This window comes from Peromyscus maniculatus, chromosome 5 (genome assembly GCF_049852395.1).
Source record: "Peromyscus maniculatus bairdii isolate BWxNUB_F1_BW_parent chromosome 5, HU_Pman_BW_mat_3.1, whole genome shotgun sequence".
NCBI lineage: Eukaryota > Metazoa > Chordata > Mammalia > Rodentia > Cricetidae > Peromyscus > Peromyscus maniculatus.
In genome coordinates this window covers 129774833-129843402 of record NC_134856.1, presented here as the reverse complement: position 1 = coordinate 129843402, position 68570 = coordinate 129774833, and the positions used below count along the sequence as shown (strand labels likewise).

General features: G+C 42.3%; 1 protein-coding gene across 5 annotated transcripts; it reads left to right on the top strand.

Moving 5' to 3' along the window:
• Positions 1-31010: 31010 nt before the first annotated feature.
• Positions 31011-57366, top strand: Znf169 (zinc finger protein 169). 5 transcript variants are annotated; one of them, XM_006992296.4, is made up of 5 exons: positions 31011-31248; positions 34881-34967; positions 43339-43465; positions 43916-44011; positions 52229-57366. In XM_006992296.4, the coding sequence occupies exons 2-5, from the start codon at positions 34935-34937 to the stop codon at positions 54187-54189; spliced, it is 2217 nt and encodes a 738-aa protein (XP_006992358.1). In that variant the 5' UTR covers positions 31011-31248; positions 34881-34934; the 3' UTR covers positions 54190-57366. The 5 variants fall into 5 exon arrangements, with proteins under 5 accessions (XP_006992358.1, XP_015841391.1, XP_076429386.1 ...); XM_015985905.3 differs by having other exon boundaries at positions 52226-57366; XM_076573271.1 differs by having other exon boundaries at positions 31011-31262; positions 52226-57366.
• The last annotated feature ends 11204 nt before the right edge of the window (positions 57367-68570 follow it).

The window sequence follows — 68570 nt, the reverse complement described above, 5'->3', positions numbered from 1 at the left end:
AGAACTAATGTAAACTCTTTTCAAAAGTATATGAAGAGGAGAAAAGGCATTCTTCCAAACTCATTCTCCAGGGCCAGAATTACCAATATAGTAAAACTATACAGAGACACACAATGATCAGTGTGCTTATAAACATGGGTGCAGAACTCAATAAAACTAGAAAACCAAATTCAAAAGCACATTAAAATAGTTTTCCACCATGATCAAGTTGAATTCATTCCAGGGTTTCAAAGATGGTTTAACATAATGCAAATCAATAAGTATGACATAGCACATTAATGAAAGACAACCATATTATTTGATACATGTAGAAATGGCATTATACAGTCATTTAAATCCAGAATGAATTAATTTAGGAATATAACTATAGTGTCAAATACAACAAGCTTATAGCTAATGCACCAAATGGGACAAGCTGCTAGTTTTCTCTTTCAAGATCAAGAACAGGACAAGAGTCCGTTTTTACCATCTTTATTGAAAATGCTGTACATCTAGCCAGAACAATAAAGCAAGAGAAAGAAATGGAAGACATCTGTGCTGGGATGTCTTTCTGTATGTATGTTGTAAATGTGTTGCTCTGATTGATTGATAAATAAAACTGCCTGCCGGTAGCCAGGCAGGAAGTATAGTATAGGTGGGATAAGCAGAGAGGAGGATTCTGGGAAGTGGAAGGCAGAGTCAGGAAATGCTGCCAGCCACCGCCACCATGAGAAGTAAGATGTAAAGTACTGGTAAGCCACAAGCCACGTGGCAATTTATAGATTAATAGAAATGGGTTAATTTAAGATATAAGAACTAGATAGCAGGAAGCCTGCCACGGCCATACAGTTTATAAGTCATATAAGTCTCTGTGTGTTTACTCAAGTCCAAGCAGCTGTGGGACCAGCAGGTGAGAGATTTGTCCTGACTGTGGGCCAGGACACAGGAAAAACTCCAGCTACACATCTGAACTGAAAAGGAGGAAGTAAAATTTTTACTATTGGAAGCTGAGGTGGATGTTATAGATAGAAACTCCCAAAGATTCTGTTAAAGAGTAAAAAATCAATGTAGAAAAATTGATAGCATTGCTATATGCTAATAGTGAATTACCTGATAAAGAAAAGCTGTCTTATTTGTAACACAAAAATAACTAGAAATAAATTTAATTGAAGCATGGACACTTTATAGTAAACATTTTTGATGATAAAAACACACAAGTAGTCTGTTTTACTTTCCTACTGCTGTAACAAAGCACCACAACCAAGCAAGGCAACTTATAGAAGAAAGGGTGAGTCTATGGTCATCATGGGGGTGAGCATGGGAGCAGGCAGTATTGGTGCTGGTATAGTATCTGAGAGCTAACATCTTGAGACAACAACCAAGAGACAGAGTTAACTGGGAATGGCATGAGTTTTTGAAACCTCAAAGCCATTCCCAGTGACATACCTCTTCCAAAAAGATCACACCTTCTAAGCCTTCCTGTCTTAGTCAGTGTTCTCTATTGCTGTGAAGAGACACAATGACCACAGCAACTTTTTTTAAAATTTATTTTTATTTGTGTGTATTGGTGTTTTGCTTGCATGTACATCTGTGTGAGGGTGTTGGGTTCCCTGGAACTTGAGTTGTGAGCCATCATGTGTGTGCTGGGAATTGACCTCAGAACCTCTGGAAGAGCAGTCAGTGCTCTTAACCACGGAGTCATCTCTCCAGCTCCCCCATAGCAACTCTTATAAAAGAAAGCATTAAATTGGGACTGGCTTACAGTTTCAGAGGTTTAGTCCATTATCATCATGGTGGCATTCAGGCAGACATGGTATTGGAGAAGCTGAGAGTTCTACATCCTGATTCACAAACAGCAGGAAGGAGAGAAACACACTGTGCCTGACTTGAGCATTTGAAACCCCATAGCCTACCCCCAATGACAGGCTTCCCCTAGCAAGGCCTCGCATAACCCAAGGCCACACCTCCTAATCTCTGTCAAGTAGTGCCACTCCCTAATGACCAAGCATTCAAATATATGAGCCTATTGTGGACATTTCTATTCAGATCACCACACTTCCCAAACAGTTCCATCAACTGGTGACCAAGCATTTAAACATATGAGCTTATGGGGGAGGGTATTCTCATTCAAACTACCATGTAGTCATTCCACATTCATGGACTGGGAGAATTAAAAATGTTCCTAATATTTAGTTCACTCTCCATCTGAATATCAGTGGCATTCTTCACAAATTAGACAGTCACTGTAAGTGAATGAGATCTCAGTGTTTGACATGAATTGTAATTACAATCTTTTTTTTTTTCCTTTTAGGCAGAGTCTCTCTGTCTCCCTGGCTGTCCTGGAACTCACTATGTAGACCAGACTGGCTTCAAACTCACAGAGATGTGCCTGCCTCTGCCTCTGCCTCGGTCTCTGCCTACAGAGTGCTGGGATTATAGGAGGGTGCCACTATACCCAGCCTCTGTAATTGCCATCTTAGCAACAATGAGTTTTATTGCCCACAAACTTGGAATTACTTCATTTATTTATATATTTTATGTTTCATCTGTGTTTTGTAGTTTTCAATATACAAGCCTCAGATTTGTTAAATTTATTCTTGTCCTATCTATTTTGAGCCCTGTGTAAACAAAATTCTTTTTCAAAATTAGTAGGACACAGTTGATCGTGTATTTTTGTCATCTTGCTAATCTCATTGATTAGTTCTGGTAATACTTGGGGGAAATTCTTAAGATTTATTGTATCATATAGAATCATATCATCTGTGTATAAAGATAGTTTTTCCTTTCTGTTTCTAACTTTGTGTGTGTGTGTGTGTGTGTGTGTGTGTGTGTGTGTGTGTGTGTGTGTGTAGTATTTTTTTTTTTATTTCTGTAACACAGGGTCTCACTATATATGTCACCAGACCAGGTTAGTTTTAAATTTAAAATTCTTCTACCTCAGCCTCCCAAGTACTGGGATCATAGATATATACCATCACATCTGGCCTACTTTCCAATCTTTGTGCCTGTAAATTCTTCCTCCTGTTGGTCCTCTTCCTTTTTCTTCTCCTCCTCCCCTCATCTTCTGTCTCAACCTTCTTTTTGTTTTTGAAACAAAGTCTAGCTATATAGCCTATGTTGACCTTGAATAAACTTAATTCTTTTGCCTCTGCCTCTGGAGTGCTGGGGGACAGGCATGAATCTTTCTTTTCTCTTTAGTCCCTGTGGAGGAGATCCCTACCATAGAGTTATCCCCTAGATCTCTTGATTTAAAAAGTTGTCTTGTTTGGCAGGTTCAGTCAAGTATTATGATATGAAGTCAAGGGGATTATGAGTTCAAGGCCAGCCTGGACTACATAGTGAGATCCTGTCAAATAAACAGACACCATCACCACCACCATAAAAACAAAAAGCCTCATTGCATTGGCTAGAACTTATAGCATAATGTATAAGGGGGGAGATTAGAACATGATATTGTAGGTTATCTAGGTTTTGTTTTGTTGTTAAGGTAGGAAAGACATTTCTGATGACTTTCTCCTTTCTCAGCAAAAAATTCTTTAATGCTTTTTGAGTGCCGTCCCCAGCTCTCTCTGAGCTCTGCCAGGCTTATTGCCCTATCAACTTTCCATCAAACTTCTCTTGCTAAGGTGAGTAAGATTGGGCTTGCCTCGCTGTACCCCAGTTGTCCTAAGCTATGATATAGTTGATATAGCTCTGGGGGAAGTGTTGGGAAAATGATGCAGGAAGTAAGTCTGCCTTCTACCAGAAATGCTTCAACTTCTTTACCTGCAAAACAATAAAATATCCTGCCTTGCTTGCCTCACATTTCTTTGGAGATTCTTCTGGAATAATGCATGCAAAGATTGTTCTATAAAACATATTTTGGCATGCCATTGATAGTGACAAAATTCTGTTTGTTTCCCAGTTCAATATCCAAGGAACCCAGCTAGTTTCTCTTTTGTTACTTCTACTTTATGATTTCGGCCCGTGTTTTCTCACCCAGGGCTGCATCCTTTCACTGAGCACTCTCGTCACTTCTCCTATCCCTATCACAAATAGTCAATGGGGTTTTTACTCCAGTTCTCTCAGTATGTGATGTTGGAGAAAATCATCTCATCCCTTAGTTTCTTGTGACTGTATGGTGGTGTTATGAGAATTAAATTGTGTGTGAGTGTGTGTGTGTGTGTGTGTGTGTGTGTATGTGTGTGTATGTGTGTGTGTTTGTGTGTGTATGTGTGTGTGTGTATGTGTGTGTATGTGTGTGTGTTTGTGTGTGTATGTGTGTGTGTGTGTGTGTGTGTGTGTGTGTGTGTGTGATGTGACTGGCATGCTAGAACTGACTCAAGCAAGTGTAGAATCCACATTTCTGATGCCAAAGTTATTGTTTAGAGTTACTGAATTCTATGACCTCTAAGAGCTTTCCTGGGCTCTGCCTGACCTTAAGTACATAGTCTAAAACACTGCTTTTAAACTCCTTGCCCCAAACCCTCTCCCTTTCCCTAATCCTTTGTTTGCTCCTTAATCCTAAGGACTCTCTACTACTCCAGATTAACTCCTCGCATTCAAGGTTCCCGAAGTCGTTGACAAAACTTATTTGACGTTCCTTACTGCTATGGTCAGCCTATGTATGCCTCAGCTATGTCTGGAATGATGAGAAAAATGGGCTTATGTAAAAGCGGAAAAGGCTTTTGATAGGTTTTGTAGGAGGGTATTTCTGGGGAGAAATAATGGGAAGGAACTCAGTACATGGGAGGGAAGCACAGATGGAGTGAATGGGAAGCAGTGAGTGGTCCTGGTTGACTGTTGGGTACATGAAAGGTGGGAGTTGAAGATGGAGCCGGGAATATCTTCTCCAGATGAGCTTAAATGATCTTGAGTACATGTCTACGATATTGAATGCTCAGTCTTGGGTAGTGATATGGTTTGAATAGAAACATTCCTTAAGGGCTCATGTATTGTACTCATGGTTCATGGCCGATGGTGCTGTCTTGGGAAGTTGTGAAAACTTTCAGAGGTAGTGCTTAGCTGTTGGAAGTGGGTCCCTGGGATGTGTCTTTGCAGTCTCTTGCCTTAGCTAGCTAGCTCCTTTCAGTCTCTTCCTTCCCACTTACTGTAAGATGCATAGCCTCTGTCATATGCTCTTGTTATCAAAATGTCCTGACTCCTAACGGACCCACAATCAGCATCTCAGACTGTGAGCCCAAATACCTTTATTTCTTGTGTCGCATATGCCAGTGACTTTTATCCCAGTAACTGAAAAGTTCAACCCAGAGCCTCTCAGCATTCCTATTCCTTGTCACCCCGGCCCCACTTCCCATCAGGGGCAGCCTGCAGCATCAGATGACAGAGAGGCTTGTGAAAGACATGTATGGGAAGCCTGGCATACAGCCACACAGCACAGATAGCTGAGAAACAGCTTTGACTGTCCAAATGGAAGTACCTTTATGCTTCGTTTTCTCTCAGTTATCACACTAGAGTGACAGCAGCTATTTCAAAGAAATGGTGTGCAGAATGAAGAAAATAATGAACAACCCACAACATAGGATCTGGCACGAAAGAAGTTTCCAGCAAATCCTCAGCCGTGGCCTTCCTTACACACTCATTCCATTACATGACTCATTCCATACACACACTGTGATCCGAGGATATGAAACAACTTGCCCACTGAGAGGCCTGGGAAGCAGCTGCTAAGCTTGTGTCTTTAGGACAGCGCAGATACACTGCTCATGTTATGAGGTCTCCAATTGCTTCTGCTCTCACTCCCAGCAGCAATCTTCATTCTGGCATTTCCGAAAGTGAATTCAGACAGGACACGATGTAGTTCAAGCAGTCAGGAGTTTAACTAGCTCCAGCAAAGGAGTAGGAATACACTCTTTAGAAAAAGGGTGGGTTCAGCAGAGCAAGCACAGACTCAACCCTGGCAGCCATGGGGCTTTGGACCGCTCCCTGTCTGTTGTCCTGGCCTCTGTGTTTCCCATAGAGCAGGCACTTCTAGGAAGGGGTGTGCTTTTTTCAGAAGCCCATTTTGCTCAGAATTCAGTTGAAGTAGAAGTATGAGATACAAGAATATATACAACACATATACACGTATATGCATATGTGTGTATGTGGGGGGTGTTAAGTACCCCTAAAGTTTTAAAGCTTGCCAGGTAAAAGGGCATCAACACCCAGCACACACTCTCCTGGAGAGGAAGTCTTGAACTGCTTAATCTGACTGAGCTATCACCAGACACCATAGCCTATTATCTCTTATACCTGTTTTTGGGACCTGGAGATGGCCCATCTGGAATAGACCATGGCTGCTATCTTTATAGCCTGATTCAGGGCCTTGAACTAGCTCACCCATTGTTCTTTATGTCTTATCCCTGGGGACACTAACTGCCTAAAAGTCATAGAGCAGATGACCACTGGCTCAAATTTCCCATGGCATTGGAGGCATAATGGAAGACATGTTCCTTTTACTCCTATAAGGCTTCAATGTGGAGGGCAGTGGGACAGAGTAAGAAACAGGAGGTACAGTTGGTCACATGACTTCTAGTTATAGCCCACACTTTGTCCATGGGTGGTTCCTTCTCTTCTCTATTTCTGTTTTATCATCATCATCATCATCATCATCATCATCATCATCATCATCATTTTTGAGACAGGGTCTCACTGTGTAGCCCTGGCTGTCCTTGATCTCACTCTGTAGACCAGGCAGTTCCCAAACTCCCAGAGATCCGCCTGGCTCTGCCTCCCAAGTGCTGGGATTAGAGGCGTGCGCCACTTCACCCGGCTCTATTTCATCATTGTAATTGCATTGATTGAAGGGCCAGGGATAGAGCCAGGTGAAGCCCTGCATAGTGGCTGGCACTGTTAGCTCCTGAGGGAAGTGACCTTGTGCATCCAGCAGAAAGAAGGACCATCCAGCATGGCCAGAGACGTCCTGGTGGCTTTCAGGGCCTTGGTGTAACTTATTCCTTTAGACTGGCTCTGCTGCAGTGGTGAAGTAGTTCCATGATATCCACAAACCTGTCATTTTGGACAGGGACAGGAATATTGGTGTTTGGCTCCATGTTGATACTGCTGTGAGGGTTTACAGAGGGTCTGGTGAAACACTGTCCACTAGAAATATAATAATGCGAGCCACATGTGTACATTTAAATTTTCTGGTAATTGCATTGTATTTTTGTAAAAAGTACGACAATAGCAGGTGGAAATAATTTTAACTGTATATATACAACATTAATTTCCACATATAATCAATACTAAGCATTAATTAGATGTATTAAGCTTCTTTTTCATTCTCAGTTTTCAAAAATCTATGTGTGTTTTATGTGGAAAACAACCTTAATTAGAAGTAGACCCATTTCAAGTGCTCAATGGCCCTTTATGTGGCTAATGGCTTCCTTATTGGATAGATGTAGTCTTGGATTTGACTTTCTACAAACAGAACCATGCTGCCATCTGGTGGTAATTTAGTCAGATAGCACCCAGGCACCACCGTGGGCCTGGTTTTTGGCCTGCCAAGAAATTTCCTGTGCTTGCGTACTTTCAACCTAGACTTGAGATGAAAGGTGCGCATTCTTAGAAGCAAGACTGTCTGCAGGGCCCCGAGACTTGAAAATGAGAAGGCTGTAGGAATGAGGACATGCGAGATAAGAGGACAAAAGATCGGCTTGGAGCCATCCCCTCAGGGAGCCCTTTCTCCGGGGAGGCCACAGACAGCTCTCATCTAGACCATGGCCATCATCTAAACTATTTTTTCTTCTTATTGATGAATACCTTTGTGTGATGAGTCTCTCTCCCAGCCCCAGCCCCTAACTGCTCCGCTTCCTGTAAGTGAGGAATCTAAAGCTGAGCTGTGATAAGCCAGTGAGCGTTGTCATTACTCGTTATGCGTGGAAGTCTATTTGCAGAATAGTGGTGTGTGTGTGTGTGTGTGTGTGTGTGTGTGTGTGTGTGTGTGTGTGTGTCCCCGTGTCCACATGTGCCGATGTGCCTGTGCGTCCACTCATTGAGGCCACAGAATTCCTGTGTCCTGCTCTATCACTGTCTGTCTTATTTCTTTGATATAGGGCTTCTCAGTGAAACTGAACTAAGCTGGCAGCCAGCCCACCCTCTGGGCTATAAGCAAGTGTAACCAGATTTCACATGGATGCCATGGGTCTGAAATCAGGTCCTCATGTTTGCGCAGCAAGCGCTCTTATGCACTATCTATCTCTCCAGCCCATAGGACAGTTTCATGAATGGATTTGTTGGGCCCAAGGGTATGTGCATCTATAAATTTTTAAATTAAAAACCAGCTTTATTTAGATATAATCTGCATATAACACACTTGCTATTTTAAGTGTACAGGGTGATGAGTTTTGGCAAATGTATGCAGCTCTATGGCCACCACAGCAATCACCCGTTCCCACCCAGAGTTCCCCTGTGACCTCAGCAGTTCACTTCCTTCCGCCCTCTCCTACTCGGACAAATACTAATTAATGGTCTGCATTTCCATTGTGGCCCCTTCAGATTCCCATACAAGCGCAGCAGAGAATGTAATGAATTCTTTCATGCCTGGATCATGCCATTCATCCATGTTGCTATATGCATAACATGTCACAGTGATTTCCTCTTTATTATTAGGTAGTATTCTCTCTAGAGCTACTCCACATGTGATGGTTACTTGATTGTTTCTAGTTTGGGTGCTATTAACAATAATGCTGCTATGAATCCTCAAGTCTTCAGTCTTTACATTTTAATTTTCCCTAAGTGTATACCTAGGAGTGGAATGTCTAGATCACATGCTAAGTGGATACTTAAATTTATAAGGAACTGCCATACCGTCTTCTAAAGTAATATTTTCATCTTGCATTACAACTAACAACCAGCATCCCATTTCTTCTGCATCCTTGCCAACTCTTTGTACAAATGGGCCTTTAAATTACAGTTGTTGGGGGGGGTCTGTAAAGGGTTTTCTTGGGGCTTAAATGTACACTTCATTGATGACTGCTAATACTATAGCTCATTTATGTGTTTGCTGGCTATTTGTATACATTCACTGGTTAGATGCCTGTTTAAATCTTTTGTCTTTTTGAATTTATGTGTATGTGTGGTGCTGGACATTGAACCTATGTTAGCTATGAACTCATCGCTACGCTCTACCTACAGCCAATATTCATTTCCTCCCTCCCTGACTCCCTCCCATCCTTTTCTGAGACAGGGTCTCATTATTTATCCCTGGCATGTAGCCCAGGCTGGCCTCACTGAGATCCGCCTGCCTCTGCCTTCAGAGCGCTGAGATTAAAGGTGTGCTCCACCACTATTAACCTCAATATTGATTTCTTTAGTTAGATCGCTTGTCTTAGTATTGAATTAAAAGAGATTTTGTATGCCCTACATGCAAGTCTTTTGTCCAAGCATGTATGTGTCTCACAGTATTCTCTGTGTCTTTCCTATTTATCATCAGTGACTTTTTTTTTTGTTTTATTTTTTAAGACAGTTTCCCTTTGGTACCTTAGGCTGGTCTCCAACTTGGGACCTTTCTAACCAACCTGTGACCTTTCTGCCCAACTGTTGTGGAGTATTCCTTTACACTGTGTAAAGATGTGTCACTGTGACTGGTTTAATAAAAAGTTAAATGGCCAATAGCCAGGCAGGAGGTATAGGTAGGACTTCTAGACAGAGGGCATTCTGGGAAGAGGAAAGACAGAGTCACCAGCCAGATGTGGAGTAACCAGGATGGACACAGTGGAGATGAGGTAAGGAGTGCGTGGAAGAACATAGATTAAAAACTACGGGTTAATCTAAGTTATAAGAGCTAGTCAGAAAAAAGCCTAAGCTAAGGCTGAGCTTTCATAATTAATAAGAAGTCTCTGTCATTATTGGGGAGCTGACGGTCCTGACAGAAAGTCCAACTACACCCAACTTGTGACCTTCCTATTCCTGCCTTCCAAGTCCTGGGGTCACAGACTTACGCCATTATGCATGACTTTGTCAGTACCTTTTGGTGGACAAATCTTTCTGCTTTTGAGGGAATGCTCCCCCAATTTCCCTCTGTTGCCAGGGCTGCTCCTATTCTTAGCTCTACCAGCAAAAGCAAGAAAATCTTGTTTCATAGTTTGTTAGGGCAGTCCCACACTGGTTCCAGGCTGTTGCCTGAGGTTGTATCTTTCATTAGCTCTTTCTTTCTTTTTTTATTTTTATTTTTCAAGACAGGGTTTCTCTGTGTAACAGTCATAGCTGTCCTGGAACTTGCTCTGTAGACCAGGCTGGCCTCGAATTCAAAGATCTGCCTGCCTCTGTCTCCCAAGAGCTGGAATTAAAGGCGTGCACCCCTACTGCCCAGCCTTCATTGGCTATTTCAAATAATGTTCCATTTATTTCTTTTACTGAGGTAGTATTGTTTTTTTTTTGTTTTCATCTATAAATCTATAACTTAGAAACTGATAAGGTTGGGGCCAGTGAAGCGGCTCATTAGGTGAAGGCATTGCTGAATTAGATTCGTGGGACTCACTTAGTAATGGAAAGAGAGAAATAATTCCTGCAAGTTGTCCTCTGACTGCAAGCAAGCATGTACACACACACACACACACACACACACACACACACACACACACACACACAAAACATAAATGAAATGTAATAAAAATAAAACAAAACTGATAAAGCCATTTTACAGAGATATCATCAATACTCCTACAGTCAAAGACAGACTTGTTTATTCCTTGTTACAGTACAGGAGTATACACACAATAAACCGTGCAGGCATCTGTGATGGTTAGCATTCATTGCCAGCTTGACAGGAAAAGGGCCTCTAGGGAGGCTTGTGGGAAATTCAATTTTTTTCTCTTTCTCTCCCTCCCTCCCTCTCCTCTTCCCTCCCTTTCTTCCTTGCTTTTTCGTTTTTTGAGATAGGTTCTCATGTTGTATCTCTGGCTGGCATGGTACTCACTTGGTGTACCAGGCTGGCCTCAAACTCCCAGAGATTTTCTGCCTCTGCCTCCTGAGTGCCGGGTTAAAAGCATGTGCCACTGTGCTTGGCTTTGTGAGGGATTAATTGTCTTCATTTTGTTCACGTATCTCCTGGACAGGGCGTAGTAAATGGAGGAATGGAGTTAGCCCTAGTTTTGTGTCCATCTTTCTCCAGTTCTAATTGTATGTGACTAGTACTTGAAGCTCTTGTCCTCTGGCCTCCTACCATGATAGTCATACCTTGAACTGTGAGCCGAGAGAACCCTTCCCCTTTAAGTCACTTTGGTTAGAGTAGTTTATCACAGGAGGAAGAAAGAAATGAAGGCAGAGTCTCAGGACAGCAGAGGCTAGCGTAGCTCTGGAGGCAGAGCAGGTTGGAGGATGGATTTGGGATGGATTGCAGAATTTATGAACTGTGGAGATGTGGTAGTTTGAGTGTAATTGGCCCCTATAATCTCACAGGGAGTGGCACTATTAGGAGGTGTGGCTTTGTTGGAGTGGGTGTGGCCTTGTTGGAGGAAGTGTGTCACTGTGGGGGCAGGCTTTGGGGTTTTCCATGCTCAGGATACCACCTAGTGTTTCAGTCGACTTCCTGCTGCCTTCTGATCAAGATGTAGCCAGCACCACGTCTGCCTGCATGCTGCCATGCTCCCCATCATGATGATAATGGACTGAACCTCTGAAACTACAAGCAAGCCACCCCTTTAAATATAAATATTTTCTTTATGAGTTGCCATGGTCAAGGTGTCTCTTCATAGCAATAGAAACCCTAAGACAGGATGTAATAAATTGTGACCTTATCTTTAGGACATATGAGTTTTTGTGACATATTGCTCTGTTTGTGGTCTTAGAACTATTAAGTAAAACATTAGCTATTTGATTGGACTGCGTGCCTGCATTCAGCTTCAATAGACCAAACCAAAATGTACCCACTCATGCCAAAGTTCCAGTTCACCAGTCCAAAACCAAGTTGTTTACTTGACCTTTTGAGAAACCAGGAGAGACTTCATTGTGTGAATCTTTCTGGAATAAGCATTTCAACACCAATGAATGGAAGAGAGGGGATGTCAATGTGGAAGGAAGTCAGGATGCTCTTGAAAGGCTTCAGTCCTGGGTCCAGTTTGCATTTTCATTTTATACTCCAAATCCACAAGGTGGAGGCGATCAAGCAGCTGTGATTTTACAGACGCTACCTAGCAGTCAGCTTTTTGTTTTTGAAGCCATATGTTATAGTTGACAGGAGTAAGCATCCGTGGTGAATTGTGTTTTACCTATTTCTCTGTGTTGCTCTGTTCCAGGTAGCAAAGTGAAGTCATGTTTGGAAACAAGCAGGACAAGCAGTGCTCTAGTAAATCTAATAATTGGTCTTTTCTACCTTATTCTGCTTTCACGTGGTGGCGGCTCTCCGTCAGGCTGGCTTTATCAGCTGCTCTAAGTCTCAGAAGGAAAGTTACTGATATCAATCAACCACTTACTGTGTCACGCTGTTTCCTTGTTAAAGCTGCCTTAAAAACAACCGACAGTTCTGTTATGCCCGGCTTACCATGTCTCTATTTTTAGAAGAAATGCTACCAGATTCATGAATTGCAAATAAAGGCAAATTAGATTATTGGACTGCACCTATTTTGAAAATTTGTCTTTTGAAAGAATATATGGTCTAGCTAAGCAAATTTGTGTTTTTTGTTGCTGTTGGTTTTGTTTTTGTACTAAGAGGCTATGATGCAAGGTTTTAGTTTGATGCAGGTTGTTTGTCTTATAAATCAGGTTATATTTTACAAATGATGGTCTCCTTCTCCTTTTACCTTTTATCTTTTATGCCACTCTTGCGAATTTGGTACAGAAAATGCCGTTTATTGTGATAAATTAATATATCACAGCCGCAGTCCTAAAAGGCTGAGGCAGGAAGATCACAAATTCAAGTCCAGTCTGTGCTACACACCAGAAACCTGCCTCAAAAACCAAATGAGCAGTAACAAATGAGGCAGTGTGATAAATAAAAGGAAGGTATAAAGGCTAAAACAGGGGCTGGGGCTGTGTTTGCTACAGTGCTGACTTTTCACAGGGCTCAAGGGACAACTAAATGCAGGATGAAAGAGTGGCGTCTCTGCCTTATTTTTCCATCTCTCTCTTTTGTCATAAACTTTGGGTCAGATTCCTGCTCAACTGTGCATGTGGACATGCTAATTAAAGAACATTCAACTAAAGCTGAGTGCCCTCCTCCTTCAAGAAATCTTCAAGGGTTAGGATGCCAAGGCCTTTGCATATGGCTCTTCAGTTTCCCTAGCAGCGTTTGGTGAAATTTCCCCATTGAATGGTCTTTGTATCCTTGATGAAAATCAGGTCTCTCTCTCTCTCTCTCTCTCTCTCTCTCTCTCTCTCTCTCTCTCTCTCTCTCTCTCTGTGTGTGTGTGTGTGTATTGGGGGGCAGGTAATTCTGGGATTGTTATGTTCTAATAATCTATATAACTGTTCCTATGCCAGTATCATAATTTAATTACTATAGTTTATAACAAACTTCAAAGTCATGAAGTTCTCTCTAACTTTATTCTTTCTCAAGATATTTTGGTATTTCAGAGCCCCTTGTAATTCCTTAGGAATTTGAAGATAAGTATTTCTATTTCAACAAAAAGCGAATTTGGAATTTTGATGAGGATTTTATTATCTATGGTTTACTTTGGGTACTCGACTTTTTTGTGTGTGGTGATTTGGGGTTCAAACGCAGGATTGTGTGCATGCCAGCCAAGTGCTATTCCCACCATTGTGTATGATGTCTGTCGGCCACAAGTGGAACCTTTCAACATGAAGTTTCCTTCTATTCCCAGTTTGTTGTCTTCAGCTCTTATCATGAAGGGTGTTGGGTTTTGCCAAATATTTTTTCTCATGTTAACTGAAATGATCTTCTTTGTTCTTCATTCTATTAATGGGACCCGTTACTCTGGCTGATTCTCTCTCTCTCTCTCTCATTTTTGTTTTGAGACCGGGTTTCTCTATGTAGCCCTGGCTGTTGTGGAACTCACTCTGTAGACCAGGCTGGCAGGAATCTGCCTGCCTCTACCTCCTGAGTGCTGGGACTAAAGGCCTGTGCCACCACCACACAGCTTTTGGCTGACTTTTTTACGTGAAAGGCCTTTGCATTCTTAATGATAAATCTCAATTATCAGGAATGATCATCTGAATATGTCGGTAAGTTCAGTTTCCAACTGTGTTGTTGAGGATCTTTGCATCAATATTCATAAGAAAACTCACTGGAATTTATTTCTTCTGATGAATTTTTCTGGCTTTGCAGTCAGGGTGATGTGATGAGCATCCTCCGAGTGAAGGGAACCTCCAGAAGACTGTCTTTAGATCTCATTTGCTCCACAGCTGACTTGGCCTCTGTTTGCTGACCTTCACATCAGAATTCCAGGACGACGCCATTCTCCCTGCTTGGTCTCAAACCTGCCAGCATTGCTGTAGGTTTCAGACTTCACAGCCTCTGTACTGTGACAGGCAGTTCCTTATAGTGTCTATTGGCTTTGTTTCTCTGGGGAACTCTGACTAACACAATATGGCACATGAACTTTAGCTCTATAATATTATTAATATTGTTACTAGATAACTAGTAGAACCAAGAAATAGACTGATCCACAATTATAGATAGATGCTTCAACACCCATTTCTCAATTTATAGAAAATTAGCCAAAAATATAATTGTATAACAGCATTAACCAACAACATCAAATAATCATTTATAGAGCATTCTACCCAAGAACAGCATAGCATATACTCTTTAGAATTTTATTTATTTTATTTTATGTATATAATTGTTTTGCCTGTATGTATATATGAGTACCAACCACACTCATCCTGATGTTCACAGAGGTCAGAAGAGTGGTTGGATCCTCTGAAACTAAAATCATGGGTGGTTGTGAGCTGTCATTTGGGTGCCAGGACTCAGACTCAGGTCTTCTGCAAGATCAGCAAATTATCTGAACTTCTGAGTCATCTATCTAGGCCCTAAAAATTTTAAATTTTTTAAAATTTATTTTGTGAGTAGGTACATGCATGTGGCAGTCAGAGGACACTTTTCAGGATTCCATTCTCTCCTTCCACCATGTGGATCCTGGGGATTGAATTCAGGCTTGGCAGAAGTGCTTTTACTATTGAGCCATCTTGTTGGCCCATATTAAAAATGTTAATATTGGCAGGCCACATTTTAGGACATAGTTTGTCCTAAGTCTTACCACAGCTTCAGCCATTCGAATGGAAATAGGGAGTATGTTCACACATTGTTGGATCACAGCGACAGAGCGTGGGCATCATGGGCAGACAATACAGCAGCCTAGATGGAAAGCCCAGTGAAGGATCTGAGCATCACGAGAGGGGCATTTCAGGTTGGAGAGGATGGTGCAGGAAATAGGCATTGGTTAAAAACAAAAGGATTAATATCAAGGCTAATTTGGGAGCCTGGTTTCTCAATGTTCAGGAGAAAGTTACAGCTAAAGAGTAGGAAAATTATAAGGTAGACATAGAAACCATATATATGTGTGCATGCATAGATCTACACATACCTATCCTCTGGCTCCACTCTCTATCATCTGAGGGCAGCAAAATTTTGATAGAAATGAGCACATCTGGCACTCAGATCTTTACTTCTGGGTATCATTCTTTACTAAAGAGAACTAGGGCTTTTTAACTGTATAAAAATAAATTCAAAATTGCCAAAAGGCAAAGGATGCTCCAAAGATGATGGAAGTATGTCAAGAGAACACAGAAACCAGCTTGAAGATGGTACCTCTGGCCAAACCCAGGATAATTTGAGTTTCAAATAGATAATAATAGGCGAGATAGCTTATACCTGTAATCCTAGCACTTGGGAGATGGAGGCAGGAGGATTACCATGGGTTCAAAGCCAGTCTGAGTTATATAGGCTTCAGGCTGGCCTGAGCTAGAGAATGCAACCCTATCTCAAAAATAAAACAAGTTTGGGCTGCTTCTGCACAATGGTAGGTAGAGAGTTCTCTGAGGCATTTGCTGCCAGAACTAGCTGGTAAGGCTATATGCTGAAGACACCAAATGCTGAGGTCACAGGACATGGAGAAATCAGGCAGGAGCTGGGATGGAAGCTTGCTCTCTGCTGGCTTGCTCACAATGTGCCAGAGGGTGCTGTGCAGGCTGCTGGGGTAGAATTGTCATCCAAACTCTTGCTCAGATGTGGGCCCTGCATGATACATCACTGATCAGCCAGGTAATAGTGGCAAGTCAGTAATGGGGGAACTAAATGTCTTCTGATAGAATTTGAGGCTCTCTCCACACGAGGAAGTTGAAATCTAGTACTGAGCATCTGGTTAAAAACCCATGTCTAGGGCTGGAGAGATGGCTCAGCCGTTAAAGGCTAGGCTCACAACCAAAAAACCCATGTCTAGAGAGGTCATAGGCCCTTGTGGGGACGCTACTGCTAAATAGCATGTGCCCATAAATATCTAAATAATTAGTTTATACTTGTAGATTAGTGCTATCATCAGCTTTGATCGGAGAGGCTCCTTTTTGCTGTGGCCCACAGTAACTGAAGAGAATAAGGGACTGTTGAATTTTCATCTATAAATAGGACTCCTGTATCACACTGTCTATGCCCCAGAGAACACTGTAGAAGACAGGGCAGAAAGGATTTAAGAGCTGGAGGAAACACCACAGTGAGGCGGACATTGCTATTACTCTCTTGATCTCATATAGCAATTGTGATGACTGATCTAAGGCCTGTGTAAGATTGGGCCTATCAATATATTTTCATGATGGTGTTCTGATGTGGACATAGAGGCAGATTGGAGGGGGGCGACTCAAAAGGCCTTACCCTTTCCTGTGGATATATAGGCAGTTAATAGTTGCTGGAGGAGAAAGAGGCATTTTCTTCAGTGCTCTGCCACTGGCAAGCCATGCTCTTGCAAATAATCCCTTGGGACCCTGTAAGCAACCATGATGAAACTCACCAGATCATTATCATCAGAATGAATAAATTAAAGACACAAAAGTAGAAGTGGGAATAGGTATGAAGAGGAAGGAGATTATCAGGAGTAGAGAGGGATCAGGAGAAGGTAATGGGGGTGAAAATGGTAAAAATATATTATATGTGCATAAAATGTCATAAACTCATTGATATGTATAGTTAACATATGCAAATAAAATTTTAAAATAAAAAAATGTAATGGGTAATTAAATTACAAATAGGCAAACATGACTGTCTTAGTTAGGGTTTCTATTGTTGTGAAGAGACACCATGACCATGGCAACTCTTACAAAGAAAACATTTCATTGGGGTGGCTCACTTACTGTTCAGAGGTTCAGTCCATTATCATCATGGTGGAACATGGCAGCACGTAGGCAGACATGGTGCTAGAGAAGTAGTTGAGAATCCTACATCTTTTAGGAAGTAGTCTGTGACATTGGGTGGTATCTTGAGCATAGGAAACCTCAAAGCCTGCCCCCCACAGTGACACACTTCCTCCAACAAGGCCACACCTTCTCCAACAAAGCCACACCTCCTAATAGTGCCACTCCCTATGAGCTTATGGGGCCAATTCCATTCACACTACCACAATGACTTCAGATAATCAATAGTAAATGAATCAAAAGTTAACGGGGAATGAAGTATATACCTACTTCCAAAGCACTTCCTCATAAAATACTCTAAGGTTCATAGAGTAACCTCACAGTAAGGAGGTCTGTCAGATACTATCCCATGTAGCAATCAGCATGAATATCACCAATTATAGAATAAATCAAAGTGAAGCACAAAATAACAAGCATAATGAAGACAGAGATTCCCTTTATATTTAAAGATGTCTAACTTGGAGGCATTCACTGGGAGTTCACCAGCTGAGCAGAACAGGAAACAGGGAAGCTAACTGAAGACTCTCAGCACTTTCTGCTCTCCTCCAGATCCAATCTCCCAGCCTTGCCCTAGCACTGCAGCAGAACATCAGATGCAGTCTTCCTTCTGCTGTCCACATCTCCTGTCAATCCCACACATCATCCCTCCTAACTTCCTCCTCCCACTCAGTCACTGTATCCCAGCACCCAGCTCCAGCTGGCAACCCCTGCTAAACCACAGGCCACATCTGCTAGAAAACCAGGTAGGCTGCCCACAGATCTCCTCTTTTTCTGTTCCCCCAAATCCAATCCCCCAGTCTCATCCCTGCTCTGTAGCAGGAATCCTGCTGTGGTCTCTCTTTCCTCCCTGACGCCATCACCAAGGGACCATAATGACCCTCTCCTCCAACCTTCCTTCCCTCAACTCATCTCAGTATCTCAGCCTCCAACATCAGCAGGCATTCCCTGTGAACACACATCTGAGCAGGCCAGGAAAACACGCAACACACAGCTATCACACACTCTGAAAATCCAAAGAAGCAGAAACCAAGTAACAAAACATCCATCCAACAAAGACAAGTCCGGAAAACAGCACCTAGATTTATAATCATCCCAAACTCAGATGCCTATATGCCAGCATAAAATCAGGAGCATCTAGGGCAATGTTTCCACTAGAGCCCAGCTATCCTACCACAACAGGCCATGAATATTCAAACATAGGTGAAGCATAAGAAAAAGACCTTAAAACCAACTATGTGAAGATGATAGAGGTCCTCAAAGAGGAAATGAATAAATCCCTAAACAAAAAATTGGAGGAAATGAATAAATCCCTTAAAGAAATCCAAGAAAGCACAAACAATTAAAGGAAGTGAATAAAACTGTTCAAGTCCTAAAGATGGAAGTAGAATCAAATAAAGAAAACACAGACAGAGAATTCTGGAAATGAAAAATTTGGGAATTTGAACAGGAACTACAGAGGCAAGCTTCACCAGCAGAATGCAAGAGATGGGAGAGAGAAACTCAGGCATTGAAGATACAATAGAAGAAATGGATACATTGGTCAAAGAAAATATTAAATATAGAAAACTTACACAAAACATCCAGGAAATCTGGGACACTATGAAAAGACTAAGCCTAAGAATAATAGAAATATCGGAAGGAGAAGAATCTCAGTGCAAAGGCCTAGAAAATATTTTCAACAAAATCATAGGAGAAAAATTTCCTAACCTAAAGAAGGAGATGCCTATCAAGGTACAAGAAGCATACAGAACACCAAATAGACTCGAGAAGAGGGTCCCATTGTCACATAATAATCAAAACATTAAACTTACTGAACAAAGAAAGAATATTAGCTGCAAGGGAAAAAGACCAAGTAACATATAAAGGCAGACCTGACTTTTCAGCGGAGACTCTAAAAGCCAGAAGGGCCTGGACAGATGTGCTACAGACGCTAAGAGACCACAGATGCCAACCCAAACTACCATACCATGCAAAAACTGTTACTCACCGTAGATGGAGAAAACAAGATATTCCATGATGACGTCAAATTTAAACAATATCTTTCTACAAAGCCAGCCCTACAGAAGGTGCCAGAAGGAAAACTCCAGCCTTAGAAGGTTAGCTACACTCATGACAACACAGGAAATAAACAATCTCACACCAGCAAAATCAAAAGAAAGGAAACACACACACACACACCAGTAGCAGCAGCAACACCACCACTACCACCAAAATAACAGGAATCAACACTCATTGGTCATTGATATCTCTCAATATCAATGATCCCAATCTCCCAATAAAAAGACACAGAATAACAGAATGGATATGAAAACAGGATCCATCCTTCTGCAGCATCTAAGAAATACACCTCAACATCAAGGATAGACATTATCTAAGGGTAAAGCATTGGAAAAAGATATTCCAAGCAAATGGATCTAAGAAGCAAGTTGGTGTAGCTACTTTCATATCTAACAAAATAGACTTCAAACCCAAACTAATCAAAAAAGACAGGGAAGGACACTACATACTCAAAGGAAAAATCCACCAAGATGCCATTTCAGTTCTTAACACCTATGCCCCAAACACAAGGGCACCCGAGTTTGTAAAAGAAACAATATTACATCTTAAATAACATATAGACCCTCACATTCTGATAGTAGGAGACTTCAATAACCCACTCTCACCAATGGACAGGTCATCCAGATGAAAACTAAACAGAGAAATACTGTAGTTAACTGACATTATAAACCAATGGACCTAATAGACAGTTACAGAACATTTAACCCCCAAACAAAAGAATATACCTTCTTTTCTGCACCTCATGGAACTTTCTTCAAAATTGACCACATACTTGGACACAAAGTAAGTCTCAACAGACACAAGAAATTTGGAATAACACCCTACATCCTAGCAGACCACTATAAATTAAAGCTAGGTATCATCAACAACAGAAAAATAGAAAGCTTACAAACTCATGAAAACTGAACAACCCTTTACTGAATGAAAATGGGTCAAGACAGAAATAAAGAAAGAAACTAAAGACTTTCTAGAATTCAATGGAAATGAATGCACAACATACCCAAATGTATGGGACACAATAAAAGTGGTACTAAGAGGAAAGTTCATAGCACTAAGTGCCTACATAAAAAATTTGGAGAAATCTCAAACTAGCAACTTTCCCCCGCCCCCAAGACAAGGTTTCTCTATGTAGCCCTGACTGTCCTGGAACTCGCTCTGTAAACCAGGCTGGCCTGAAGCTCACAGAGATCCCTGTTGAGATTAAAGGTATGCACCATCATCATTTGGCTTCATACTAGCAATTTAACAGCATACCTGAAAGCTCTAAAACAAAAAGAAGTAATCACACCCAAGAGGAGTAGCCAGCAAGAAATATTCAAACTCAGGGCTGAAATCAATAAAATAGAAAAATAAAAAAAAAGAGAGAGAGGACAATACAAAGAATCAATGAAACACAGAGTTGGTCCTTTGAGAAAACCAACGAGATAGAAAAACCCTTATCCAAACTAACTAAAAGGTAAGAGAATATGAACAAAAATCAGAAATGAAAAGGAGGATATAACAACAGAGAGGAAATCCAGAGAATTATAAGAACATACTTTAAAAACCTATACTCTAGCCGGGCGTTGGTGGCGCACGCCTTTAATCCCAGCACTCGGGAGGCAGAGGCAGGCGGATCTCTGTGAGTTCGAGGCCAGCCTGGGCTACCAAGTGAGCTCCAGGAAAGGCGCAAAGCTACACAGAGAAACCCTGTCTCGAAAAACCAAAAAAAAAAAAAAAAAAAAAAAAAAAAAACCTATACTCTAGCCTCTAGCCAGGCGGTGGTGGCGCATGCCTTTAATCCCAGCACTCGGGAGGCAGAGCCAGGCAGATCTCTGTGAGTTCGAGGCAAGCCTGGGCTACCAACCGAGTTCCAGGAAAGGCGCAAAGCTACACAGAGAAACCCTGTCTCGAAAAAAAACCAAAAAAACAAAACAAAACAAAACAAAACAAACAAACAAACAAAAACCTATACTCCACCAAATTGGAAAATCTAAAAGAAATGGACAATTTTCTCTATAGGTACCACTTACCAAAGTTAAATCAAGATCAGATAAACAATTTAAATAGACTTATAACTTCTAGTGAAATAGAAGCTGTCATTAAAAGTCTCCCAACCAAAATAAGCCCAGGACCAGATGGTTTTAGTGCAGAATTCTACCAGACTTCAAAGAAGAGTTAATGCCAATACTCCTCAAATTATTCCACAAAATAGAAACAAAAAGAACATTGCCAAATTCATTTTATGAGGTAACCGTTAGTTACCCTGATACCCAAACCACATAAAAACTCAACAAAGAAAGATATAGACCAATTTCCTTTATGAACATAGATGCAAAAGTACTCAATAAAATACTTGCAAACTGAATCCAAGAATACATCAAAAAGATCATCCACTATAATCCACATCTTACCTCTAGGACTCCTCAGCCTGAAAAGGCTTTCTAGCTGAAAGGCCTCTAGCCAAAAGGAGATTCCTCAACTGAAAGCATTTCCAGCCGGAAAGCTGTAGTTCCTGTCTCCTCACGCCTTATATACCTTTCTCTGCCTAGGCATCACTTCCTTCCTAGTGCTGGGATTAAAGGCGTGTGATTCCCAAGTACTGGGATTGAAGGTGTGTGTCACCACTGCCTGGTTCTGTTTCTCTCTCATACACTGAGTCAATCACATGTAGTCCAGGATGGCTTTGAACTCACAGAGATCCAGACAGATCTCTGCCTCCCCAGTGCTAAGTTTAAAGGTGTGTGCCACCACTGCATGGCCTCTATGTTTAATCTAGTGGATGTTCTGTCTTCTGATCTTCAATCAAATTTTATTAGGGTATACAATATATCACCACAATATGGAGCTGCTCAAACTGGATATCTGCATGTAGAACAGATACAAATAGAGCCATATTTATCATCCTGCACAAAACTCAAGTCCAAGTGGATCAAAGACCTAAACATATAATCAGATACACTGAACTTGATAGAAGAGAAAGTAGGGAATAACCTTGAATGCATTGGCTCAGGAAACAACTTTCTGAACAGAACACTTAGTGCAGGCACTAAGACCAATAATTACTAAATGGGACCACATGAAACTGAAAAGCTATAAGGCACAGGACAATGTCAACTGGACAAAGCAGCAGCCTATGGATTTATGGAATGGATTTATGGAATAATTTCACCAACTCCACATCAGTTAGAGGGCTAATATCCAAATATATAAAGAACTTGAGAAACTGATATAAAAAAAAACCAAATAATCCAATTGAAAAATAAGGCACAGATCTAAACAGAGAACTTTCAATAGAAGAAACTCAAATGGCTGAGAAACACAGAAATGTTCAACATCCTTAGCTGTTAGGGAAATGCAAATCAAAACTACTTTGAGATTCCATATTACACCAGTCAGAATGACTAAGATCAATAACACAAGTGACAGCTCATACTGGCCGGGATGTGGAGCAAGGGGACTCCATTGCTGGTGGTAGCGCAAACTTGTACAACACCATGGAAATCAATACGGTGGTTCCTCAGAAACTCTGGAATTGATCTACCTCAAGAGCCACTTATACCACTCTTGGGCATCCCAAAGGATGCTCCATCTTACCTCAAGGACACGTGCTCAGTCATGTTCATTTCAGTTTTATTCATAATAGCCAGAAATTGGAGACAACCTAGATGTCCCTCAACAGAATAATGGATACTGTTTTACGCCGGGAGCCGAAGGCTTTGTCTTCTTCTGTAGGAACAACGACGCCATCATTTTATGGGTCTTCAAAGCAGTTGCAAAGAGATGCCCAGATGGAAGAGAGAGGCCCAAACCATTGGAGGGAATTCATAACAAAAAGTAACTTGCTAAAGACCTGACTCTTTCTCATTTCAAAAGTGACTGCCAATGCATAGAGATGCCAGCTGCCTATAAAGTTCCTAGAGCTGCTGGGAGAATGAGTGGACAGTGGCACAAGGTTTTGCTGGCATATAAGAATTGGATGTTGTGAACATCCAGAAAAGGCAGACAAAAGAAGAAAATGTACAGTATTGACTAGGGGGTTTTGAGATGAGGTCTTTACATAGCCCTGGCCTTGAACTCAACCATCTTGCCTCCCAAGTGCTGGGGATTTTGTGCCAATAAGGCCAACTATGATACTAATTTTTATTAATGGATAGAACATGAGATCACGGCTTCTTAAAAAGGGTTGTTGAATTTCATATAAGTGAAAATATTCATTCTTTAATTTTATTGGATTTAAGATGTGGATGGAATTAAAGCTGTGTGGAAGTTTGCAATGATTCATGAGAATCTAGTAGGATTATGGCAATCTGTCTAGTGAACAGAATTCAGTGTAAATGGGACAGCATCTGGTTTGGCCTGGACAGTTGAGCCTTGTATGTTAATAGATTGTCTTGCAAATACATATATGACAGCAGTGTAAAACATCGGTTTGACAATTTTGTGACTGTAAAATTTGTTACAAGCTACATTTCCTTATCCAGCAGGGCTTACTGTGAATGTTGCAATAAACAAACGTTCAGTTGCACCAACAGAAAAAAAAAAGAAGAATGGATAAAAAACATGTGGTAATTTACACAATGAAATATTAGTCAGCTATTTTAAAAAAATGACATCAGGAAATCTGCAGGCAAATGGATGGGACTAGAAAAAAAAAAACCATCCTGAGTGAACTAACACAGATCCAGAAAGATGAATATGGTATGTACTCACTTATAAGTGGATATTAGTCATTAATTAAATGATAACCAAGATACAATTTGTAGAGAGGTTAGGTAAAGAGGAGAGGTCTAGGTGGGAACATGTGGGTCTCCCTGAGAGGAGAAAATAGAATAGATTTTATGGGTTGACTGGGGTTTGGTGGGGATAGAAAGAAGGATCAGGTGAGGGGTAATGGGAGAGAGGGAGAGAGTCTGGGAGAGATGACTGGAATTGGGTATTTTTGAGGGGAGGTGTGGAAACCTTGTGCAGTAGAAACCTCCTGGAATTTGTGAAGGTGATCCTGAGGAGGGCTTGTAGTAATGGGGCGTAGGGAATCTCAACAGGCCATCTCCTTTTGCTAGGCGAGACTTCCAGCACTTGGACTGGGTTGCATTCAATTGAGTGGTTGGCTAAGGGGGCCCCATGGAAATCTCCAAACAACCTAGGCTGTTGCTAAGACAAATACTTGCTCTCTGAAAACTGACAGTGAGGCCCTTTTGCTGAGGACAACACCCATTCAATTCATTGAACCTGGAGAAGTTGAGCTGGTGACTACATGGAGCCTTCACCCCTACATTCTGTTCTCTTTGATGAAGGAAGGTACTCTGCAGGCTACCAAAAAAGAAATGTGGACATCACTCAGCCACAAAACCTTTGACCTACAGATGAGAACAAATGCAGAGACCCACAGCCAGACAATACATAGAGTCTAAATGGGAGGTCTCTATCAAATCCCTCTCTTCAGAGCTCAGGGATTTGCTGTGGATGACTGATTGATAAATAAAACACTGACTGGCCAGCAGCCAGGCAGGAATTATAGGCAGGACTAACAGAGAGGAGAATTGAGAGAACAGGAAGGCATGGAGAGAGAAGCTGCCAGTCACTGCCATGAGAAGATGTTAAGATACCGGTAAGCCATGAGCCACGTGGCAACTTATAGATTAATAAAAATGGGTTGATTTAAGATATCAGTTAGCAAGAAGCCACAGCTATGGCCATACAGTTTATAAGAAATATAAGTCTCTGTGTGCTTACTTGGTTGGGTCTGAGCAGCTGTGGGACTGGTGGGTGAGAGAGATTTCTGGGAAGTGGAAGGCTGAGGCAGGAGACGCTGCCAGCCGCCACCATAAATATCAACATGTAAAATACTGGTAAGCCATGAGCCATGTGGCAAGGTATAGATTTATAGAAGTGGGTTAACTTAAGATGTAAGAACTAGATAGCTAGAAGCCTGAGCCATTAGGCCAAACAGTTTAAATAATATAAGAGTCTGTGTGTTTATTTTATAAGTGGGCTGTGGGACTGTCGGGGCTTGGTGGGAGATGGAGAGAAACTCTCTCTCCAGCTATAGGGATTCCCAAGAGGAGATGGAAAGATTGTAAGAGCCAGAGGGGATGGAGGATACCAGGAGAACAAGACTCTCTGAATCAATAAAGCAAGGTGAAGATGAGCTCACAGAGACAGAAGTAGCAAGCACAGGGTCTACGTGGGTCTGCACCAAGTCCTCTGTTTATATATCATAGCTGTTAGCTTAGTATTTTTATGGGACTCCTGAACGTAAGAACAAGTGGGTCTCTGACTCTTGTGCCTGCTCTTGGGACTCTTTTCCTCCTGATGGGTTGCAGTGTTCAACTTCAATATGATAGTTTTTGCTTCATCTTATGTAATATTTTGTCATGTTTTGTTCTTATCTCTTGGGAGTCTATTCTTTTCTAATGAGAGACAGAAAGGGAGCAGACCTGGAGGGGAGGGGAGGTGAGAAAGAACTGGGAGGAGTGGAGGGAGGGGAAACTATAATCAGGATATACACGAGAAAAGAATCTTCTATTTTCAATAAAAGGAAAAAAAATGTCTAACTTGTGTATAATCCCGAAGAAACCAGACAGGAGTGTGGTGGTCAGGGTGGAGCCCTGCCTAGAATCCCCCAGTGAGGGGCTGGGGGTATGGTCAGGGTGGAGCTCAATGGTTGAGTACATGGTTAGTATTCATGAGGCTCAGGTCATGACCTCGGTGTCACACACACACACACACACACACACACACACACACACACACACAGAGGAAAAAAATAGAACAAAGAAACAAGGCAAACATAAACCAAAAAATTCTATAAAATGTTCAGTTTGTTGTCCTCACTAGTGGTAAGGTCATGAATGTAAAAGAATCCAGAGATCATGACACAGTCCATTTCTTGGAGGTTAAGACAGTAAGTTCAAGGCTATCATGTGTAACAAGTCTTTCTTTGTTCAGCCATCCAGCTCCCAAATAATGATACGGAGACTTCTTATTAATCATGAAAGCTTGGCCTATAGCTTAGGCTTGTTCCTAACTAGTTCTTATAACTTAATTAACCCACATATATTAATCTATGTTCTATCACCTGGAGTTACCTCTTTTCCATCTTGTACCTCCTGTTTCCTCTCTGTGTCTCCTGGTGTCTCCCAAGTAATCCAAGTGCCTAGATTCCTCCTCCTCCACCTCCTCCTCCTCCTCTTTTCCCTCTCTCTCCCCAAAAATCCTACCTATCCTGTCCTAACTATTCGCAATTCAGCTCTTTATTAAACCAATCAGAAGGCACCTTGGCAAAGACATATCTTAGTATGCACAAATATTCTGCACCAATCATGGGCAAGACTTTGTCTCAAAAACAAACCAACAAAAGCAGAGCAAAAGACGGAAACAGCCTCGTACTGAGGTGGACTAAAGGAAGATGAAAACTACCTTTAGCCCATGATTTTAAATTTAATTAAATCTTAATAAAGGATCTTATTGGTACATTTTGTGAAACTTGAATAGGATGTGAAGATTTGCTAGTAATTAAAATTTATTGGTTTTGATGACTATAATGGTTACCTTTGCTTGTAGAAAGTTGTGGTAAAGTATTTCAGTGTGCTGTAAAGCTGGGCCTTTATCCCCCCTGAATGTTTATTAATTTTTGAGATGAGTATACACTATGGTACCCAGGCTGGTTTCAAACTTGTAGGTTCAGTGATTCTTTTGTCTTGGCCTCCCAAGTAGCTGAGACTTCTGCCATAAATTGTCAGCTTGGCTATTTTTTATGCTCATAACATTTTTCTTCAGGCATTTGATTATTTCAAAATTTAAAACACACAGGAAAACATTTTAATCCTTATTTTTAAAAATTATGTGTATGTGCGCATGTCTTTATGTATATGTATGCGAGTGCAGCTACCTGCAGAAGTGAGAAGAAGGTGTTGGATCTCCTGGAACTGCTGTGAAAGGCCTTTTTTGGAGCTTAGAGCCAAACTCCAGTCCTCTGCAGGAGTAAGTAGTACATGCATTTAGCATCTGAGCCATCTCTCCAGCCCTATCCCCTGTCCCATCCTATTGAAAACTGACTTTAAAACCAATGTAGAGGACTGGAGAGATGACTCAGCAGTTAAGAGCACTGGCTGCTTTTCAGAGGACCTGGGTTTGATTCTCAGCACCCACATAGTAGCTTAAACCTCCTATAAATTCAGTTCTAAGGGGATCCAACACCCTCTTCTGGCTTCCATGAGCACTGTATACACATAGTGCACAGACATACATGCAGGCAAAACATACACATAAAATCAAATAAAAAACCAACCTCAACAAATGCAGAAAAAGATACTTGAAAAAACCATTTTTTTTTTTGAGATGGGGTCTTATTCTGTGGTTCAGATTGGCCTTGAATTTAAGAAGATCCTCCTGCCTCTGACTCCCTAGTGCTTTGCTTTCTTCAGGATGGACTGTCTACACAAATTACTTGGCATTCTTTTGTTTAGGAAGTTTGCATGTTTTCTCACATTCATTTATTTATTTAATTTACACTAATATGGACTCACTGGTTATTTATACTTCAGGTTTTAACCCAATGCTCTGTTTTTGTTTGTTGGTTGGTTTTTCAGACAGGGCTTCTCTGTGCAGCCATGGCTGTCCTGGAACTTTCTCTGTGGACCAGGCTGACCTTGAACTCAGAGATCTGCCTGCCTCTGGCTCCCAGGTACTGGGATTAAAGGTGTGCACCAACAATGCCCAGCTGTTTTTTTCTTAAAAACATTGTTATAGACTTGACTGCTGTGAAATTTTCCAGTTTGTTTTTGGATCAGTTTGTTTTTGAACACTTCCTATCTGGCACTATGAGATAATCTAAGCTCACACATTTGAGCATCCTAACCCACGTGTACCAGATATCTATGTGTCTATATCCATCTGTATCTTTGTTAGAATAAACCGGAATGCATGTCGATATGTCTCATTATACTCTAGTAACACATCCTGTCTGCATCTTTCCTCCCTTGCTTATCAATAACCTTCTTCTTCATCAGTAAAACATATATTTTCTGCCAGCTGTCACATTATCAGCACACGGTCCAAGAATGGAGTCCTGTGAGGATTCTGGGTGCTTGTGAGAAAACTTGAAAGAAATAAGAATCTTGTGACCTCAGTTTCTTCAAAACATGGAATAGTTCCTGGACCATGCTTTTGTGTTCCTCCCAGGTGTAGCAGACAGGAGTGAGATTACTTCAGATTACTCATTCTTGCTTGCTGGTGCTATTCAATTAAATGTTTATATGCCTCTATGGAAAAACATGTTTTGCCACATGTGACTTGTCCTAGTGATTGTATACAGCTAGAACTCACGAGAACTTTACTCAGGTGACCTCTCTTAACCCTTGTGATAAACTGATGCTCTGAATAAAGTTGGCTTTGCATGAGACTGTAGCCCACCTCATTTAGTGGCTCCATTCTCCCAGGTCTCACTGCCTCTGGAGCATCATACATTTACTATTTTTCTGTCCCAGTATGCACACACCTGTGGGAACATTCGAACTGAAGGGCATTATAGCAATTTCAGGACAGAAACTTCTTAGGTTTCTTTAGAGACTGACAAGACAACTAGATTGTCTAGGACACCAGCTTCTGGAGGTGTCCTAGATCGGTGGGCAGACACCTGGGCTGCTCCGCTGGCTCCCAATTGCTGATCTCCATTCTGGGCTTACTCTCCTCATCTCTCTTCCTCTTTTTACGTGTGTGTGTGTGTGTGTGTGTGTGTGTGTGTGTGTGTGTGTGTGTGTACATACGTGTTTGCACACGTGCATGTGTGTGGAGGTCAGAGGCTGACATCGGGTGTCTTCTGTCACTCTCCATCATATAAATTGCATGGTGGCACACACCTTTAATCCTAGCACTTGGGAGGCAGTGACAGATGGATCTCCATTAGTTCAAGGCCAGCCTGGTCTACATAGTGAGTTCAGGGACAGTCAGAGGTACATAGACCCTGTCTCAAAATACAGAACAAAACAACAACAAAGATTGAAGCATCCAAATCCAGATCTTCATCGCTGAGTGCCATGCACATTACCCACTGAGCCCATCTCCCAGCCACGCCCCCAAGATGTTATTTATTTTTATTTAATGTATATCATTGTTTTGCCTGAATTATGTGTCCCATGTGCATGCAGTGTCTGCAGAGGCCAGAAGAGAGCATCTGGTCTCTTGAAATTGAAATAATAAACAGTAATGAGGTGCCATGTGGACGCTGAAAACTGAACCTGGATCCCCTGCAAGAGTCTCAAGTGCTCCTAACTGTTAGGCTATTTCTCCAGCTCCTCCCTATTTCTTAATATTATTTTTATTGATTTTTTCTTTTACCATAGCAATATATTCCTATTTTATTTGTGTGACATCTTTTAATTAAAAATTTGACATTCTAAGTTTTACCTTATTGAGTGTGGCATAGTTATGTGTTTTGGGCATTCTTGAGCTTTTAAAAATAAAATGAAGTTACTTATAAACAATTTGATCTTTTCTAGGCCTACTTTTGAACTTTCTTAACTGAAACAAGAAAGGCTCTGGGGCCCAGTTTGTCTCACTATTGAGGTGAATCCCTTTCCAGATATTATGTAAAATTATGAAGGTTTCATTGTTTTATAGGAAGAGGTATTATTCCTCACCCCCGCACCCCTTCTAACATTTTCCGGTGTTTTTCTCCTGGACAGTGTGACTTTGTGTCACGTGCTGTTGGTGTGTAGTGGATGCAGTCGGAAGAGGAGCCTCTGCACATCTCTGGCTCGCCGTTTCTTCGTCGTTTCAACTCAAGCTGCTTTACTTCCCCCAGGATTCTGGCTTCATCTCAAACTGCCCTCCGGGCCCTGCCTTCTCTGTTCTCCGACCAGGAAATATTCTCCACCAGGGAAGTTCACCGCACACTTCCTTTATTATCACAGTGCCGATTTTCCTTCACTGTTTCATGTGCGACGCTTTCACATCTATTGTTGAACACATTTTGTCCTTTTTAAAGCTGATTTATGTGGGAGACGGAATCTGGTCCCTATTATTTCAGCTATGTGTTACTTCACTTTAAGAAGCAAATAGGAAATAATTTGTATTTCATATCAAATTCCTAGAAATGCAATTCGAAATTCAGGTTCAAATTAAATTCAGTTCAACTCAAGTTCCTAGTGTTTTTGCAAAGATTTTATTGATTTCTGTTACAACCAATGAGTGGTTTTTGTATTAGTAAAATAATTTAAAACATTATAGCTTTAAATGTCTTCAAACTTAGTTTGTTCTTGTGTTCTTGTAATCATTAAAAAAAATTAGAATTATTTTCAAGAAACAACCTCTTCAGCATTTTTGGCATTTCAAAAAGTAAATCCATACAGGCTGCAGTTTAAAACACAAGATGTCATTTAAAACGGACGTGTAAAAAAATGGTGAGTCGGCAGGATGAAGGCATCTAGATAACACATCCTTTTAAAAATTGATTAATGGGCCTCCTTAAGTACCTGAAGGTTACTTCAGTTTGGCTTTTCTGATTTTTCAGTTTCTCCAAGATCCTACTGGGTCGTCCTGCAGCCAGGGAAAGAGTCCTGCGGTGGTAGCGACCCCTCCAGTAGTCTGACTCCAGGTACAGTCTCGGAGCCAGCTTGAAGAGCCCCGCTGCACGCAGCATTCTGGGTATTGTAGTTTCCCCATCTCTAGAGCTGCGTGGGTCGTGTAGTGCGCGCGCGCGCGCGTCATCCCGGCCGGTGTACTTCCGCATCCTGCAGTCGTCACCTGTGCCTGTGGACTGTCCTCCAGCGGTTGTGGCCAGCGAGCAGGACGACCCCGGCTCCTGCGGATTCTTCCAGAAGACTACGGATTGCAGGCGTGGGCCACCCACAAGGTTCAGGCTTCAGCGGCTGCTCGGTCCTGGATGCGTGGAGTCTTCCGGAGTGGAATCTGCTGCACTGCCCATCTCAGAGGAGGGTCTCGGTGAAGACCCTCGGGTGGGGAGGGGGCCATGTGGGGCTGGGATTTGGGGTCCAGTACCTTTTTCTAGACAAGCTGCAGGTTAGCCTGTCCCAAGATCTGCTTCCCAGGCTAGGCTGTAGGTGTGTCCCCTGCTTTTGGGCGCTGTCTGGGAGACTGAATCTGGGGCATCCTGATGTCTCTACTCTACTCCCACTCGCCACTGAGATTGAGAGGTGAGGGACAGTAGCCATTTTCTACAGGAACAAACATCTGAACTGGTGAGATCGAGAGTCTTGGGTATTAGTCCTGAGGAGCTGCGCTCACCATAAATTTGGAAATACAACTTGCTCACTAGGACTCAGATTCATGCCTGAGGATTGCCTTTGGGGAAAACATACAAAATTGCCTGATTGAAGGGAACAACAAAGACCAGGAGCCTGGGGCCAGTGTTGAATCCTGGAGCCCTGGTGTGTGCCAAGGCTTGTGTGTGTGTGTGTGTGTGGGGGGGGGGGGCGTTGGTCCTTGTACATGTTGTGGGCTTCTGACCTTGTGTGGCTCTCTTGAGTTTGGGACCTTCCAAGAGCCTGGAGTGCAGCCAGGGGAGGACTTTCCCCCATGGCCCAGGGAAAGTTGGCTGACTCCTTGATCCTGGAGATGTGGCAAGGTCTTTGCTTTTTCTTTAGCTCTTTGAGTGATCCATACAACTCATTTTGATCATATTCACCACCCCAAATTCTTCCCAGATCCATTTGCTTTCTCTACCCACCCATCCTTGTATCCTTTTTTTTTCTTTCTTGTTTTAAAATCCATTAAGACTAATTTGTGTTGCCCAAATAGTCTTGTATATTTCACTGAAATGTGATTGGCTTACCAGGAGCTATAGATACTCTTAGAGGAAACTGTCTCTTCCTCTTACAGCAGCTAATAATGTGCCAGTTGCTCCATACTAGTGGTGGGATTTGGTGCTGGACTCTCGTCTCCATGTTGAGATTTGGTTTGGCTTGGGCTTGCACAGGTGCTGTGCATCATGTTGTAACTGCAGTGAGTTCATATGAACAGCTGCCCTGTTGTGGCCAGAAGACATTGTTTCCTTATGGTCCCCACCACCTCTGGCTCTCATGCTCTCTGCTCCCTCTTCCTCAAGGATTCCTGAGCCTGGGCTGCAGGGTTTGTGGTTCCCATCAGGGCTGAACAGTCTGCAGTTTCTTATTCTCTTCACCTTGGCCAGTTGTGGGTCTCTGTGTTAGTCATCATCTATTGCAAATAGAAGAGTCTCAAATGAGGGTGGAGAGAGATGCATTAATCTATGGGTAAGCCAGTAAAGTCATCAGGAGTTGGCTTAATACTGTGTTCATTTAGCAAAATAATAGCAGTAGGGAATCCTCTAGGAATTATTGCATGTCTAGATAGGGTTTTGTCCTGGTAACCGGTATAGGTTTCATCTTGTGGAGTGACACTTAAATCCAAGCAGAATGTGGTTGGTTTCTCCCACGATGGCTTTGCCACTATCCCACCAGTGGACGGATCTGTGTATCTTGCCAGGACAGTCATTATTGTAGTTTGCAGGGCTCACAGTTAGGTTCGATTGAGGATTACTTTTTCACTCTGGTAGATGCATAGCATCTTTTAGCAGTTGAAAACTAGAAGAGAGATGAAGCTTCCAGGTCAGTACCAGCTTGATTTCTTCATGTTTTATGACTCAAATATGTGGTGTCTTCAGTATTAGGGTCTTCTCATCAAGTTTTGGAGGGTAACCAAGAGCAGTGACAATACCTGTAATGTTTAGGGGGTGTCTTTGGGGCTAACAACTCCAAAAGAGGTAACCCGTTCCTAGCCATGGACTTTTAATTTATTCATCTGTGGTATCTAGTGATATTGTTTTGGAAACTCCATTTTTTTTACACATACTATATATTTCTATTTGTCATCTGTCTGTCTGTCTGTCTACCTATCTATCTAGAGAGATACTGAGGCATCTATGGTAGTAGGTTTCCACATGCTTTTTTTCAAAAGGCCTTTAGTGTTATTTTTCCCTCTCTTCCAGGAGTTACTATTTTTAATTTTACAATATGAAGACATTGCAGCCATTCCCAGAAGTATAACAGCTCTAAAGTTCCATGGATTCATAACCTAGGTTTATCACTCGTAAATGAGTGAACTGTTGTTCCCAGTCCTCACCTCAAAGTATGGATTTCTTTGGAATTGGCTCTTTTCTGGAGCCCTGTGCCAGAGCCTGTCTGTGAGTCCAGCTACTTCCGCACCCCTCATTCAAGTCCGGTTTCTGGTTTGTCTCTTCAGAGTCACTTTGAACAATTAGTTGTAGAACGCTCTCCCCTGAGCACACACTCACCATCTTCGTCAGAACAGTGCAGACTGCTTGTAACAGAGCTCGTTTGACTCGGTTTATGGGGCTTCCCCCGACCCTCAAACACTACGCTGTCCTGGTTACTGCTTTGTGAGTTGCGACCTCTGGCGGGCTTTGGTGTGTTCCTCGGTGTCACATTAACTCTCCTGTCTTCCCGTATGAATTTGAGACTTTTAATATCTGTAGGATATTGATGGAGATGTCGTTGTATCCACAGCCAAGGTTGGGGAGAGCTGACACCCTAAACATGTTGACTTTTCCTGCTTATTATATGGAATATGTCCTCATCCACTTTGATCTTTCATTTCTTTCCACAAAGTCTTGTAGTTTTCCTCATAGTCATCTCATAATTAAAAAATTACATTAGTATTACTTTGTTTGGATGTCATTCTCAACGTGCTGATTTCACCGCAAATTCCAGTGGTTTGGTGCTCCTGTATAGGGAAGTGATATTTTGTTACGAACTCTGTGTCTACTGCTTACAATAACCTGCTTTAGAGTTTGTTGTTGATTTTTGTGGGATTTTTCTCCACAAACAATCATGCTGTCTATAGAACAAGTCAGAGCTCTTTCTCACTGACCACTTAGAATAATTCTCTGCAAGGTTCATATGGTACACTTGGTCGACACGTCTTTTAAGTACTTTTTTTTTATTCCACACGAGCTTCCCCCCCAATATTTTAATACTTTTATTTGTTGAGGGCATCTTATTTAACAATAACTATAACTATCAGTTCATCATTGAGAGCTTCTGGTTCTGACTGTCATTTTCGTCTGTATCCCCAGCTGTCATGATCACACCTAAATGATATTTACAATTTTCTAACATTATCTCATGCCCCATTTATACTTAACTCTCCCTTGTCTCCTTTCTTACTCATGTGTGGAGGCCAGGACCCAGTCCAGGTCACGTACCTCATGCAAGGAATGATTTTCCCCTATCTTTAATTGGGAGAAGATTGACCTCTACTTCTTTCATTACTCAGCCAGTATAAGCCAGGATCCAGTCCAGGTCATGTACCTCATGCAAGGAATGATTTTCTTCCGTCTTTAATTGGGAGAAGATTGCCCTCTACTTCTTCCGTTACTCAGGCAGAGGTGGGCTTTGACCTCGTGACTGGCTCAGATCTGTGGATTTTCTTGACTGGTTAAGAATGGGCTGCAGAGATGCTCTCTGTCAGCCTGCCCACCTCACCGCTACCCTGTCCCCACCTCCTACTGAATCGGGAGACTGGGATATGAAGGGCCTTCTTCCTAAGTGCTTTACACTTTTCTTCTTGTTCCTCAGATTGGACTCTGCAAGTAGACCCTTCTCTAGGGAGAGTGTTCTGGAGAGTGGGAGATGGCCCCAGGGCTCCTGACAACCAGAGACAAGGTAAGCCCTGCCATTTCTCATGGCCCTTTCCTGTCTGCAGTCTTCCGGTGGGTGTTAGGCAGTGCCTACCCCCATCTGGGAGGTCTAACCTATGCTAACTGGAGCTTTCTATAAAATTCCTTTGCTTCACTCATGTCAAAAGCATTCACCAAGTAGTTAACTGTGATCATCGCATGGCTTACGTAACAACACAGGTTGTCTAGGCTTAGGAACCCAACGATTCCCAAGGCCTAAAGGATGTATATGAAGGCTGTGTGTGTGTGTGTGTGTGTGTGTGTAAGACATGGAAGCCAGAAATCAACCTTGGGTATGACTCCTCAGGAGTCATCCATTTTGTTCTTTTGGGACTGTGACTCACACTGGAACCTGGGCTTACTGATTCGGCGAGGCTAGCTGGCTAGTGAGCTCCAGGGATCCATCCCCTCTCCACTCCCCAGCGCTTGGATTTCAGTACCTGGCTTTCAGCTGGGTGCTGGGGATCAGGCTCAGGAGCGTATGGTTGCAAGGCAAGCCCTTTATCGACAGCTGCCTTCCCAGCCTTCAGGATGGCTTTCGAAGGATTTTGCAAACTGTAGAGTTGGAGAGGTCATTCTTAGAGGAATGTCTCAAGGAGTCTAGCCCTTCTCAGACCTAGTGACTGCAGGCCACCCTTTACTGCGCTGGGAGCTTACACTAGCCAGTAGCCTTTGAATACACCTCTTTCTCTGTGTAGAGGTGAAGAGTCTATACCTGCTGTCTAGGTGTGGCACATGGATAACTTTGCTTGTGTGGCCACCATGCTCTGTGTTTGAGCTTTTTTTATATACCTGCTCCTTGATTTATGGTGGGATGATGTCTTGAAAAGCCCATTGTAACTTGACTATACTGTAAGTAGAAAGTAGATTTAATTCACTTGGTCTACCAGGCATAAGAGCTTAGCCTCACAGGGTACCATAGAGTACCAGTTACTTACCCTTGTGATCACGTGGCTCACTAGGAGCTGCACTTTATTACTACTGACTGCACTGTACAAATGTAATGCCATATATTGTGTGCTCAGGAAGAAATCAAAATTCAGAGAATAGTTTCTGCTGAATGAATGTATGTAACTTTTATACTACTGTAAAATTAAGAGTATAGGTTGGATCATTTTAAGTAGAGGAACCATCCATACTTAAAAAAGGCAGTAGTGGCACACGCCTTTAATCCCAGCATATGGGAGGCAGAGGCAGGCGGATCTTTGTGAGTTCGAGGCTAGCCTGGTCTACAGAGCAAGACCCAGGAAAGGTGCAAAGCTATACAGAGAAACCCTGTCTCGAAAAACCAAAAAAAAAAAATAAATAAAAATAAATGTATTTTAGCTGGGCGGTGGTGGCACACGCCTTTAATCCCAGCACTCGGGAGGCAGAGCCAGGTGGAGCTCTGTGAGTTCGAGGCCAGCCTGGTCTCCAAAGTGAGTTCCAGGAAAGGCGCAAAGCTACACAGAGAAACCCTGTCTCAAAAAAAAAAAAAAAAAAAGCCGGGCAGTGGTGGCGCATGCCTTTAATCCCAGCACTCAGGAGGCAGAGGCAGGCGGATCTCTGTGAGTTTGAGGCCAGCCTGGTCTACAGAGCGAGTCCAGGACAGGCTCCAAAGCTACAGAGAAACCCTGTCTCGAAAAATTAAAAAAAAAAAAAAAAAAAAAAAAAAAAAAGAGAGAGAGAGAAAATTGGAAGATGATGCTTAAAAGCCTGGGGTCATGGGTCAGCTGATAAAATTCTTGTCTTATAAGTGTGAGGACCTGCGTTTGATTCCTCAGAACCCATATTTAAAACAACAACAACAAAAACTAAGAGTCAGGGAATGCTGGGGAGATGGTCAGAAAGTTGAGAACCTTCGCTGCAACTAGGTATGGTGGTGTTCGCCTTTAATCCCAGGACTCAGGAGGCAGAGGCCAGTGAGTCTCTGAGTTCAAGGCCAGCCTGGTCCAGAGGTTGAGTGCCAGGGCAGCTGTAACTCCAGCCCTCGGGAGTTGGACACACTCTTCTGGCCTCCCTGGGGCAGCTGCATCCATGCTCAAATACGTACATAATAGACAGACATGCGTACAAAAGGTTAGGGGATGGCAAGATGGCTCAGTGGGTAAAGATACCTGCTGCCAATCCCTGAGTTTGAGCCCTGTGATTCACATGGTAGAAGGAGAGAACCAAGTCCTGAAAGTTGCCCTCTGACCTCTCCACATGTGCTGTGGTATGCATGTACCCTCACACACACACACACACACACACACACACACAGACACACACATACACACACACACACAGACACATACACACACAGACACAGACACACACACACAGACACACACACACATACACACACATATACACACACATACACACACACACAGACACAAATAAATAAATGTTAAAAAAAAAAATCAAGTGTGGTGGTGCATGCTTGTAATCCCAGTGCCGAGGAGGCAGAGATGGGCGGATCTCTGGGGCTCACTGCCCAGGCCGCCTAGCTTATTTAATGAGCCTTGGGCCAATGACAGAGCTTGTCTCAAGAAACAAGGTAGACAGGACTTGAGAAATGACAGCTGAGGTTTTTCTCTGGCTGCCATATGCATGCACATGCACCCCCATACATATGAAGTATGTGAACACACACACACACACACACACACACACACACACACACACACACGGTCTGAATCACCTGCTTCTTTAACAACAAATCATTCTGTACAGAGTAGACAACCTAACAGCTTGATGTAACTCAGGATAGTTAATATTTATCAACCTGACTTTTTGACAGGCTCTCACTGTGCAACTCTGCTGGCCTGGAACTCACTTGTAGACCAGGCTATTTTCAAATTCACAGTGATGTACTTGCCTCTGCCTCCCAGGCCTCCCAAGTGCTGGGACCAAAAGTGTATGCAACCACACCTGGCCCTAGAGAAGTGTTCTTGATCAACAGTGGTTTTTGAAACCACAATTGTATTTTCAGTTACTCTATTGTGTATCAGATCTGAATTGCATAGGAAAATCTGAGTTGTAGATACATAACATGATACTTGAAGAATTTTGCTTGAAAGTTGAATTATAACATTAAAGGGCTGGTAGGTACAGGATACTAGTTAATTAGAAGTCAATTAATAGCCTTTCATTAAATCTTAAGGTTTTTTTCTTAAAGTCTGCTGCAAAGTATAATATGTTTTACAAACAACAATAACCATAGTTCAGGCTCCATTACTACAAAGTTCCCCATTTGATTAGAAGACTCATCGTTAAAATTTTAAATTTAAAAAATGAGGGCTAGAGAGATAGCTGTGTGGTTAAGAGATGTGCTGGTCTTGCAGAAGACCTGGCATGATGATTTGCAACCATCAGTAACTTCCTCTTCTGAATTTGCACCAGGCATGTATGTGGTGCACAGATATACACATATGCAAGACACCCATGCACATGAAAGTAAAATAAGTATATCTTTAAAAATGTGTTTGGATATGATTTATATACTGTGACATTCACCCATAAGAAATATGCAATTCAGTGGATTTTAGTATATTTTCAACTAATGTGTATCAGATTGTACAGCCTTCACTGCTAAAATGTTTTCATTACTTCCAAAAGAAATCCTTTATGCTCAGGAGTTATTCTATGCTATACTCTTTTCTCCCAGCTCCTTTAGCTACTGTCATGGTTTGAATAGGAGTGACCCCCATAGGCTCATAGATTTGAATGTTTGATTATTAGGGAATTCTACTTGACAGACATTAGGGTGTGTGGCGTTTTTTTTTTTTTTTTTTTTTGAGTAGGTGTGGCTTGTTGGAGGAAGTATGTGACTGGGGGTGGGTTTTGAGGTTTCAAGTGCTCAAGCCAGGCCTAGTGTCTCTCTCTCTCTTCCTGCTACCTGCTGATCCAGATAACTCTCAGCTACCTCTCCAGCACCATGTCTGCCTGCATGCCACTATGTTTTCCTTCATGATGATAATGGACTAACCTCTGAAACTGTAAGCCAGCCCCAATTAAATGTTTTCCTTTATAAGAGTTACCATGGTCATGAGGTCTCTTCACAGCAATAGAACACTGACTAAGACAACTACTAATGTGATTTGTGTTATATGGATTTACTTGTGGATATTTCATATACATAAAATAATTCAGTTAAAAAGAATGTGTAATGAAAGTGTCATGGGAGGGAAATCAGGTTTCTGGTCTTCCCACCAAGCAACCAATGAACTGACAGACTATGAGCAGTCAGAACCAACTTTTGTAGAATGATAGTCCAGTCAAAACTGGAAGACACTGCTGAAGGAAAAGCTGATGCTTAGTGGCAAGAGAGTGCTGTGATATTTTCAGCTGCCTACTATTGGCAGAGTTTCTCTGTGCACCAGCCGCTCTCTAGATAATCACACAGAGACGTCTTATTAATTATAAATGCTTGGCTGATAGCTTAGGCTCATTTTTAGCTATCTCTTATAACTTAAATTAACCCATTTTTATTAATTTATGTGCTGCCCCAAGTCTCATTTACCTCATGTGAGTACTTCCCATCCTGTTTGCTCTGAGTCTCATGGCATCTCCTCCAACTCCACCCTTCTTCCCAGCATTCTCTCTGCCCTGAAAATCCTACCTGGCCATTGGCCAGTCAGCTCTTTATTAACCAATGAGAGTAATACATATTTAGAGTGAACAACAGGATTATTCCACAGAAGCCTACCTACCCATAATTTGTCTGCTTGCTAAGTGACCATGAGAAAACTCAGCATACAGAGCTAAGGGAACCACAGACACAGAGCCAAAAGAATTCAAGTCAACAATGTTTTAGCAAATATTGAATCTAGTAAAGAAAAATTATAAAAAGACAGAATACAGAATTTCTAGAGCAGTAAAATATAATAACTCATGTGAAAATTACATCAGAGGAGTTCAGCAGCCTACTAGGTAGATGTACTAAAGACTCTGGAGACAGTTCAGCTGAGTATCCATTCTAAAGAGCAAAGAAAGCAAGACAAAACAAAACAAAAAAACAAAACAGAGCCATGGGGCATCACCAGGTATACCGATGTCCACAGTGGAAACTGAAGAAAAGATACATGGAAGAGGCAAAGAAACAATTTCTAGAAAGTCTGTGAAAGAAGATCTGTACATCTAAGAAGGTCAACAAACTTCAAACAAGATAAAAATTAAAAAGAAAATCCATACCATGATTTTAATATCCAGACTGTTACAACCCAAAGACAGAACTGTGGAAGCAGTTAAGTGAGAAGTAATTCATTTCCCACAAGAGATCAGTGTGGCCGGGCGGTGGTGGCGCACGCCTTTAATCCCAGCACTCGGGAGGCAGAGCCAGGTGGATCTCTGTGAGTTCGAGGCCAGCCTGGACTACCAAGTGAGTCCCAGGAAAGGCGCAAAGCTACACAGAGAAACCCTGTCTCGAAAAAACCAAAAAAAAAAAAAAAAGAGAGAGAGAGATCAGTGTGACAGTGTGACTAAGCTTTCTTATCTGAAGCCATACCTTAAAAAAGTGGAATACTTCAGTAATCTAAATATTTGCCTCAAGATCCACATGTTGAAACGAGATAGGGTCTTTGGGAGGCAATTAAGTCATGGGCAGAACATGGGTATAAAGGAGTAAGATTATAATGGGCCTAAAGGGAGCTAATTTGGGCCTTCATTGCTTGTTTGTCTTGTCTTCCTCTGAGGACAGTGTTTGTCCCCTGTGGAGGATATGAAACACCATCTTAGAAACAGACCCAGCCCTCCACAGCACTTCAGTGGCTTTCTAGTACCACGAGAAAGAAAAATGTCAGGCATTTTGTTAGAGTCTCATGAGTTGAATAACATTCCCACAGAAAAAAGATGGTTAGAGTTAGAGTATTATAGCTCTGAAGGGAAAGGTGTCCTGGCAGTCAGAAGCCAAGGATTACCTACAGCTCTGAATACTTTCCCCGGCAAAGTATTACAGTCCATGCTCCAGGAAATGTTTCTCTAATACAAGTATAATAACTCTGCTCCAACAGGGGAGGGTTCCTCAGTGAGGTTGTCACAGTTCTGCTCCACTGTGCTCTAGAGAAGTGTTACAGCTCTGCCCAGCTTCCCCAGAGTGTAACAATTCTGCTCCAGCAAGGGAAAGTTTCCCCAGCCAAAGCGTTCCACTTCTCCTCTCCTCTGCTCCAATGAGAGCTCGGCTCTGCTCTGGCAAAAGTTGTTCTGCTAAGGGAGTTTTCCTGTAGAAATGTAGCAATTCTGCTCTGCTAAGGGAGTTTTCCTGTAGAAATGTAGCAATTCTGCTCTGCTCTGGCAAAAGTTGTTATATCTCTGCTTTGCTCAGCTCAGCTCCAGGGAAAGAAAGTCATTACCACAAACCTCACTCAAGAGATTTATTGGGGGCCTGACACACGCCTTTAATCCCAGCACTCAGGAGGCAGAGGCAGGCGGATCTCTGTGAGTTTGAGGCATATTTCACGTGGCGTAATATTTTCAAGGCTCATTCTAGAAAACACACATCAGAATTTCCTTTTTAATGTCTGTATGTACCACACTTCAGTCTCCATTCATCATCAGTTGATAGACAGCTGGGGTTTTCTACCTTTCAGCTTCTGTGAACAATGTTGTTAGGAGCATTGTTCTGCAGTGTTCAGTTTGTGCTGTCGATTTTTGGGGGCCTGTAGACACACAGATGGAATTGCTGGATAGCGTGGTAATTGTACTATCAAACTGTTTTCTATAGAAATGCCATTGTTTTATGTCCTCGGCAACAGTGTGCAAGGTTTCAGTTCCTCCATACACTTTGATGACTGTTTCCTTGATTTTTGATAATAGCGATCCTAATGTCTGCATGTTAATGGTGGAAAGCTGAATTCTTTCTTTCTTAAGCCTGAGGACAAGTATAGAATGTTTATTTTCTCCACTCACTCAATGCAATACTAAAAGTTCTAGATAGAGAGAAAAAAAGGAAGAAAAAAGAGGTGAAAACATACAGATCATTAACTAAGAACTAAAACTATTCTTACTCTCTTGGGACATGATGGTCCCTATAGAAGATCTCTGGGAACTTAGCAGAAAAACTCCGTAGGGCTAGTGAGTGAGTTAGGTCTGATTGCACACAAACAGCTGTATCATATATCATGTATCTCACAGCAGTGAATATACCTTCAAACTTCGGTGTCGTCAAGATCACACACACAACACATACTGAAATTCTGAAGTGTAATAAAAAACTTTCTAGTATTTTCTTTTTTTTTTTTTTTTTTTTTGTTTCTTGAGACAGAGTTTCTCTGTGTAACAGCCCTAGCTGTCCTGGAACTTGCTTTGTAGACCAGGTTGGACTTGAACTAACAGAGATCTGCCTGCCTTTGCCTCCTGAGTGCTGAGATTAAAGGTGTGGACCACTGCAACTGGCTACCTTGTAGGATTATAATGCTGGAAATTACATTTTGTGAAAGCCCTAGTTGTCTGTGAGGAGGAACCCTAGATTGAGAAAGTTTCTCCATAGGAGGGCTGTGGGAGAGCCAGTGGAGTGTTTTCTTGATTGGTGATTGATGGCAAGGGCCTAGCCCATTGTGGGTGGTGCTGCCCCTGAGCTGTTGGGCCTGGGTTCTATAGTCTGGGTAGGCAATGTGGAGCAGGCCGGTAAGCAGCACCCCTCCACGGCCTCTGCATCCATCCAGGTTCCTGCCCTGTTTGAGTTCCTGTCCTGGCTTCCTTCAGTGATGGACTACAGTGGGGAAGTGTGAGCCCAATAAACGCTTTCTTACATACACCTCTTGATTTTGGGGCATGGTGTTTCATTGTAGCAATAGAAGCCCTAACTAAGATATATGGTAAACAGAAATTCTGGTAAAATTGCAACAATTTTTGTTGTTGTTTGTAGGTATATACAAGATTACTCTAAAACTTGTGTAGGAAGGCACAGGGTGTTTAAAAATAGCTAAAGTAACTTTTTAAGTGAAGTTTATTAACTGTGTGTGCATATCTAATCCCAGTACTAGGGAAACTGAGGTAGGAGAGTTGGAAGTTGAGCTAGAGTGGACAGCATAGCGAGAAACCCTTCAAATACAGTAAGATAAGATAAAGTGGAAGGATTCGGTCTTCTTGATTCCATGCCCTGCTAGATAGCTGCAGTAATTAAGTCGGTGGTGTTCTGAAGGTCTTGTATATGCCTAGATCAATAGGGTAAAATAGGCAACCCTGCATATCTGGGTTCCATGTACGGGCCTGGCACCCACATGGAGGGAGTTGTCTCCAACATACAAAAGCAAAGTTCAGGGTAGAAGGGCCTGTAAACTTCATGTGGTTGCACCAGGTCACCGCATTGTTACCGTCTTGGTCCTGGGTAGTGACTTAAACTGGTTTTTAACAAGGCTGGTTCTTTCATGAGCAGGAATATGTTTTTGTTATAGACATTAATGGCTTTCCATGACGTGGCTGTGGCCTTCAACCAGGTGGAATGGGAACTGTTGAGTCCTGCTCAGAGGATCCTGTACAGGGAAGTGATGCTGGAGAACTACAGCCACCTGGTCTCTCTGGGTAAGGCCATCCTGTGTTAGGTCTCAGAGTTTACCTGTGGGCATCTTAAACATCTATGTAGCAGCCAAGGTGTTCTGTTCTTTTGAATGTCTATATTTTGTAGTGAAGTTTTGTGTGCATCTGTGCGTGCGCGCGTGCGCGCGCGCGCGTGTGTGTGTGTGTGTGTGTGTGTGTGTGTGTGTGTGTGTGTTTGCAATGACTGACAATGTATTTCTAGTCCTCTTTCTAGGATGCACCCTTCAAATATGGGAGGAACTTTATTTATCCAAGCACAGGGCATGATCACCCTGCTTTTGACCCAGAATCCTCTGCCCTCGTTCATTCCTTCTCAGCATTCTGATATTCTTTCCCATCTCTGAACTTCCCTTCTGGGTGTGTGGCATTTTCTTACATTGCCCTGGAGTTAAGCCTCTAGCCTAAGGTCTTTTTGGTTTTGTTTCTTGCGACTAGGAATTGCATTTTCCAAACCCAAACTCATCACACAGCTGGAACAAGGGGCAGAGCCCTGGAGAGATGGCAGTGAATGCCTTCTGGACCTTTGTCTAGGTAAGTGGAAGACTGTGCAGGTGATGACGATGCCGGGCACTGAGGAGCTCAGCAGGCCGGGAAGGCTACTCTGGCATGCTAGGGGGAGCTCTCCTCCCTGGGCTCCAGGGAAGGCTGTGCAGCATCCCCTCCCTCCTTCTCTCCCTGCTTCCCTGCATCCCTCCCTCCCTCCCTCCCTCCCTCTCTCCCTCCCTGCCTCCCTCTCTCCCTCCCTGCCTCTCTCTCTCCCTGCCTCCCTCTCTCCCTCTCTTCCTCCCTGCCTCTCTTCCTCCCTCCCTCCCTCCTTCCCTCCCTCCCTCCCTCCCTCCCTCCCTCCCTCCCTCCCTCCCTCCCTCCCTCCCATGCTTACCAGGAGAGGGCTCCTCTGGAGCTCTACCTCAGCAGGGCACCTGATTTCTCTGCTTGGTGCCAGCAGCACCTTTAGGTTCTTCTTGTCTTCTTCCCAGACTCACTTTTGATCTTTCAAACAGTACCCGCCCTTCCAGACTAACTAGGCTGCCCCTGCTGAGTGCTCTTCAGTTTCTGTTCTTGACTCGGCAACTGCTGTACACCACACCCATCCTGTAGATTCCCATAACTTTATTTTCTTTGTGAATGCTTAATCAAGATCACACAAAATGTGAAGAACTGTAGCAATCTGGCAGCCCTGTGGGCTAGGAGCCCACTGTCCACCAGGGGGCAGGCTCGTGCCTTCTCAGATTGGCCTGCTTCTCTACCTCCTCTGTTCACATTTGGTGGCTGCCTTTATCCTTCAGATACCATGTGTTTGCATGTTTGTAAATTTCTTCACTCATTGTGTGCACCCCCCCAGTTCCTGACAATTAAACAGTGTCACTCTGTACTCTTTCATGACACTGTGGAAGTATGCAGGAATCATAGCCAGACTGAAGTAGCTGGTTCATACACATTTGCAGCCTTGGATGGATTAGATATGGCAAACTGTGTCTGAACAGGTAAGAGAATGCACTCCAGTGGCAATGTGAGAATTCTCTGAACATATCTTTACCAACATTTGGTATTGTCTGACCTCATTCCCCCATCTTTTTGGACGCCCCTGGGGTAGGTGGCTAATACGAGCATCTTCTCATGTGATCTGTGTCCCCTTCTGGGAGAGAGTTGATTGCTTTAGACATTTGCCCACTTTTCAGTAAAGTTGTTTTTTTTCCTCTTTTGTTATTGATTACAATTGTAGAATTTCCCTAAAACATTTAGGCCTATATGAATAAATATATAATTATTCATATAATTTTATATGAATATTAGAATGTATAGGCAAATTTCTGTCTGGCTTATCCTTTTTCATTCATTTATTTTTACTTTACTGACATTTAAAATTTTTTTTGAGACAGGCTCTCACTGTGTAGCCCTGGCTGGCCTAGAACTCCCTATGTAGACCAGGCTAACTTTACACTCACAGAGCTCTGTCTGCCTCTGTCTCCTGAGTTCTGAGATTAAAGGTGTACACCACCATGCTCTTATTTTTTCCTTCTAAATAAATCATATGGATGTTATGTTTTATATCAAATTTTGACTTTGTAAAAGAATTTTATTATCTGAGGTATATTAACATATAATAAAATATTATTAAGATATGAGTATTAAGAAATAAGGCATGTTTTAAAGGTATAATAGACTGTATTGAAAATGAAAATCAATACGTTTTGTTACAACTGACACAGCGAGCATGTCCCTCATTCCCAGACTTTCCATGTGCCTTACCACAGCTTCTGCTTTCCAACCCTCCTGGTCCTCCTGTTTCTTTCTTTTAAAAAAGCAGAGTGTTGTATTAATTCTTGGAGAATTTCATGCACACAGACAATGTATTGTGATTATATTCGCCCCCATTTCTCTCCTCTCACTCCTTCCAGACCTCCCCAGCACACTTCCCAACTTCATGTCCTCCTTTTCTTCCCTTTTAAATATAACTCAACACGTCCTGTTTGCGTTGCCCATCTAGTCATGGGTATGAGGCCATCCATAGAGTGTGGCAGACCTACCAGGACCACACTCTTAAAGGAAACTGACTCTCCCTTCCTTCCTCAGAAGCCATCAGCTGCCAATAATATCTCCTCCTTTCTAATCTGTTTTCCCTGATTATAGATTTGTTTGAATCTTCCAGAATTTATGTTCATTGATTCATACAAGATATAACTGTTTTCTACACTTAGCATTATTACTTGCAAATTTATCCATGCAGTACACATTCATTTTTTATTAGTGAGTAGAGTTACTTTATATTGATCATAACTTACTTAACTACTGACTTGTATCTTAGTGTTGAGCATAAATAGGGTGTGTATTTCTTAAAATGACATCTAAATAGGGCTCAGAATCTAAGCCAATTCAAGATAGAATAAAAAATATCACTCATCATCCCAAGAGCCAGGGAGCTTGAAGATGACAGTGACATTCAGCTGACTAATGGGAGGGTCAGAGGTTAGACTTCAGAGCCTGGCGGATGCAGGACTGTGAGCTTAGCACTTAGCTGAGGTAGGAGAGCAGCAAGATCAAGGGAAGCCTGGGTAGAGTTAGTCCAAGGCCAACCTGAACAACTGTGAGACCTTCAAAGTAAGATATAAAAAGAGGGCTGGGGGCATAGTTCATGAGTAGAGCTCTTGCCTAGCATGCACAAGGTCTTAGGTTCAATCCCTAGTACTGAATAAAAATGCATGCTAAGGATTTTCAACCTATTATAGTGCACTTGAAACGAAAGTATAAAAATACCAGCAAAGAAATAGTTTATGTAAAAAATAAATTTGCAGTTGTGTTACTGAAATATACAACAGAAAATATGAACTCACCGGATGGGCTTAGCTATAGTGTTGGAATGATGAATAGAATCAGTGAACTTGATTATGTCTTAAGACAGAGTCTCACTCTGTAGCCCAGGCTGGCCTTGATCTCATAGGGATCCACTTGCCTCTGCCTCCTGAGTGGTGGGGTTAAATATGTGCACCATTACATCCAAGTGGAATTGGTGGACTCGATTCCAGAACAATAAAATATCATAAATCTGAACAAAGAAAGAAAATAGACTGAAAAAAGAATGATTTCAGTTACTTCTGGGATTAAAAACCAAGAAAACAGCATTTATGTCATCAGAATTCAAAAAGGATACTAAAAAATATTTGAGAAAATGATGGTTGAAAACGTATCAAATTTTATAATAGATATAAACATATTGATACAAGAAGCCATAGAAACATTAAATAAACATATGCATAAATACTGAGACACATAATAATTACAGTTCTGGAAACTAAAAAAGGGAAAAATCTGGAAGGCAGCCAGTGAGAAAAAAAATGCCTTCCCTATAGAGGATTTTTCATGTGAACTAATTAGGTCAATAAGGACATGGCAAGAATTTTCTTCAAGTGCTGAAAGGATTGTAAATTCTATACCTAGCAAAACTATCCTTGAGGAATGAAAGGAAAATTATACATTGATACTATAGAAATAAAGAATTTGTGACATATATTATGTTAAACTATAGGTAAGGAAATTCTTCAAAGAGAAGAAAATGTAAAAGAAGTAATCTTGCTCTCATCCACAAGACCAAAAAGCAAACCCCCAAATAACAACAAAAAGACCATTAAAAATAAGAGAAGTCCTGGAGCAGGAGCATTGGAAAGGAGAAAATAATAATAAAGAGAACAAAAATGGTACTACAGTAGAGTGTCATTTACTTCTAAAATTTTTGTGGTCCTATTGATTAAATCATAAGTTTACCTTTAAAAAAAAAAAGGTATGATAAGAGTGTGGAAGATAAAGAGACCTAAGTGAGGGTAACGTTTTCTATACTTCAAGTGGTAAATGTCGACAGGTATACTGTGGTTCTTCCCCTCGTGGGCTTTTCTTTGTGCCTTGTGTGTTAGGATTAGGCTATTTCTGTCTACACTAACAGAAGGAAGAGTAGGGTGATAAACACCAAGTAAATTGCAAACTAGGAAGACAAATACCAGTAACGCCCAAGGCTCACAAATAATCCCCTTGGGCTTGTTCTGCTCCCAGGCTCACAGGGGCAATGGCCAGGTCCCCCACCAACTTGAGGCAGGGCTTCCATTCCTAGGATTCTACCAAGCCACATCCCATGCCATTAGCCAGGAGTGGAATGCCTTCCCAGAACCACCATTGTACCCTCTGAAACCAAGCACGGAGGTCTGATGACCCCCTCAGTTGTGGACTTCACGTCTGTGGTGGAAGTGACTTTGATTTGATCTGGGGGGTCATTCTCCCATTTTTGAAGCACAGTGCATGTTTACATCAAAATGGCTCCATTAGAAAAATGAAATACTAAAGAACCAAGTTAGTAAATGAACGGACCAAACAGTTCTCAGAAGAAGAAATACAGGTGAACAATATATGTATGAAGCAGTGTTCAATCTTTAGCCATCAGGGAGCTGAGAATTAAAGGTTCTTGAGATTCCATATCACCCCCATCAGAATGATTATCATCAGTAAAAACAAAACAAACAAACAAAAAAACCCAGCAAATGCAAGTGAGGATGTGGGGCAGAGGAACTTCTGCATGCTGCCAGTGAGAATCTAAACAAAAGCAACATCTATGGAAATCAGTATGACATGTCCTCAAGAAACTAAAAATTGAACTATTATGTGACTCAGCTCCATCACTCCTGTATATACCAAAAGGATTTGCAGGCACATGAGTGCAACTGGGAATCATGTTCAACAAAATAAGCCAGAGTTAAAAGACAAATAGTGTATGTCTTCTTCTCGTATATGGAACCCAGATATAAAATTCTCTCTCTCTCTCTCTCTCTCTCTCTCTCTCTCTCTCTCTCTCTCTCTCTCTCTCTCTCTCTCTCTCTCTCCATGTGTGTGTCACAAAACTTAACAGGGTGTCAATCATAAAGGTGGGGAGGACACTTAAGAGAAGTAGGAAATAGAGAAGGTGATAGAACACATGTAATAAGAAAGCAGAAGTTGGACTAAAGAACCAGCTAGATAGAGGTGGTAGAGGGAAGATAGTGGAGAGGAAATGAGAGGATGTAATGACATATATGTATGACGGTGCTATGATGAAAACCCCTCACCTAAAAAATCCGTAATACTAAAAACGTGAGTTCTTCTATCCAGAGCTGTGGAATCCAAGGAGTATGCCAGCCTTCCTTCACTGGGTCCTGTTTTCCTGTTCTCTTCTGGCCCCAGCTGCAGTGTTTCTGGTGCTATAATCCCACGTCCGTTGCAGGCTTCTGCAACTACTGTGGTTACATGGTGCATGAAAGGCTGTTTAGCGACATTCTTAGTGTTCTCTTTAGGACAAGCTTTCTCATCTTCCCAGTATGCATAAGCAGAGAACTTTTTTTTTTTTTCTTCTTCTTCTTAACAATTCAATTAATTTCTTCTTGCATGTTCCATTAAGTGGTAAGGATAATCCAAGCTGCAACTTTAATACTTTGCATAGAAATCTGCTCAGTTAAATATTTCACTGTGTATAAGGGCTACTCTTCCACAGAAAATGGAGTACAGTTCAGAAACTTGTTTTCCGTATTTCCTACCATCATTCCCTTTAGTGGCAATCTAGGCCCCTTCAGTGTGTACATCACAACTTCCCTAGCCTCTTTCACTCTGTTCTGAAGCAACTGCTATGTTTTTCCATGTGACAGAAACATGTACTTGTTGGTACCAAAAATCTCTTTTTCTTCAGAAAGACAGCACCGGTATCAGCAGGATGGAGGTGTCCTAACTCTAGGGCATCGGCTCACACAGTTATGGAGGCTGACAATCCTCACGATTTGTAGTCAGTGAGCTGGATTTCCACAGGAGTGTTGCAGTCCCAGCTCAAAGGCATGTGCGCCAAGGCTTTTGCTCGAGTTGGGAAGTTGAGAAATGATTTCTAAGTAGGAAGGCACTCAGGAGAGGAATTCCCTTATTGGGAGAAGATCAGTCTTTAGTCGTGTTCAGGCCTGTGCTTGCTGGGATGAGAGTCACTCATGTTCAAGAAGGCAAGCCCAGTTGCTTTCGGCTGAAATTTGCCACAGGTCTACACTGCTAAGTGAGCTACGAGGGAAGATGCTGTGCTTCACTGGGAGCTGTGCTTAGATCAGTCACCACATTAACACAGGGCACACAACAGTTCCTGCCCCTGCTGCTGAGGACACAAAAGCACGTGCAGTAAGCATGACTAGTATGTATGACCAAGTGGGGGTATTGGTAAGACAGGGCAGGGGGTATCTTTTTCCTCCCTCAAATCATAGGTAAGTAGTCAGCAGTGTGTACCCAAATTTCAGCTGTTAAAAACTCAAGAATTAAAGAATCTCTCTCTCTCTCTCTCTCTCTCTCTCTCTCTCTCTCTCTCTCTCTGTGTGTGTGTGATTTGATGCCAAATATTGAACCCAGGGCCTTGTGGATGCCGAACAAGTTCTCTGCTACTGAGCTATAAATATCTGGTAGCTAGAAATACAAGCAATAGCCAAGAGTTACATTAATATGGGCAAGCTACCTTACCAAAATAAATGAAAGTTTAGTGAGCTGAATTAGAACACACTTACTGATAGGAAACTGACCACAGTAGGAGCTTTGGTGGCGAGGTCTAGGGACCAGGCTGAAAGTTAACTCTTACAGTTTGGAAGGCCGGGAGGAACAGCATTAGTAATTGTAAAGAAGAGCCTGTTCAACCAGCAGGGACACCCAGAGAGCTAGCTCACTGAATAGTTTCCTTAGGAGGAAGAACAGTGGGACTTAGGTGCTAGGAAGGGGCTTCATGGCAGTTATTCCCCTCCCCCAAGTCTTATTGGCCATCTATTTATTTATTTCTAATAAAAATATTAATTAATTAATTAATTTTACATCCTGGCCACAGTTTTCCCTTCCCCTCTCCCCCCAGTTCTCCCCCTTAGTTCTCACCCCCAATCCACTCCTCCTCCATTTCTGTTTAGGAAAGGGCAGGTCTCCCATGAGTATCAACAAAACGTGGCATATCAAGTTGCAATGAGACTAAGCACCTCCCATGTATTAAGGCTGGACAAGGTGACCCCGCATGAGGAATAGGGTCCCAAAAGCCTGTAAAAGAGTCAGAGACAGCCCCTGTTTCCACTGTTAGGAATCCCACAAGAGGACCAAGCTACACAACCGTAACATATATGCAGAGTGCTTAGGTCAGCCCCATGCAGGCTCCCTGGCTGTCGGTTCAGTCTCTATGAACTCCTTTGCACCCAGGTTAGTTGATTCTGTGGGTTTTCTCGTGATGTCCTGGACCCCTCTGGATGCCAAACTCTGATTTTAGGTCAGGTCAAATGAATCACTGATGTGGGTCAGGGCTCAGGAAGCATCTCTGGTATAAGGTTCCACAGTATGTATTTTAGACTCTGTGGATGTGTTCCTTGTGATGACTCCTTTTTGATATTGGACTGTGAAAGGAGATGTGAGTGGCGCATTAGTAATTGACTATGGTCCAACAACAATCTTAAACAGTTAGCAGACCTGTTGCCGATGACTCATGAAATATGTCTCACCTGTGTTGGTCATAAAGAATCAGGTAGGTCTAGAAAGGCTGGACATTCTGAGTCCTCAGTCAGAGCTCATTGGATTTTATCATCAGCTCCAAGTAGATAAGAACCAGTTATAGTGGGACAGGTATACTGACTTATCTCCTAGGCAAGTACTGTTATTAGAGGGAAACATTTCTCTCTTATGACTTGAAAATCCAAGGAAGTCTGGGATTAATTGGGTTACTTGGAGTCAGATTCCTTTTAGGGGTCGCAGGTCTAGGCCATGGCGCCTCACTTCACTGTTGAATCCCTGCTGACTGATAAGAGAGACCCAGCTTGTTTTCCTCGTTTGCTTATGGGTGAGGGAGCATTCAGTTTAATATCACACATGGTTCTCTAAGATGTTTTTATACTGCCTCTCCCATTTGGGGAAATCTTTAGGGAGATGACTTCTCTATGAGGAGAGTCACTTCCTCATAGAACAAAGAAAATCAATGATGAAATAACTCATTGAGTAAAAGCAAGTATTTGTGGATGTTCATGCCACCATGAGTAACTAATTGTAGTAGTTTACATGCTGACATTGCCCACGAAGCTTTTCAGTGTTTTGGTTTCCTGACGTTCAGAGCTGTGTGAAGACTATTTGCAGTAGAGTATGGGAGATAGGCCTGTAAAGGGGGTGGGTGAACACCTCGGGAATGACTGTTGGGGAAATGTCGCTGTCCACCGGCATCTCTGAATCTAACCACTGCTTTCTCTTTAGCAGAACCCAGGACAGAATTAGAGTCCTGTCTCTCCTGCCCGATATCCTTTGCTAGTCCAGAAGTCCTCAGAGTGTGTGTGATGAGTGGACACTCCCCTCAGACTTTCCCAAGCCCACGAGCAGGCAGCAACCTCCAGCCAGAAGCTCCAGACTGTTCTAGCGGTAAAGACCAAGAGGGAGACTGCAGCAGTGACGCTCTGTTGCAGAGAGCAAGTCCGTCGAGGATCCTGAAGACGCTCTTTAGCCCGTGCCAAGGTCAGGCAGTGTACTGGGTAGAAGGCAACAGGAAACAAACAGACCTTGACCTGGCCCCAGGAGGGACCCCTGAGAAGGCAGGCACAATGTCGACGGGGTCCGACGAGTCAGAATCTGGAGCAGTCATAGATGGAGCATTTCCATTAGAGCTGAACGCTGCCGCTGCCGCAAGCCTGTTCAGCTCTCAGAAGCATCATGGATATCCCGATTGCGGAAGAGGCTTTTGCCAGAGGTCAGACCTCGTGAAGCTCCAGAGGATGCACGGAGGGGAGAAGCCTTACTCATGTTCCGAGTGTGGGCACCAGTTCACTCAGAAGGCTTCTCTCACTGTCCACCAGAGGAAGCACTCGGGAGAGAAGCCGTATGTGTGTGGGGAGTGTGGGCGAGGCTTCATGTATGTATCCTCTCTCAACAACCACAAGAAGATTATTCACTCGGGAGAGAGACCCCTGGTATGTCCGGAGTGTGGGCGATGCTTCCGCCAGAAGGTAGACCTCCTTCTTCACCAGAGGACTCACCTGGACAAGAAGCCCTTCGTGTGTCCCGAGTGCGGCAGGGGCTTCTGCCGGAAGGCCTCGCTGCTGCAGCACCGGTGGAGTTCCCACTCGGGCGACAACCCCTTCCTGTGCTCGGTGTGTGGGCGAGGCTTCAGGCTGCTCTCCAGGCTCCTCACTCATCAGGTCACACACTCCGGGGAGAAGCCCTATGTCTGTGCGGACTGCGGGCAACGCTTCGGCCAGAAGGGCACGCTCATCCGACACCAGAAGACGCACACCGGGGAGAAACCCCACGTGTGTCGCCAGTGTGGCTGGAGTTTCACCCAGAAGGTCAACCTCATTAGGCACCAGAGGATCCACACAGAGGAAAAACCTTACCTGTGCCCCGAGTGTGGACGCGCCTTTGAGTTCAAGTCACTCCTCACCAGGCACCAGAAGACGCACATGGGGGAGAAGCCTTACGTGTGCCCCCAGTGCGGCAAGGGTTTTAGCCAGAAGTTCAACCTCATCGGGCACCAGAGGATCCACACGGGGGAGCTGCCTTTTCTGTGCCCGGAGTGTGGCCGTGGATTTGTAAAGCAGGCCACGCTGATCAGACACCAGAGGACCCACGCACGGTGGGAGAAGCCTTACCAGTGTCCCGAGTGTGGACGCGCCTTTGAGTTCAGGTCACTGCTCACCAGGCACCAGAAGATACACACAGGGGAGAAGCCTTATGTGTGTCCTCAGTGCGGCAGGGGTTTCAGCCAGAAGTTCAACCTCATCGGGCACCAGAAGACACACACAGGGGAGAAGCCCTATGTGTGTTCCCAGTGTGGCCAGAGTTTTAGGCAGAAGTTCAACCTCATTAGGCACCAGAGGATTCACACAGGGGAGAAGCCCTTCTTGTGTGCCGAGTGTGGGCATGCGTTTGGAAAGAAGGTCTCTCTCATCAGACATCAGAGGACCCATGGGGAGCGGAAGCCTTACCAGTGCCCGGAGTGTGGACGAGCCTTTGAGTTCAGGTCACTCCTCGCCAGGCACCAGAAGACACACACGGGAGAGAAGCCTTACGTGTGCCCCCAGTGCGGCAAGGCTTTTAGCCAGAAGTTCAACCTCATCGGGCACCAGAGGAGCCACACGGGGGAGAAGCCTTACCCGTGCCCCCAGTGCGGGCGCGCCTTTGGCTTCAAGTCTCTTCTCACACGACACCAGAGGACACACTCTAAGTAGGAGCTTCCCGCCAACTGCATGTGTGTGTAAGGACTGGAATGGGATGTCACCTCTGACTGGAGGACTCAGTCCAGTCCACAGAGAAGCTGTTTGTTTGGGCGTGGCCTTGGCTTTAACTCTGCCCTCGTTATACATACATCAGCAGACCTGCTCTAGGAAGAAGCCGATGTGTGCAGGGATTGCTGGGGTCGGGGTGGGGCGGGGGTCTCACCACCACAGACCTAGGAGGAATAAGTGTGGCCATCAGCTCCTAGCACGAGAGGTGTTTGCCTGTCCTTTTCCTTCCTTTCTCCAGGAGCATGAAGCTGGCAGAGGTCACTAGCGAATGAATGTCCCATTTTCCTGAAATGGAATAGGGGGAAAGTCCTCACTTGTTGATGAAATTGTTGGTGTATGGTTGACTTTCTTCAGTTAGCAGTGTGGGTTTTTTAGGGCTCCCTAACAAAATACCCCAGGCTTAGGCAAAAGAAATGTATTTTGCCAGGTATGTGGAGCCCGGGAGTCCTCTCCCAGACCGGCTGAGGTATGGCTCCTGCCTCCCCTCTCTTCGGCTGGTGGATGGCTTCCTCTTGTGCTGTGCTTCCACTGGCCGGTCTCCTTTGCACAGGCTTTCGTGGTGCCTGTTCCTCCCAGAGAGGGCCACACCAGAGGACCTTGTTCAACTTTGATAACTTCTTTAAATGTCCTGCTCCAAGTCATATCACATTAGAGGTGAGGCATCAGTATTTACATTGTGGGGAATATGATTCAGTCAACAGCTGGCTTTCTCCACAGCACCAGAGTTGTTATTTGGACATACAAAATACATTCATATCATCCCCAGACCTCAAATCCTTAACTCATATCAGCATGAACTCTAAACTGAAAATCTCTAATATAAATATCTAAATCAAATATGGACTTTAAGTCCAGTTCACCTGTAAGCCATATTTCTATTTGTAATCCTATGAAATCCTACATGAAATTTGCTTCCAAATTCCAATGGCCAGACAGGTTTAGATATTCTTATTCCAAAAGGGAAACATTGGAAAGACCTGAGGAATGATGGGTCCCAGTGTCAGGTAAAAATTTAGCAAGGCAAATTCTATGGGACCTTAAGTCTCAAGAATAATATTTGACACAATGTTTTGTCCCCTGGCTCACAGGAATGACATGTAATGGTGTGTGGGCCGTGGACACTGAGGAGACACATTTGACCTCACTCCAGACCTGTTCTCTCTGGCCTCTGGTCAGAGTAGTAATCCTGATTTATGAGTTTATATGGAACCACATTTCCCCCTTTTTCTTCTTTCTTTTCCTTCCTTCCTTCCTTCCTTCCTTCCTTCCTTCCTTCCTTCCTTCCTTCCTTCCTTCCTTCCTTCCTTCCTCCCTCCCTCCCTCCCTCCCTCCCTCCCTCCCTCCCTCCCTCCCTCCCTCCCTCTCTCTCTCTCTCTCTCTCTCTCTCTCTCTCTCTCTCTCTCTCCCTCTTCTTTCCTTTCTTCACCAGGCTGGCCTTAAACTCACAGAGATCCACCTGCCTCTGCCTCCCCCAAGGGTGTGAACTCTTCTTTTTCCGTTTTTTAATTTTTTAAAAAAATTTTTGGTTTTTTGAGACAGGGTTTCTCTGTGTAGCCCTGCCTATCCTGGAACTCACTCTGTAGACCAGGCTGGCCTTGAACTCACAGAGATCCGCTTGCCTCTGCCTCCAAGTGCTGGGATTAAAGGTGTGCGCCACCGCCTCCTGACACTCTTCCCGTTTCTTGAGGATGAACACATGCTCGTGACTTGGCGCCGCACTAATACCTTCTTTAGACTCTCAGAAGCCCTGCAGGCTGTCTTGGTTTTGCCCCGGTCTCTTTCCTTGTCCACCCAGGCCAGAGAGTGCTGGATGAGATGGCTGACGGACTCTGTGGCTCACACTCACACTAATCTCTTTAGAAATGGTTTCTAGCCGCCTACTGTTCCCTCCCAAACACACTATCATAGCTTTAAAAAAACTATATGAATATGGGGAGAATTTTCCAAATTTTAAAGTTCTAATCTTTTTTTTTTTTCCCTCAACAATCCCCTCAATTTATCTCTGTCCTTATGCAGCAAGGGCAAATAAGGCCATAGTTTGGTCATCCATGTGGAAATCTCATGTGAGTATTTTGTACTTACATTGCTTAAAATACCTCCATTTGGGGCCAACAAGATTGCTCAGCAGGTACAGGCATTTGCCACAGAAGCCTGAGGACCTGAGTTTGATTCCTGGAATCCACACAGAAGGAGAGAACCATCTCCACACATTTATCCTCTGACCTCCACTTATGTGCTGTGGTAGTGCGCACCCTCAATCATAACGACAATAAACACTCCGTTCTGCAAAACACTGGGATTCAGTTCAGCCAAGTTCCTTGTCACTATATAGCAAGGATACCAGTTTTAATACCAAAATTTAATTAATTTAATTAGGTGTGCCTGATTCCTGAGACCTCATCAGGATCACCTTACACCTGCATCTCAAACAGGTCTAGCTGCCACATGTTATACAGTTCCGAGCTACTAAGACATTTTTAATGGTTATGCCTATAGCCTGCTCTTGGTTCAAAACTCTGTATTCACTAGGGTTCTCATAGTACTTCCCTGGTTCTTTCTCCTCCTTTTCTCCATTCTTCCCCCAAACCCCAAACCTTCCTACCTTCATTCTTTTTTTGAAACAGGGTCTCATGCAGCCCAGGAAGGTCCTGAACTCACTATGTAGCCCAAACTGGCCTTGAACCTGATTCTTTTACCTGCACCCCCCAGTGCTGGGTTACAAGTATGTGCCACTGTGTCCAGACTTTCCAGTCTTATAAGGATACTTCATATTGGATTAGGACCACACCTTATAAACTTTTGGGCCTCTTTAAATGTTCTGTCTCCAAATACAGTCACATCATCAGAGCTTTAATACACGAATTGGGCTTGGAGTGAAAAAACAATTCAACACAACACTGTTCCCTCTACATCTGTAGAAGTTGACCAGCCATCAACTCCTGCCGTAAGGGGTCTTCCTGACCATTCCTCTCCCTTCTCCGCAGTGGTGAAGAGGGCAGAGAGCACCAGTAAATGCTCCGCTCTTCTGACAAGGAGGGAGGGCAGTTGCATTTTCTCACCACTGGTGAGACAGTTGACTGCTTGTTACACCACAGTCCTCTGTACTTTACAACCTTTTTTTTTTTTTTTTTAAATAAACTGGTTCTCTACAAATCTGCACACCCAGATGTGGGCCATGTTGTGATCTACTGCAGAGGATTCCAGGGTATTGAATCGCTTGGAGTCATGGAGGATTTCGCTGCACATTTATTCTGGATTCTGTCTGTTTAAAGTGAGTAATATTGTTGTCTTGAACCTGACCGTCCAGAAGGTTCTCCAGTGTCTGTCATGAGAGGGCTTCTCACCACACATGCAGCCTCCCTAGCACAGACTGAAGGGCATTTGTATTTATTCTGTCTCTGCATCTCAAAGGCCCTTCTTTTTTAGCTGTGCCCATACGCCCCTGATTTAGCTCAAGGTGTCACACCCTTCTGTCACAAACTTCATTTAGTCATCCAGCCAGGATGATCTGAGGTCACTCACCTTCATATCTAACTCAAGGCAATGCTTCTTTAGTCCATTTTTTCTAATCTTCAGAGTCCAAATGCCCCCAATTCTGACAAACACCTGCTCTAGGATTGGTCCCAGTCTGGTCCCTTTGATAGCACACATTTACCATAGGATAAGTCTCCCCAGGCCTTGCATGCTTTACTGGCTCAGGTGAGGGTTCACCAGAATGAAACAAAAAGGGTTTCAGTTTGGGGGAGTCAGAGTCTCGGGAGGATGGATGAAAGAATGGTAAATGGGGATTCCTGGCCCCACTATGCACCTGGAGATATCCAGACCCCAGTGATGTGCTGATCAGCCTGAGCAGCGATGGCCAGGGATACCTGGGGACCAGGCCACCTTAGCACATTTACCTCAAAGCCCCTTTGCCTCAGCATCTCTGATGGTCTGAACTGAAAGTAACGTGTGTACATGGATCTGTGTGTGGTATGGAGTCATCTCATATCAAAAGTTACAAGAATTTCATTTGAGAAATGGACACTAGCACATGGATCAAACTGTTTAGCTCAGTAGTTTTCTTTAAAAATATTCAATATTCATAAATGAATATAATGTGTTTTGATCAAATCCAAACCCATTCCCTCCCCTCCCGCCCTTCCCCTATCCAGCAAACTTTTCTTCCCCAACTTTATGTGTTTCTGTCTTTTTAAAAGAAGATTTAATAACCACTGTCGTAGTTCCTTTCTGTTGCTGTGATAAAACAGCATGACCAAAGGGCACTTGAGGAAGAGAGACTTGAGTGCGGCTCCAGAGGGGTTACGAGTTCATGATGCTGGAGTGGAGGCATGGGAAGAAGGGGCAGGCATGGTGGCTGGGACAGGATGCTGAGGGCTCACACTTTACTGTAAGCATGGAGTAGCGAGCGCAGTCAAGAGGCTTTTCACTCTCCAAGCTCACCCCCCCCCCCCCCCCCCGTAACATACTTCCTCCTCCAGCAAGGGCGTACCACTCAAACCTCCCAAACAGCGCTACCAAATGGGGACTAAGTGTTCAAATGCCCGAGATTGTGGGGTACATTTCTCGTTCAAGTCACCCCACCCATTGAATCCATTGAGTGCTGCTTGCATGTGCATGGGTGTGGGACTATCTATTGGAACAAGAGCAGCCTCCCAGGACCCATGCCCCTGAAGACTCTCCCCTTCTCAGCCAGCAGTTGCCAGTAACTTCTCAGATAGGGGTGGGGCTTCCTTAGCCCCTTCCCCACCATGCTGGATTTAGGCTAGTCTTGTTAAAGTCTTGTGCATACATCCACAGCTGTGAGTTCATGTGTGCAGCTGTACCATCATGTCGGGCACACAGTGCTTTGCTCAAGATGTATCTTCTCCTGACTCTTAAAATCTTTATGCCCCCTTTTATGTGGGTCTCTATATTAATTTCCATTTACTGCAAAAAGAAGATTCTCTGCTGAGAGTTGAGAAATGCACTAATACACAGGTATAAAGATAAGGGGGTTAAACGTTTATTACTGTGTCTATTTAGCAGCTTAGTAATATTAGGTTCTTCTGTAGGGCCAATGATTCAGCCAGTGACATGTTTTTGACTCAGCTACTGGTGCCAGTCATGGGTTCCATTTTGTGGAGTGGGCTTTAAGTCCAAGCAGAAAGTATTTGGTTGCTTCCATACTTCATGCCGCACTTGCCTGAGTGGGCGTATCTTGCCAGGCCAGTCATTATGTAGCTGGCAGGATTCATACCTAGGTCAGATTATTGATGGTTTTCTCCCCTGATAGTGTGCATAGAACTCTACAGCACTATGAAAGCTATCCAGTAGGGATTGAAACTTCCATATCAGTAGCGGTTAAATTTCCCCATGTCCCGGGACACAGGTAGATGGTCTTCAGCAACAGAGTCAGACTCTCAAATTCTGACAGCCAAGAAAAATGGCAGTAGCTGTAATCATTCTGAGGGGGTGGTATCTATGCTGCCTCCCTGGCCAACAACTCCAGGTAACCCATATTTGGCACTAAACTTTTTATTTGATAGCCAATGGTATCTGGGAGGCATTGTCACCCTGCTATAGGGTAATGCCACTTAAACCCTTTTATGTATGTGTATGTAAATATCTTAGGAAGCTACTCCAGGAGCAAGTTTTCATATGATATTTTCAAAAGTCTTTACAGTATTAGTTATCCCCCCCCACTCCCTCCTGCACACTGCTCTGGTTTTCTAAGATTTATTTTTAATTGTTTGTGTGTGTATGTGTGTGTACACGTACATGGGTGCAGGTGCCTGTGGAAGCCAGAAGAGGGCACTGGATCCCCCGAAGTGGAGTTACAAACAGTTGTGAGCTACCTGGTGTGAGTGTTGAGAACTGGATTGAGTGCTCTGGAAGAGCAGTGTGTGCTCTTACACTGCTCCAATACCTCAGAACCTTTCCAGAATTGCAAGTTTTTTTTCTCACTCACTGAAAATGGTGATATATAAATTAAAAATAGAAAAAAAAACCCACAAAAGACAGAATGTGAGCTTGTGTTTCTTTCTTGTTACACCAGATAATCTGAAACTACTTTTCCCGAGAGTGGTGATGCAAGCATAAAAAACCTTTTTGTTGGATTAACATGAAGCCACATGCAATAAACGCCAGGGTGAAGGGGTTCTGCTGAACTTTGGAAAAGCGAAAACAAACCACCAGAACAATATGTTCTGTAGTGCCAACTATGCCTGAACTAGAATTCGATAAGCCTGACTCCTAACACCTCCAGTGCTCAGAATGATTTTTTTGTTTTTGCAATGTTAGGGCTTGAAACCAGGACCTTGTGTATGCTGGCCAGCAATTCCACAGTGGAGCTGCAACCCCAGCACCCCAATAACCGTTATCAACTGGATCACGTGATAATTTCACAGGGAGTCATGTCACCCGATTGATTGGTTACTCCGATTTGGGGAACACTGGATTAAGACAAAATATTTAGGAATAATATTAATACAGAATGTTCCTTGCCAATAAGAAAACCCTGACAAAACATAACATATATATTATTAACATAAAGGTCAACAGATGAAAAGGTGTCTCCCCTCCTTGGTTAGAACAACTCAGTGTAATGTACCTCACAAACTGTAATTCATAATATTCAATTTGACAGGAATTCCAGTAAGCTCTTTGTGTTGATGCAGACTACAAATTAATTTTATAATTCATATGGAAAGATGAACAGTTAACAGAGCTTGCTACAGAATTACTGCTCAGAAGTGCTTCAGGAGGACTCTTCCTTCTCAATATGGAAATAACCTGCAAGTATCTAGCATATGGCATGTGGATAGCTAATTTGACATAATAGTAAAGCTAGACTCAAATAATTTAAAAAATGTGTAGTATTTCAGAAAGGTGAAGTTTCATATTTACTGTGGTGAAGAGTGCCAAATGGAGCCTGGTTAGTCATTTGGAAAGTGATAAATTCTACTCCTCATCTCATGTACGGGAATTTCAAATGGAGTAGAACTCTAAGTATGAAAAAAGTTTCTCCTCAAATAGTTTGTAAAATTAGAAATATTTATGTAAGTGAAAGTGAAAACAAACACACCAGAACCTGTGGGATGCAATGAAAGTACTTCTTGGAAGGCAGTTTATAACTGAATACCTACAGTACTAAGTCAGAGGACTCATGAGATGCCTCAGCGGGCAAAGGTACCTGCAGGCAAGCCCGAAGACCCGAGTTTGATCCCCAGGACCTGTAGCGTGGCAGAAAAGAAGTCATTTCTGCAAGTTGCCTGCTGACTTCCACATGTATACCATGAGATGTGCCACCCCTACACAAGTAAATATGTAAGTGTAAAAAATCATTTCCCAAATAAAAAACCTGACAATACACCTAAAATCCTTAGAAAGACAAGAGCAAGCCCATCTCAAAATTAACAGAGAAAAAAAGATCAAAGCTGAAATGAACGAAAGAGAAACTAAATGAACAGTGTAACAGGTCAATGAAGCAAAGAGTTCTTTTCTGAAAGAATAAATAAGATGGGCAGACTTTTCTCAAAACTAGCCAAAAGAAAGAAGGGACACTAATAAAATCAGCAATGAAAAAGTGATATTACAGAGGGTAGCGTTGAAATACAGATCAACGGGATTCTTTTCAAAAGTCACACGCTAATGAATTTGAAAATCTAGGAGAAATCAATGTATTTCTAGACACATAAGATCTATCAAAAAGTGACTTAGGAAGATGCAAAAAACCCTGAACAGAACAATAATGATCAATAAGACTGAAAACTAATAAAACAGCCCCCAAGGCCATGACCAGAAAGATCTGCTGATGAATTCTCCCAGACCTTTAAAAAACAAACATCAATACTTCTGAGGTTATTCCAAGAAAAATAGGGAGGAAACATTTCCAAACTCATTTTATAAAGATACTATCACCTGATACCAAAACCAGATGAGAAAAGAGGAGGAGACAGCTAAAGGCCAATTTCTTTGATGAACACAGATGTGAAAGATTTTAATAAGAATAAGAGACCTGCAAACTGAATTCAACATATTGGAAAGATCCTACATCATGATAAAGTCGTATTCATCCCAGGAAATGATGAGCATAATACAGCATATAAACAGAGTCAAGGATAACTACAGAGCCATTCAACTGATGCAGAAAAATCTCGACAAAAACTGACATCCCTTTATAATTAAAGCCCTATAGAAAGTGGGACTAGAAGGACCAGACCTCAGGGTAATTAGGACTAGAGACTGTAGACCAATAGCCATGTTAATATTGACTGAGAAAAGACTGAAAGTGTTTCCCCTAAAATCAGAAGTGAGGTAAGCGTATCTATTGACATCACTCTTGTTTAATATAGTGTGTGAAATTACAGCTGGAGCAGAAGAGAGAAGTATGATGGATGCACATAGGCAACTGAAAAGTCAAATGATCCCTGTCTGCAGATGCTACGATTCTATCCTACCAGAAATGTCTGAGATCTGGTACACACTTTCAACAAAATAGCAGGATACAAAGTCAATATTTAAGAAATCAGCAGCTTCTCTAAACACAACAAACTCATTGGAAAAGAAGTCAGGAAAATAATTGTGTTTGCAACAACTTCACCAAAGGAAACGCCAAGGAGTAACACAAAATGCTAACGACTTTTACAATGAAAACTATAAAGCACCAAATAAAGAAACTGAGAAACTAGAAGATGGCAAACAAAACCAAACCCAAACCAAACAAACAAAAAAAGAAAACCCTCCCATAGTCTTAATTTGGCAGAAAAATATTGTTAAAATGGTCATATTGCAAAAAATGATAGCAGATTTAAAGCAGTCCCTGCCAAAATTGAAATGACGTTCTTCACAGAAATAGAAAAATCCTAAAATTCATATGGAAACACAAGAGACTAAATATCCAAAACATTACTGAGCACAAAGACGAATGCTGTAAGTATCATAACACCCGACTTGGAAATATACTACAGAGCCATCTGAACAAAAATTGCACAGACTGGGTCCAAAGGCATGAAGACCAGAGGAGGAGACTAGGAAACTGAGAACAAGCTTTAGCATCTTCAACTGATTATTGACAAGAGGGAAAAGGATACACTGGGAAACAGTGACAACCTTTTCAACAAGTGGTGCTGGAAAAACTGAAGACCTCTAGAGGTTTCTCATCCTGTAGAAATGTCAACTCAGAGTGATCAACGACTTTGATGTAAGATTCGAAATGGAAATTTACTAGAGAAAACACTTAAAAAAGCAAACCCGTCTATAACTATTAGTTTATTAGTATCATCCCAGACTCATGTTCAGTATTCCTCCTCAAATTACATAAACAAACACAAATGGAAAGAACTGAAGTCACAATTATATAATAAGCAACACTACTCCATCACAAAAGTGTGTAAAATAGCAAGGGTGCTATTTTAATACACTGGCACTTTAAGAGAATGATAATCTCAAAAAATTACAAAATTTCAAATTGTTTTCTAAGGTGCTAAGCCGATTAACATGACTCTAATGAATGAGTTCAGGTTTTATAAAGAAAAGCCCAAATGAATTGGACAAGGGTACTAAGATGCAATGGTTTTCTTTCCTTGCATCTGATTTATAAAGGACAAATCACAATATAGGAAAATACACCCTTATTTTAATTTTAAATGTGGCATAATTTAATAAAAGCTGGCTCAACTAATTAAAAATACTTTTAAGTTATCAAGTTTCCTGAGCAATCCATATCTGGATAAATGGGCAAAGACATTATAGCCGGTGTTGTTAAAGCTGTTCCTGGGACTAATGTCAACAAAAAGCTTCATATGGCTGTCTTGGACTTTAAGCTCACGCTTTTGGGGTACGGTCTCAGGTCTTTAATAGGGGAACTGTAGAATGTAACTGCTGTTATGCAGTAATGGTAGTTAAAGAATACAGAGTCATCATTAGAACACACTTTTCTGTTAGGAACAGTGTAATGGCTAAAGAAACTCCATTTTATGCCAGACAACCATCTCAGTGATCACTGGGCGTTTGTCTTTGACTCCAGTGCCTGGAAGGTAAGTTCCCAGTAATCCTGATTCAGTGACCCCCAAGTGTACATCCCTGACTGTCCACTTGTTATGATATGACTGCTTTTTGGTTTCTGTAATCAGCTTATGCAGACATTCAGTGACTATTTTGAGGTTGTCTTGACTACCTAACCTTGGCAGAGCAGAACCTTTGGCTTGCTTGTGCTGATACTCAAGGTCTTCTTGTGGTTTTGCCTTTCAAAACCTTCCCTCACCCCACTTTCCATGGAAATCTTTAATTTGGCTCAGAGATTGTTGTCCTACCAGCAGCTTTCATAAATTTAACTAATTATATTCCGGATTAAGCCTGTGGTCTTTTCCCAGGGGGTCGTGAACTCCATAACACAGACTTTCAGGTTGATTCCAATAATTCCATGGTGTGATACAATTGATTATTCTTAGCTTTGCAAGTGGATTATGTGAAATCTCTAATTCAATTGATCATGATTTTGGAATTTCAGCTGTGGATGAAATGTTTTAATTTTTATTACCTCCTTCATAATATGCAGGGTGTGTAGACAAAAGCTTTTCCCCTCAGATAACACTATGCAAAGAAAAATACTGCAATAATTTATATAACCCAAAATGGGCAAAACCAAAAACTAGCTCCCCCTTGAGAAAAAAAATTTAAACTTGTGAAAAGCACAACAGTACTCATTATAGAAAAAGTGTATTTACTTAGAAGCATTCAGAATGTCAACAAAACAGCTATATATATTTTTTCAAATTATTACAGAGTGGTATTCAGTTAACAGAACAATAATTATTTTCCTATAAGCTACATCAAAATAATCAAGATGAAAACCAAAACCAAAACCAAAAATACTACTGTGGTGGTTTAAAAGAAAATGGCCCCCATAGGGATTGGCACTATTAGGATGTGTGGACTTGTTGGAGGAAGTGTGTCACTGTGGGGGTGGGCTTTGGGGTCTCATATATGCTTAGGTCACACCCAGTGAGACAGACCACTTCCTGTTGCCTGCATATCAAGATGTAGAACTCTCTGCTCCTTCTTCTCCAGCACCATGTCTGCCTGCATGCCACCATGCCTCACCAGGATGATAATGGACTAAACTTCTGAAAATGTAAGCCACTCCATTAAATGTTTTCCTTTAAAAGAGTTGCTGTGGCCATGGTGTCTCTTCACAGCAATAGAAACCCTAACTAAGACAACCACTACCCCGTATATACTATTTGTACTGTGTACCAACTAGAACCTGCTTTAAATTTCCATGCCAATTTCCAACCCCAGACTCTCTCAGGCAGGGTTAGTGGTTATTGAAAATACCACCAGGACAGGACTATCTACAGACAACATTTGGTTAGGTGTGCTTACTATTAAAAAAAAAAGGACACTGTACAGTTTAAAAACAAATCTCACAGCCTTATATTTCATTTTTTTTTCTTTTGAAGGAATGAATTGTGTTCAGGTGGGGGTGGGGTTAAATACCTGAAAACATGTCCAGCATGTCTAGTCATTAGGGAAATGCAAATTAGAGGCAAACGCTGGTGAGGGTGGAGGATAAGGTTCTGGAGTCACTGACGGTGGGAATACGAGTTAGCCTGACTGGTGTGCCAAGGACTATGGAAGTTCCTTAGAAAATAAAACGTCACTATCACGGAGATATCTGCATAGTCATGTTCACTGTGGTCCTATACATGATAGCTAAATTATGGAATTAGCCTAAGTGTTCATCAACAAATGCATGGATTAAGAAAATGTGATATATTACTAAATACACAGTGGAGTTTTACTTGGTCATAAGGAAGAATAAAATAATGTTGTTTGTAAGAAAACTGATGGAGTTGGGGATCATCACATTAAGTGAAATAATCCAGTCCCACTAAAAGATTTTGCATGTGTTCTTTCATACCTGGAAGCTGGGTGGTGAGGGGCGGGGGAAAGAAATTAAAAGTAGACATATGTAAAGAGAAAAGGAGCCTGGCTTGATGAGTGATATACGGAGTGAATATGATCAAAGTAGATTATTTACACAGGTCAAAATGTAATCCATTGTACTGCACAATTGATGAATATTAAAAAAAGCATAAAATAAAAAGTGCTGGAAGAAAGCATTTTTAAATAATTGTCAACCTAGTAATTCAAAAGGCTAGTTATAACTTAAAATTCAGAGCTAATAAATAATTAACAAATGTTATGTATAAATATAAACAACTTTTTTATGATGAAAGAATACCATCAATGTTATTAAAAGAAAAATGACTACAAAAAGCACATGAGCATATAAATAAAAATATTTTGCTGATCAATGATTAATCCTCATTATAAAATATTTAAAATAAAAAAACTTCACAATATTCTGTTTGTAGACTGTGGGGAAACAGGCATTTTTCTACCTTGTTGGTAGAAATGTAAAATGGTATAAGCCAAAAGAGAGAAGTTGGGACTGTTTGATAAGGTTTCATATGCATACACCTGTTGGTACAGCAAGCATGGTTCCAAGCATTTATCTAGAGTCATCTGAAATGCATGGATACACATATGCACACAGGTTTATCATAGTATTATTTCTGTGCAAATATTAGGAGCTGCTTAAACACTGAATGGTGGGACATGGAATGAACTACTATACATACACAATGAAGTAAAAGGCAGCTAGGAAAAAGAATGAGAAGATAAGATACCAATGGACTGGCATGGTAGCTGTTTAGGAAAAATGTTAGGAGGGGATAGGACAAAGTGTAAAAAAAACATGTTTGTTACCTTTTGTGGAAGAAAGAAGGGAAAATAATTAACACATGTGACTGTATCCCCTCAGTCCTGCTGTGTGTGTGTGTGTGTGTGTGTGTGTGTGTGTGTGTATGCACTGGAGTTACAAAAAAATTCTATTTGAAAACTGCTTTGTATGTATCATAGAACTGTGCAAACAAGTCCATCTGTCTGTGTTGGGAGTTGGGGATCTCACTTTGGAGAGAAAATGCTACAAATGTGAAGTGGAGTAAATAAGGATGGTCTAGATAAACACGTGTGTTCATCTATGGTTATGTCATAAGCATATAAGTTAACATTTATATATCTGTATGTATGTGTCTTAGGGTTTCTATTGCTGTGAAGAGACACCATGACCACAGCAACTCTTATAAAAGAAAACATTTAATTGGGGCTGGCTTACAGTTCAGAGGTTTAGTCTATGATGGTCATGGTGGGAAGCATGGTAGGACAAAGGCTGACACAGTGCTGGAGAAGGAGCTGAGACTTCTACATCTTGATCTGCAGGCAGCAGGAAGAGATTGTGACACACTGGCCTAGCTTGAGCATCTGAGACCTCAAAGCCCACCCCCAGCAACACACTTCCTTCAATAAAGCCAAACCTCCAGCGAGGCCACACCTCCTAATAGTGCCACTTCCTATAGTGCCTAGGGGAACCATTTTCATTCAAACCAACACATTCCACTACTTGGTCCCCAAAGGCTTTTCACCATATCATAATGCAAAATGCATTTAGTCCAACTTCAAAAGTCCCCATAGTCTATCACAGTATCAGCACTGTTTAAAAGTCCAAAGTTCAAAGTCTCTTCTGAGACACATGCAGTCTCTTAACTGTAATCCCCTGTAAAATCAAAATGAAAAACCAAATCACGTACTTCCAACCTATAATGGCACAGAATATATATTACTGTTCCAAAATAGAGGAAAGTGAGCATAGTGAGGAAATACCTATTCATGACTTACTGATAATTATTAACCAGGCCCTAGCCTCTGATGATCATCATTTTACTCCCAATGCTCTCATTATTAATAAAAAGCTGATTGGCTGATAGTTGGGCAGGAAGAGGTTGGGTGAGACAGCCTGAGATGGAGAGAATGCTAGGATCAAGAAGGGTGGAGTTGGGAGATGCCAGCTAGGCACTGAGGAAGCAGGATGTGTAGAAAATGAGGTAACAAGCCACAAACCACGTGGCAAAGCATAGATAAGAAATATGGGTTAATTTAAGTGTAAGAGTTAGCTAGTAACAAGCCTGAGCTATCATCCGAGCATTTACAATTAATATAAGCCTCTGTGTCAGTTATTTGGGAACAGGCAGTTGGGACAGGAAAACTCTGCCTACATTCCTACCCTTATATTTTCCTTTCAACTTCATGCTCTCACTCTTTCTTTCTCCACCTCTGCAGGTGGGTATGGAGCCATCCTTTATATTCTTTATTTGAGTGAGATTGTGTGGTACTGTTTTTCTGCGCCATAACTATTTTGATTAATGTAATGATTTCACTGTAAACCCACAATAATTAATAAATATTTGAGGGACAATAGCTTGAGGATAACATCTCTT

Coding starts and splice junctions, on each gene's coding strand:
- Znf169 (XM_015985905.3), top strand. CDS start 34,935: ATGGCCCCAGGGCTCCTGACAACCAGAGACAAG. Junction 43,466..43,915: donor CAGCCACCTGGTCTCTCTGG/GTAAGGCCATCC, acceptor TCTTGCGACTAG/GAATTGCATTTTCCAAACCC. Junction 44,012..52,225: donor CCTTCTGGACCTTTGTCTAG/GTAAGTGGAAGA, acceptor CTTTCTCTTTAG/CAGAACCCAGGACAGAATTA.